Raw genomic sequence first — 72,089 nt, 5'->3', positions numbered from 1 at the left:
CAGACTTGGAGCTGATGAGAGGCAAGGTCTTTTATTAGTCAACTTGATGGTGTTCAATAAAAAAATTAAATGCCTTTGAATGTGCTAATGAAATATCGAACCCAGTAGCTTGCTTTTGTCACTTGGTTAAGACCCATTTGAATGACCAGGTCCCGTAAAGTGGGTACTATTCTGCCTATTGCAGGCCTATTTTATCTGAAAGAAAGGTGCCTTTTATGTGGAGTGGAATATCAGAAGCTGCCTTACACAGAATCAGACCAGTGGTCCTACCAGCTCAGTATTGTCTACACTGACTGACAGGGTCTCTCCAGAATTTCAGACAAGGCAACTTTCTCACCTCTACCTGGAAATAAACTGGGGCCTCCTGCATGCAGAATTGATGCTCTGGCACTGAACTACATCCCTTCCCTAACATATACATTCTAACTTTTAAGGGCTATCTAAGATATCCAAGGGACGTGGGTAGCACTGTGGGTTAAACCACAGAGCCTAGGACTTGCCGATCAGAATGTTGACGGTTCGAATCCCCGCCACAGGGTGAGCTCCCATTGCTTGGTCCCTGCTCCTGCCAACCTAGCAGTTCGAAAGCACATCAAAAGTGCAAGTAGGTAAATAGGTACCACTCTGGCGGGAAGGTAAACGGTGTTTCTGTGTGCTGCTCTGGTTTGCCAGAAGCGGCTTAGTCCTGCTGGACACATGACCCAGAAGCTGTCTGCGGACAAACGCCAGCTCCCTCGGCCAATAAAGCGAGATGAGCGCCGCAACCCCAGAGTCGGTCAGGACTGGACCTAATGGTCAGGGGTCCCTTTACCTTTACCTAAGGTATCTAACTGCTGGAGATGCAATAGGGATAATGCTTCTCTAAATCATGTTTTTTCATTATCCTATATTGAAAATTTTTTGGCAGAAGGTAACTGAAACTATCAACAGAACTTTATGGAACAACCTTACATTTACAGAGCAAAATATCCTCTTGATTTCTATACCCAGCACATGGAACCTTACAAAGGGGCAATATGAGTGGACTCTCTGTGCCCTTACTGCAGCAAAAAGACTTGATACTGATGAATTGGAAAAATAAAAATGTGGCTCCCTTCTACAACTGGATCGAAGACGTATACAAACTCGCAACATATGAACAACTTGCATATAAACGCAGACTTGATATTGGCAAATTCAATGATATTTGGAATCCATTGTTACAAATACTGTAATAGGTGAAGTACAATAACAACCTTGTAAAGTTAAAAAAGTAAAGGATTGCTTCACAAAGCAGCCATTTCCCCCTTTTGGATGAAGGAAATGTTGGTGCGCAATAAAACAACAACAACAACAACAACAACTTTAGCATTTTTAAATATCTGTATCAAACAAAATTATATGTGTGTGTGTGTGTGTGTGTATGTCTGTATCCAAATCTATCTCTATCTATCTATCATCTATCTAATCTGCCTGTTTACTGAGGTTCTTGTGGCAGCCTTCAATGTATTGAAATGCAATAAAAATAAGCTTGATTCTAGAGTCCCTTTAGGAGTTCAACTTATCTGGCATGCTGCTGCTATCTGGTTTGTTTGTTTGTTCCTGCCATCTAGTGGCATATGAAAGTTGGGATGTGAGGGAGAGGCGAAGAGGATTTTGTTAAATTCTTTTCAAAAGCTGTTTGAGGACTGAAATAGATGTGCTGTGGTATAAAGCCCTGTACAATTTGGGACAAGGATTTATAAAAATCTGAATTTTGCAGAAGCTGATTCTGTGTCTGGCAGAATCATGTCATGTGGCTTCTTAGTGGATTGTACCACTTCAGATTGCAGACGGTGGTATCACATGTACAGTTTCTCACACAAACTAACCACGAATTAAGTTCTTACCCTGAGGTTCCACTGTACAATATAGGAATCAGGCCTTTAGTGTTGTGGCACTTAGCTTTTGGAATCCCCTCACATTTGTTAGGAGAGCTTGCATCTTGGAGGAATTAGATGGAAACAATCACTTACAGTTTCTGGAGTTCAAAGGCTTTATTCATGCAGGGATGGATATTCAGTGGTACTTCGGGTTACAAACTTAATTTGTTCCGGAGGTCCATTCTTAACCCGAAACTGTTTTTAACCTGAGGCGTGCTTTCACTAATGGGGCTTCCTGCTGCCGCTGTGCCACTAGCATGCGATTTCCGTCTCATCCTGGGGCACAGTTCTCAATCCAAGGTACTACTTCCAGGTTAGTGCAGTTTGTAACCCGAAACGTTTGTAACCCGAGGTACCACTGTATCTTGGTAAGAACTATTTACAGGATGAATAGAAATGAAGGAGAGAAATAGCAGACATCTTGTCTCAATAAGTACAAAGAGTAAGCGCGAGAAATGGCACAGTTTTTAGGGTTGGGGGTTAATGCTATTCTAGGCTGCATCAACAGAAGTATAGTGTCAGGATCAATGGAAGTAATAGTCTTACTCTATTCTGCCTTGGTCAGATTACACCTGGAGTACTGTGTCCAGTTCTGGGCACCACAATTAAAGAAGGATATTGACAAGCTGGAATATGTGCAGAAGAGGGAAATTGATGATCAAAGGTCTGGAAAACAAGCCTTATGAGGAACAGTTGAGGGAGTTTGGGTATGTTTGGCCTAGATGAGAGGAGGTATGATAACTATCTTCAAATGTCTCGAGGGCTGTCACATGGAAGATGGAGCAAGCTTGTTTTCTCTTGCTCCAGAGGCTAGGACTTGAACCAACTGTTTCAAGTTACAAGAAAGGAGTTTCCAACTAAACATTAGGAAGAATTTTCTGAGAGTAAGAGCTGTTTGAGAGAGAAAAGGACTCCCTCAGAAGTTGGTGGATTCTTCTTCTTGGAAGTTTTTAAGCAGAGATTGGATAGCCACCTATCATTGATGTTTTAGTTGAGATTACTGCCTTGCAAGGGGGGGGGGTTCCCTTCCAACTCTAGAATTCTTTGACCCATGTGCCTAATCCACAGTGGGCTTCTCAGGCCTGCATGATATATTTAACCCATTGTTCTGATTTACAGTTGCATGAGTGACATTAACTCTGTTTTGTCTCTTGTCTAATGATTATCAGCACCCCTATCTTGTGGCTGTGAATTATGTAAGTTAAATAGGCTTCATTGAAAGAAGCTCTTTATCTTGTCTGTCCTACAAAAGTGGGTGCTCCCTGAGACCGATCAGTATGAAAGAGAAATAAATATTTTCTTGCATGGAAACTGGTTGCTGGTGTGACCTGAACCCTTTGCTAACATCATTCTGCCTAAAACAGGGTGGTCCATTAAAGGGAGGGAGGTAAACATAGAGATTAGACAATGTTGTCATCTGCTGCCCCCTTGCTTCCAAAGGTGGCTACTATATCTAGTTTGTGTTGGATTCTTTCCCTAGGCATTGATTCTTAAGGTTGTTGGAACTGCTAGAACTGCTTTTACATAGTGGTTGCTCAACTGATATGCAAGAGCCACACCCCCTTCCTTGAATCTCTTCCTGGGTACCACAGTTTACATGCTAGTGCTGAACGTTCCAAAGAACCGCTGACACTGACATGGAATTCCTATATAGGGTTTGTATTCTCAATTTACAAGCTGTCTGCGGCCACCAAGTGGAACCATTGCCACGTGAAAGTATTCCCTAGAGTGCTTCCTGACTGAAACTGACATGGCTGTATTAGGACCAGGAAAATTGCACCATAAAGGAGAAGGAAGGCATTTTGGGGCAGTAAAATCTCACAAGTACCTCTTCCTGTCACTGGAAGTAGACTAGAGCAGAAGATGGCCCTGCTGGATCAGGCCAAGGGCCCATTTAGTCCAGCATCCTGTTCTCACAGTGGACAACTGAATGCCTATGGTGCATGCGCTAGTTATCTCCCGCTTGGACCACTGAAATGTGCTCTATGTGGGGCAACCTTTGAAGGTGACCTGGAAACTGCAATTAATCCAGAATGCGGCAGCTAGACTGGTGACTGGGAGTGGCCGCCGGGACCACATAACACTGGTCCTGAGAGATCTGCATTGGCTCCCAGTACGTTTCCGAGCACAATTCAAAGTATTGGTGCTGACCTTTAAAGCCCTAAGTGGCCTCGGCCCAGTATACCTGAAGGAGCATCTCCACCCCCATCATTCAGCCTGGACACTGAGATCCAGCGCTGAGGGCCTTCTAGTGGTTCCCTCATTGCGAGAAGTGAGGTTACAGGGAACAAGACAGAGGACCTTCTCGGTAGTTGCGCCCACCCTGTGGAACGCCCTCCCATCAGATATCAAGGAAATAAGCAGCTACCCTAATTTTAAAAGACATCTGAAGGCAGCCCTGTTTAGGGAAGTTTTTAATATTTAATGCTGTATTGTTTTTAACACTCAATTGGGAGCCGCTCAGATTGGCTGGGGAAACTCAGCCAGATGGGCGGGGTATAAATAATAAATTATTATTATTATTATTAACCAGCAAGCACAAGAGACCCTTTCCTTCCATGGTTTCCAGCAACTGACATGCAGAAGCATTGCTGCCTCTGGCCCTTGAGGAAGAGCCCATGGCTAGTAGCCATTGGTGGCTTTCTCCTCCATGAATTTGTCCAATCCTCTTTTAAAGCTGTCCAAGTTGATGGTCATCACTGCCTCCTGTGGGAAAGAGTTCTGTAGTTTAACTATGCACTGTGTGAAGAAGTACTTTCTTTCATCTGTCCCGAATTTTCCAATATCCAGTTTCTTTGCATCTCTATGGGTTATAAGAGGGTGAGAAAAACTTTTCTCTATTGACTTTCTCTATGCCGTGCAGAATTTTATAAACTTCTATCACATCATTTCTTACTCACCTTTTTTCTGAGCTAAAAAGTCCATTGATGTTATTGTATTAACACTCAGTGAAGATAATGGTAATGATAATAACAACAACAACAATTTATTATTTATACCCTGCACATATGGCTGGGCAGCTTCCAACACCTATAATAATAATAATAATAATAATAATAATAATAATAATAATAATAATGATGAAACATAAAAAATTAATAGTAACAGTCTGATCCAATATAAAAAGTCACAATAACTTTAAAATAAACAACTTATATCAAATAAAGCAATATTCAACAATCCATTAGAATCCAATAGTAAACAATAGAATTAAACATCAGCAAATAATAAACAGTTTACACTTATCAATTACAATAAAGAATTACCAATCTATAATCAATTAAGATAACAGCAAATCTCAATCCATAAAATACCACAAAACATACAAAACCACGTAAAAAGATCAAATTGAGAACCAAGGACACACAACTTGTAATTTTTTTTTTTTAATATCCCTGAACTCCTCTCTTCCCAGGTGCTTCTCCTGTTCTCAAAGTCAAGGTCTGGGGAAGTCTCCCAGAGCTGGAAGGTGGGACAAGACAGGTGGGAAAGCCATTGCCTGATGACCAGCAGAAAGACTCTCTCCCCTCAGTTCTTCCTCTGGAGCAGAGCAGCTCTCCTATAAAGGCTCCCAGGGCCTTTATTATGTACTGCCCTTTCACAACACCCACCATCAGCCGCCTGATGTCTAATGGTAGGACTGGCCTTGATTGTCCCCTTATGCTAGTTCAGCCTAGCTTGCCTCGTCTCCAATTTTCTTCTCCTTCTAACTGGAAACCCTTCACTCTGCCTGATGGCAGGGTCAGGCATAAACAGAAGGTACTGCTGCAGTTCCAGAAAAAGGCATAGATGGGACCAGGGTGGGGGCGATGACTTCACATTTAGATTTGAACCAGAAAGTGTAGATTTACATTTAGATTAGAGTTACATTTAGATTTGAACCTACCTACACTTTTTGGAGGGGACGCAGGTGACGCTGTGGTCCCAGCTCCTGCCAAACTAGCAGTTTGAAAGCACGTCAAAGTGCAAGTAGATAAATAGGTACCACTCCGGCGGGAAGGTAAATGGCATTTCTGTGCACTGCTCTGGTTTCACCAGAAGTGGCTTAGTCATGCTGGCCACATGACCCAGAAAAACTGTCTGTGGACAAACACCGGCTCCCTCAGCCTATAGAGAGAGATGAGCACGCAACCCCAGAATTGTTCGCGACTGGACTTAACCATCAGGGGTCCTTTACCGTTACCTTTTTACACTTTCTGGAACAATGCAAGAAGCAAAACACAACCACTCTTCAAAGTTCGCATTTTTCTGAATTTTGCAATCTCCTGCTGGCTAATGCACAGTACAGTAATGCATACATTGGGGTAAAGTGTGGATAGAAATGCATATATTTGTGAAAATAACATGCAGAAATGCATTATATTAAGGGGAAATGCTGCCATGAGTTCCAGGGTCTTGCCAGGCTGAGACAAACCTTGAGGGGGAACAGGAAGTTGGCATGGGGGCAGGGGTGCCAACTTGAATAAAATATTGTGGGGGTCCAAGTAAGCCCCACCCCACATAATCGCTGGGACACGGGTGGTGCTGTGGGTTAAACCACAGAGCCTAGGACTTGCCAATCAGAAGTTTGGTGGTTCGAATCCCTGTGACGGAGTGAGCTCCCGTTGCTCGGTCCCTGCTCCTGCCAACCTAGCAGTTCGAAAGCACGTCAAAGTGCAAGTAGATAAATAGGTACCACTCCGGCGGGAAGGTAAACGGTGTTTCCATGCACTGCTCTGGTTCGCCAGAAGCGGCTTAGTCATGCTGGCCACATGACCCGGAAGCTGTCTGTGGACAAATGCCGGCTCCCTCGGCCAATAAAGCGAGATGAGTGCCGCAACCCCAGAGTCAGTTACCTTTACCTTTTACATAATCAATCACATGAAACAGTGCACACATACCATTTGAATGGGAATGGACAAAATGAGTACTTCTCCTTCCTAGCATGAGGCCTCAAATCTGTAGCAGGACTCCCATCTCTCTTCTTCCTTCCTGGGGAGAGGAGCACAGCAACAGAATCCCAGAAGGGCAATAGACCACAAACAGGGATTTCCTTAACAGGCAATACAGAGGGGAATGTGATATTTCAGGTAACCTGGTCCAGAGTTACTTAGCACTTTGTATGTAAATAACAATACCTTCAAGCTGGCTTGGCAGCTGATAAGCAGCCAGTGCAGATGTCTTTGCCATAGTATCATATATGCCTGGTAAGAAGGACCATTCGCCACCTGGGCTGTAGTATTGTACACAAGCTGCAGGTGTAAGGACAGCCTCATAGAGAGAGTGTGACAGTAGTCTATCTGTGAGATACAGCCAGGCTCTTTCTGTACACACTCTCCTGCTCAGTGTTTTTCTTTTTCTTTTTAAGTCTACAATATTATAACATTTAAAATAGAAAATAAGCATGCATTTGACGAAATGATATTTAAAGTAAATTAATGGAAACTCAACGCAATGCGGCATTCTATGTCTGCCAGCCATCAGGAGCTGAACAGACAGCTGTAAATATTCATTTCTTTTTAAATGTGCAATCCATGGAAAGCAAAATGGAACAAGGTGATCAATCTTGATGTGGTTATATAAACAAAACAAATGACTTAATTTGTTTCAGGTTACAAAGACCTGGGCTCCTAAACAGGAGAGGATTTGCGAATTTATATAACAAACACATTGCTACCGACACCAAATTACATCTCAATCAATGTTAAAAGGCAACTGACATTTTCCTTTTGATTTATGGATTAACCTTTACATCTAATACAGTCTTAACATTTATTTTCTTTTCATCAGTTTCTGGTATCGCAGCAACCCAAGAGTTTATTGTAAGGAACTGACTAAATTAATAGCTTTCCCCCGCCATGGTAAAACGGCTAATGAAAAGTCTGTTTTGTGCAGTTGATGGATGCTCATATTTACACAAATAAACGGAGCCATTATATGATAAATATCACGGAGATCCTGGGGTCTTTCTCTGGGAAGTTAGCATTCTGCACACGGATGGCGATAATCCTTCTGAATGCAAATGGGACATTCATCTGTGCAAAAGTTCCATCGATACCCTTTTGGAGGAGGATTTAGAGCACATCTTGAGAACATTGTTGAACAAGGAACATAGGAAGCTGCCTTATTACTGAGTCAGAGAATTGGTCCATCTATTTTTTATTTTTTATTATAATCTTTTTATTTGATTTTCAAAAATATAAACATACAACATAAAACAGTACAAAATCCAAATGTTGAGATTACTCCGAATCTCCTGACTCCCCCCCCATTCCTTCCATGTGTCCTTTTGATTCTATTTTCAATTGCATATCAATACTTCTCCAATTTTTCATCTTCCTAAGTTATCTATATGTTCTGTTACATTACAAGTGTATCTAAAATCCTGTTTTGACCTGTTTACAATGATTTTGTATATACATTGTCAGGGAGCCAGAGGGAGAGGGAGGGCTCCAGAGGGATTCTGGAGAGCGTCCCGGGAGGGAGAGAAGCAGCCCATCTTCTAGGGAAGGAATTCAGCGTAGCACCAGTGGAGAAGGGAGCAGATGGGGGAATTGGAGAGGTGGCTCCATGACTCCTCGCCGGTGACCAGCGGGGAGAGCACGGGTCCTCCACTGCCCACACCCTCCCTGCGCAGAAGGCTTCCGCGCAGGGAGAGTAGGCGGAGACTAGGCGTCAAAGAGTTTCTTTGCTGGAAGAAGTTCAAGAAACGCGCACTGATGGATTCTGCCAGTGATTGAGACAGCCACAGGCAAGTGGCTGTCCGGACAGAAAGGGTTCACTCAGGCAACCCAGCCAGGTGTGGTGCCGATTTATACACGAGCAACCCCTAGAACCATTACATACATTATGAACATTTCCCATTCTTTTAAAAATTTATTGTCTTCTCGATTCCAGAGCTTCCAAGTTAGTTTTCCCATTTTGGCACAGTCCATCAACTTCATTTGCCATTCTTCTCTGGTCGGTGCTGTCTCTTCCTTCCATCTCTGGGCTAGTAACATCCGGGTGGCCATTGTAGCATACATGAACAGTTTCCTCTGGTCCTTTGGGATCTCGGTACCTATAATTCCTAATAAAAACGCTTTGGTTTTTTTTAACAAAAGTTATTTTGAAATACTTTTTCATTTCATTATATATAATTTCCCAGAATTTCTTAGTTATATTACAGGTCCACCACATATGATAGAAGGTACCTTCTTTTTCTTTACATTTCCATCAAATATTGGTACTTGTTCTATACATTTTTTGCTAGTTTTACCGGGGTCAAATACCACCATTTTCATATACAGTGGTGCCTCGCAAGACGAAATTAATTCGTTCCGCAAGTCTTTTCGTCTTGCGAGTTTTTCGTCTTGCGAAGCACGGTTTCCCATAGGAAAGCATTAAAAATCAATTAATGCGTTCCTATGGAAACCGCCTTCAGACCAGGTCCGGGGACAGTCTGTCCCCCGACCTCTTCTGAAGGCTTGCGGGGGACGAAAGTCTTTGCTTCCCCCCTGCCTGCCTTCCCGGGACAGCGGAGACTTTTCCGCTGTCCCGGGGCGATCTTAAAATGCTGGCGGGCGGCAGCGAAGGCTTCGCTGCCGCTCGCCAGCATTTTAAAAGCCCCCGGGACAGCGGAGACTTTTCCGCTGTCCCGGGGCGATCTTAAAATGCTGGGGGACGGCAGCGAAGCCTTCGCTGCCGCCCACCAGCATTTTAAGATCGCCCCGGGACAGCGGAAAAGTCTCCGCTGTCCCGGGGGCTTTTAAAATGTTGGCGGACCTGGACCTCTTCTGAAGGCTGGCGGGGGGCAAAAGTCTTTGCTCCCCCCCGCCTGCCTTCAAAAGCCGTCCGGGATAGCGGGAAGCGCTTCCCTGCTATCCCGGACCGCTTTTAAAATGCTGGCGGTGGGGAGCAAAGCCTTTCACCCCCGCCGGCCTTCCTGGACCTCTTCTGAAGTCCGGAGGGGGGGGGGGAAGGCTTTGCTCCCCACCGCCAGCATTTAAAAGAGGTCCCCGAGATTTCCCTATGGGCTTTCGTCTTGCGATGCAAGCCCATAGGGAAAATCGTCTAGCGAAGCGTCGCAAAAACCGAAAAACCCTTTCGTCTTGCGGGTTTTTCGTCTTGCGAGGCATTCGTCTTGCGGGGCACCACTGTAGTTTTCTTTCAATAAAGAACATGCCCATAAATTTCAGATCTATTTTCCATAGCCTCTCCCAGTCTGTCATTTGTATATTATGTCCTACTTCTTTCCCCCATTGTATCATCACAGATTCGACCTGTTCATCTTTGTTATGCCATTCCAGGAGCAAAGTATACATTTTCGACAGACAATTGGTCCATCTAGTTCAGTATAGTCTACCCTGACTGGCAGCGGTTTGAGACAGGGAGTGTCTTCCAACCTTACCTGGAGGATTGAACCTGGTACCTTCTGTATGCAAAGCAGATGCTCTACCATTGAGCTACAGCCCTTACTCAAAGGAACATGGGCATGATCAGGACCTGACAGCCCTCCTGAAAGAATGCAAAAGGTCACTTGGAGTGAGCGCAATCCTAAAGGCTTGCCAATTTTTCAGGGAAAGCTTTCCCTGCTGTTTCTTCCAGGCACCCCTGCATGAAGGACGCTTGCTTTGGCACAGTTCAAGAAGCACCTGGAGAGGCTGTGGTCCTCCAGGTGTTTTGAGGCATCATCGGCCACCATCATCCCAGATCATTAGTTATGCTGGCTGGGGTTGATGGGAATTGGTGTCCAACAACTTATGGGGGGCTATGAGTTACCCCTTATTTATATGCCACCCTTCATTCGCAGATCTCAGGGTGGTTCACAGCATAAAAGGACAAGATAAAAACACGTCTACCTTGTATTTAGGCAAGACTTTTCTGCATACAAGATGTCAGAATTTTACCTGCCCCTGGAAAGTTGCCAAAAACACCAAAATCATCAATTGGAAGTGGATTCAGAGTATTTTCTGGCATAATTTGACTCTGAAGTCCTATTATTATTGTCAGGTATACCCAGAGGCACAAACTGTGCTCACATTCTTCTTCCTCTTTTTAAGCCACTCTATGAAAGTAAACAAGTTTGTTCCATTTTCAGAAATATGTTTAATTTCTCAAATACATCTACTATAGAGAAAACAGAATGTTTACATACCACTTTTGTTCAAACTTCCTTTCTTTGTCATGCCGGGGATTAAAATAATTTCACGTGCAATTTTGCCAAGTTCCTAGCTAATGTAAACACACCAGAAAGGCTGGAATAATTTCTAACTCGTTTGGCTGCCGGTGGGAGAAAATCGCCAACCAAACAGGCTGTTCCTAGCCTGAATCAAAACGGATGTAAAGTCTAGGCAGAGAAAATAAGTTATTCAAAGTATGTCATTCAGTAAATTTATATAATTGTACACATTCGTTCCCCCTCCCCTTGATTGGCAAGCTCTGTTCGGTATTCCTGTATGAACTTGTGTGGCTCTTAAGATTATCATTGGAAACTTTTCTTTGAGCTTCCCTGACTGGGTGAGTTGCACCTGTGGCTGCACCCTGGTTATGAAATATTTCCCACAAAGGCATTTAACTTGATCCCAAATTCGCAGTGTTTCAGCCACCAGGTTAAAAAGTTTTGAATAGAAAGTATGGGGTATAAATACTGAAAACCAATCAAATAATGATTTTAGCATGCGGAGTATCAGTCCACATGTAGCCACCTAAACATTAGGAAGAACTTCCTGACAGTAAGAGCTGTTTGACAGTGGAATTTCCTGCCAAGGAGTGTGGTGGAGTCTCCTTCTTTGGAGGTCTTTAAGCAGAGGCTTGACAACCATATGTCAGGAGTGCTCTGATGGTGTTTCCTGCTTGGCAGGGGATTGGACTCGATGGCCCTTGTGGTCTCTTCCAACTCTATGATTCTATGAAATGCAAAAGGTGGTGGTATCAGCAGACCTGGGGGGAAATCCACGTTTTACGGTAGCACAGCGAATCTTTGGGTGGGGGGAACCTTCTGGGGAAAATCCAGCATTCCACATATATAGTCTTTGACTCATACAGCAGGGCTTCTTCATCCTTGCCTCCCCTTCCGGAGCAGATTTTTGGGACACATAAGGGGCCACAGAGCAGGCAAGAGGAAAGGAAGGAGCCATTCTGCAAGAGGAGATCTGATCTGCTCCAGCACAAATACGACTCTCAGGGGCAGGGGAGGAAAAGTAGGTCAGTGAGGACTGAGCATGCTCAGTGGTAATGGAATGCTGGCTAGCTCTGATGGGGGCAGGGCAGGGTGGAAGGCGGAATGGAATGGAGTATCCTGGAAAGAGGCAGGGCTGTGCAGAAGGACCCTACCTTGCAATATTTTGTTGTAGAATACAGTAGTACCTTGGGTTACAGATGCTTCAGGATACAGACTCTGCTAACCCAGAAATAGTACCTCAGGTTAAGAACTTTGCTTCAGGATGAGAACAGAAATTGTGCGGCATTGGCACGGTGGCAGCGGGAGGCCCATTTGCTAAAGTGGTATCTCAGGTTAAGAACAGTTTCAGGTTAAGAACGGACCTCCAGAACGAATTAAGTTCTTAACCCGAGGTACCACTGTAATAAGGGACGTAGGTGGCACTGTGGGTTAAATCACAGAGCCTAGGACTTGCCGATCAGAAGGTCAGCAGTTTGAAACCCCACAACGGGGTGAGCTCCCGTTGCTCGGTCCCTGCTCCTGCCAACCTAGCAGCTCAAAAGCACGTCAAAGTGCAAGTAGATAAATAGGTACCGCTCTGGCGGAAAGGTAAATGGTGTTTCTGTGCACTGCTCTGGTTTGCCAGAAGTGGCTTAGTCATACTGGCCACAGGACCCAGAAGGTGTACACTGGCTCCCTCGGCCAATAAAGCGAGATGAGCGCCGCAACCCCAGAGTTGGCCATGACTGGACCTAATGGTCAGGGGTCCTTTTACCTTTTTACCACTGTAATACAAATAGTAATAGGAATAAATAGAAAAAATAGAATTAGTAGTAGAAGTAATAATAAGTATAGGAGTAGTAGTAAAGTAGTAATTTCATAAAGTAATAATAGCAGTAGCAGTAATGATAATAAAAATAATTACAGCAATAATAATGATGATAGTAATAACATAGTAGGAACAATAATACTAATAGTGGTTGAAGTTCTAATAATGAAAATAAGTTTATTTTTACTGCCATGAATGAATTTGACTGCTGTGAGATATTTATGGCAATATTGTTGTTGTTTCCTGCCGCGGTGTGTGTGTGTTTGTGTGTTCGTATGACCTTCCTTCTCTGTCCTTCCTTCTCTGAGCTCTTAATACACCCCCCCACCTCTAAACACCGCTTTTTGAGCTGTTGAACAAAGGTGAGAAAATGTAACATTTGATGCTTTTTTTCAAACATGCTTGTATAATTCCCACTGGTGTTCTCATCATGTTCTGGCTAAAATGAATACAATACTGATTCTTCTTCTTTAATAGCCTCTAGCTGCAGCTCTGTGTTTGCCGGATTTCAATTTCCTTACAGGGTCCATCAGTATAACTAGCTCACAGCCCAGGAGACCGGCAGCCTGATTATCAATCTTAACAGCTTGTCCATTCATTTTGTATTGTGGGCAGCCAAAGAACCGACCATTTTTGAAGCGCTGCCCATTCATTGCAATCAAAATTAAAAATCTGTGAAAATAATTAGAAGCAAGCTTTTCAGAGTTCCAGCTAAGTTTAGACATTTTGCACAAGGGAAATGGACGACGGCAAACGTTGCAGACCTAGCAGCTGTGAATTTAAGTTATTTTAGACTCTGGATTCTGTGGTCTTACTGGAAGGGGGACTCTCTTTATGGCAATGTGCATTACTCTGCTTACTTCTTTTTTCTTTTCTTTTCATGTTTTATATTTCATTTGCTTGTTTCCCTGACCTCCTCACACCTCCCTTTTTTGTATTCCAGTTCAATTAGTTAATTCAGCAAATCCTTTCCCTCCTTGTTTTTATCTTAATCCTTTACCTTAGTGTATTATAACTTTACATTCTCACCTAATAACAATCCATTTTTACATACACCTTTATAACATTGCTGCCAAAACCACTTAACTTCATTCCGACATCATTCTAACATTCCTTAATTTTGCAGTATTTATCTAAGTAGTCTTTAAATTTCTTCCAATCTTCTTCCACCAACTCTTCTCCCTGGTCTCGGATTCTGCCAGTCATTTCGGTCAGTTCCATATAGTCCATAACCTTCATCAGCCATTCTTTACTCTGCTTACTTCTTTAGGAGTTTGGGGGGCATAGTAGTGACCACTAGAGGCTGGACATGGAGGAAATGGACAGACCCTCTCTCCTAATCCTAGAACTCATGAACATCCATATAAGCTGAATGTTGGAAGACTCAGAACTGATGAAAGAAAGTGCTTCTTCACACACTGCAAAGTCAAACTATGGAACCAGCTTCCCCCAGGAAGCAGCGATAGCCACCAACTTGGATGGCTTTAAACTTGGACAAATTTATATATATATATATAATTTTTATTAATTTCAACATACCAGTTATTATACATTCCACAGAACTTCGCATCTTATACAATATTTTTGGACTTCCATCAACGCCTCTGATGATCCACCATTTTTATCATTTCTTCTGCATTTCTTAAATTCCTATTGCCTTTCATTATCTTATCTCACTATCCACTTCTTTAACCATTTTTGCAATGATTCAAATAATTTACCTCGCAAACCTACAAACGTAATCTGGTCATCACAATTACTTTTCAAATAGTCCGTAAATTTACACCAGTCTTCTGTGAATCTCTGGTCCCACAGGTTTCGAATTCTTCCGGTTAGTTTATCCAATTCTGCATAGTCCATCAATTTCACCCTCCATTCTTCTTTTGTCGGTAATTCTAAACTTGGACAAATTCATAGGGGGACAGGGCTGTCAATGACTACAAGCCATGGTGTCTTTGTTCTCCCCCTACAACCGAAGGCAGAAATGCTTCCGAATACCAGTTGCTGGAAACCATGGGAGCTAGAAAAATGCAACCTGTGCTGGTGATAGAAGTAGTACAACCAGCGGCGTAGCGTGGGTTGTCAGCACCCGGGGCAAGGCAAGTAATTTGCGCCCCCTAACCCGTGGGTTTTAGTAGGGGCAGAGAGCTGCAAGTGCGAGTGCGATCGCTCCCCCCCCAGATGTTGCTCCCGGTGCGGCCGGCCCCCCCTGCACCCCCCACGCTACGCCACTGAGTACAACTCATGCAACACGTTAATGGATGTTAATGAAGTTGTGGACGGGGTGCTGGTGTTTTGCACCTGTTTTGCCCTGGTAGTCCAAGTAGTCAAGAGGCCGCTGTTCGCCCCTGATGCGGCCCTTTAACTGGGGCTTGCAGGTAGCACACTCCCAAGGTAGTTTTTCGGGCTTCTTCAGTGGTCTAATCTCAAAGCCTTGATACATATATTGATACAGTGGTACCTCGGGTTACATATGCTTCAGGTTACATATGCTTCAGGTTACAGACTCCACTAACCCAGAAATAGGGCTTCAGGTTATGAACTTTGCTTCAGGATGAGAACAGAAATCGTGCTCTGGCGGCGCAGCAGCAGCAGCAGGAGGCCCCATTAGCTAACGTGGTCACTCAGGTTAAGAACGGTTTCAGGTTAAGAACGGACCTCCGGAACAAATTAAGTACTTAACCCAAGGTACTACTGTATTCAATTTCATAGATAATACTATTTCTTGCTTAAGAGACTGATTTGCTTACCTTGGGAGTGTGCTGGCACCCTGTCTACAACTTCGTTAACATCCTTCTACAATTTCACTTGCATCTTTCAGTTTTGTGAACAATACCGAACTTACCTGTTGTTGGTATCTTCATGAACTTACCTAAAGGGATAAAGAAAAACAAAAGACTGAGTTAAGCATTTGAAAAATCTATTGAAATCAGACCTTGTAAGTTCATCTTAGACTGGGTAGTTCACAAGTTTCTGTGGCTTTGCACAAGGTTTTGTATTTTCCCCAGAAGATTGATAAAGAATGTATAATTATTTTGGTAACCATGGGAGGGCAGAGGGCTTGTGTGGTCATGTTCTGCTCCCTGGTTTCCTACGGTCATCTGGTTGGCCACTGTGAGGACAGGATGCAGGACCAGATGGGCCATTGGCCTGACCCAGCAGGTTCATCATATGTTGGAGGATGGATGGAGGCTAACAGATTGAGGTTGAATCCTGACAAGACAGAAGTACTGTTTTTGGGGGACAGGAGGCGGGCAGGTGTGGAGGATTCCCTGGTCCTGAATGGGGTAACTGTGCCCCTGAAGGACCAGGTGCGCAGCCTGGGAGTCATTTTGGACTCACAGCTGTCCATGGAGGCACAGGTCAAATCTGTGTCCAGGGCAGCTGTTTACCAGCTCCGTCTGGTACACAGGCTGAGACCCTATCTGCCTGCGGACTGTCTCGCCAGAGTGGTGCATGCTCTAGTTATCTCCCGCTTGGACTACTGCAATGCGCTCTATGTGGGGCTACCTTTGAAGGTGACTCGGAAACTACAACTAATCCAGAATACGGCAGCTAGACTGGTGACTGGGAGCGGCCGCCGAGACCATATAACACCGGTCTTGAAAGACCTACATTGGCTCCCAGTACGTTTCCGAGCACAATTCAAAGTGTTGGTGCTGACCTTTAAAGCCCTAAACGGCCTCGGTCCAGTATACCTGAAGGAGCGTCTCCACCCCCATCATTCTGCCCGGATGCTGAGGTCCAGCGCCGAGGGCCTTCTGGCGGTTCCCTCATTGCGAGAAGCAAAGCTACAGGGAACCAGGCAGAGGGCCTTCTCGGTAGTGGCGCCCGCCCTGTGGAACGCCCTTCCAGCAGATGTCAAAGTGATAAACAACTCCCTGACATTCAGAAGACATCTGAAGGCAGCCCTGTTCAGGGAAGTTTTTAACGTGTGATATTTTACTGTATTTTTGGTTTTTATGGAAGCCGCCCAGAGTGGCTGGGGAGGCCCAGCCAGATGGGCGGGGTATAAATAATAAATTATTATTATTATTATTATTATTATTATTATTATTATTATTATTATTATATATTTTTAACCCCTGTCTGCCCTCAGCTGGTCCCCACCTCCCTGTCTTCTTGTTCACAGCTAGTTCAGAGGATTGTCCTGGCTGTTAGCTTCCTCTTCCTTTGTTGTCTTTGTAGACAATGAAGCTGTAGCTGTGGCTCCACCTACTGTTGGTCTTCTTGTCTCACAGAACTACAATTCCCAGAATTCCCTGGAAGAGGGATTGACTCTTGGAATTGTAACTCTGTGGAGGGAATGGGGTTTTCCTAAGAATCCTCAGCACCCTTAACAAACTACAGTCCTCAGAATTCTTTGGGAGAAGCCATTACTGTTTAAAGTGGTAGGACAGAATGGCCCATGTTCCACAAACCCAGTTGCTTAGCTACAAACGGCATCATTTCTATCTGGCAATGGGCTCTGTTAGCCCAGATTAGTCATATAACATGGGGCATTAATTAAAAACTCAATCTTAATCTCAGATATTTCTAGAGGAACAAAAGTAGGCCTTTGGTCAACTTAAAAAAATGGTTCTTTTGCTGGGGTGCATGTGGGAGCCCTCAAATTTTTTTCTTTTCTTTTCATGGCACAGTCACCTGACCTACCTTTGTTTACTATTAGTCTCATGTCACAAGTTTCAGTTCAGCGACTTCACAGTTTACTTTTTTCATTTTATTTATTTATTTTCTGCTCTCCCGAACTTAGCCTAAAGCTTACGGAGGAGGTAATTGCATGAGGAAGAAGGGGCAGGGGGGGCAGCGCTAATTTATAAGCCACAGTATCGCTGCACAACAGGCATTTCATTTGGTTCAAAGGAAATAGTTACTTAGAACAACAAAGCCACTGATGTTTCCGTAATTTACATGAAATGCATCGGGCGTTTGTAGGGATGTAAAAATATGTCATTTTGCAAATATTTGCCTTCATTTAATTTCATCTGTAGCAAAACACAGCTGTAGGTAATACATCATGGCTTCCTTCTTTAAAGAACAACAACAACAACCCACACTTACTCTAACAAACCACCCCTGTCTTGTGTCTTTTTAAATAGATTGTTCAATTTAATGCTTGGAATGAAATAAAGATGATGAACAGAGACCTAAAACTGTTTCTGGTGTAAACTTCTGAAGAGTTCATCCATGTGAAAAGTTGAGGTAACTATGAATAGAACAGGATGTTGCCCTATTCCTATTCTTGCAACACTTTTATTGCATTGGATTGGATTGCATTGTATTAGATTACTTCCCTTCCCTTTATCACTGGGTCCCAAGGCAATAAACAAATTTTAAAAAATTACAAATATAAAGCAAGAAATGGAAAAAAAACTCCATCAATTGAAAATAGTCCCATACATAAAATAATTAAAAACTATCCCCTGTATCAATACAATACAAACATTTTGAAACACTTCCATGTATAAAAAGTATTTGAAATTGTTTCAATACAGATGCAAACTGAGATAATAAAGATCTCCACTTTGAAGACTGGTTGAAAGAGGAAGATCTTCAGTGGGCAACAAAAAGACAATGGAGATGACAGCTGTTTAATATTCAATGGAAGGGAATTCCAAAGGATATTTGCCACCACACTAAAGGTCAAATTCCTGTCTTGTATGGAATGGATCTTCTGATGAAATGGGGACTCTGCAAAATGGCCTCTCTTGCAGGGTGAAGTGATCCATTGGTTATATAAAGGGTGATGTATTCTTTTAGGTATTGCAGTTCAAGCTGTATAGGGCTAAACATACCCAACTCGCTCAACTGTTCCTCATAAGGTTTGTTTTCCAGACCTTTGATCATCTTGGTTGCCCTCTTCTGTACACCTTCCAGCTTGTCAATATTCTTCTTAAATTGTGGCACCAAGAACTGGACACAGGACTCCAGGTATGGTCTGGCCAAGGCAGAATAGAGTGGTACTATTACTTCCATTGATCTGGACACTATACTTCCATTGATGCAGCCTAGAATAGCATTAGGGTTTTCCCCCTGCTGTATCACTCTGTTGACTCATGTTAAGCATGCGGTCTACTAAGACCCCTAGATTCTTTTCACATGTACTGCTAGTAAGCCAGGTGTCCCCCATCCTATATTTGTGCATCTGGTTCTTCCTGTCTAAGAGCAGAACCTGACATTTGCCCCTATTGAAAATCTTTTTGTTTGTTTGCGCCCAGTTTTCCAATTTGTTAAGGTCATTTTGAATCCTGATTCTGTCTTCTATGGAATTAGCTACCCCTCCGAGTTTGGTGTCATCGGCAAATTTGATTACCATCCCCTCAATTCCTTCATCCTAGTCATTCATGCCAGGAGGTCCTGGCGTGCTCTGGTCCATGGGGTCACGAAGAGTCGGACATGACTAAATGACTAAACAACAACAACAAGAAGTCATTTATACTGATGTTGAGCAACAACAGGGCCAGGACAAAATCCTGCGGCACATCACTTGTCCCATTTTTCCAGGATGATGAGGAACCATTAATGAATACTCTTTGGATTCAGCCAGTCAGCCAGTTACAAATCCATCTAACAGTTACCTCGTTCAGACCACATTTTACCACCTTCCTTGCAAGAATATCATGGGGGACTTTGTCAAAAGCCTCACTGAAGTCAAGATACACTTTGTCCACAGCATTCCCCTGATCCACCAAGATTGTAACTCCATCAAAAAATGATATTTGTCCGTTGAGATGCATCAAGTTATCCCTTATTTTGTTGCTGTCAGTGTCGGTTTTTTTAATTTCCATGTGTATTATCTGGCTTTGTTGCTTAGAAATATACTTTTTAAAAAGAAACAGAAGCAGAAGAGATGTTCTCCTTTTCCAGGCAAAGCCTGGAAGTTTCCTCTCCTTCCCCATTTCTCATGAAGAGGTAATTTACGTAAATTTACCCAGGACTGGTGTGTGGTAGTACCTTGCAACTTTGTTAATGGAAACCTGATGATCCGTAAACACTTGAGCGGGGAGGCATTTGCTGAGGGGCAATGCCATATTAATGTTAATATCAGTGATTGATCAAAAGGATTTGCAAGAAAGGCATAAAGTATTTAATTATAATTATGTTGGGAATGGCTTTGTAATGGCAACGACATTTGAATAAGGTCACATCTAGCCCTAACCTCTCTTATGTTGTCCTATATTAAATGCCATTCATTTTAAGGGCTGGAAACCTTTTGGAAGTCGTCAGACTACAATACACCAGGTAAATTGAAAAAATGTCCCTGGGTTTTTAGGAAGATGATTGATATCCCTGGCAAACCAAACACCAAGAGAACAACAGTACACAAATGCCTTTTATTAAGCATCAGGGACACTGAGAGCTTTATCCTGCTGCTGGAATCTAATGTGGACCAAGATAATAGGTCTAAATCAGCATGTATTACATTAATTTTCCTTGCTGTCGATTGATGTCAGCTTCCCATGCTAACCTTTACAGGCAAATGGAACAGTTTGTATTTGTTTTGTTGACTTGCTTTCCCAAAAGTCGGGGACGAATTTGACTTGGCAAGCTCTTGGGGACCACAGTTGGTGATTTAGGACCTGCAGTGTTGGGAATGGTCACATCATTCCAGAATCGTCAACTTTTGAAGAGAGTCAGAAGTCCCAGATGCTTGGGGTTATCCCAAACCACAATCCCTTCAGAAGTCCCCTGTTCTGGATACAAGCAAGACAACAACAACATTGCTGTATTCATTTGATAGAGATGCAAAGTTACAGCTGTTAGTTATCCCAGTTCTTCACACACACAAAATTGTATGAAGGTTTTTCATAATACAATACAATTAAAAACAAACTACTGTATTCTAAATGAAAACAGAAAAAGAAAGAAAAATGCAGAGTCCTCTCTCAAATGCAGCTCTTAACTCTTATCTCACACAGGGAGCGGTGGAGCCTCCCAGCTCTCACCTGGAGCTTTCTTTTCTTCTCCCATTCTCTCACCCTGGGAGATCTTCCCTACCCTGCCTCTCACCCAAGGTCCTTCACCAAGCACCCATCAGTTTCATGGTTTTCGGTGCTTTGGGGCAAACAACAGGTAAAGTTATAGGTTATTCCTATAGGTTGTGGAGAGATGTCCTATAAAGTCTCAGACATCTGTGGAATGAGTGTACAGTGGTCTACTGACAGCTCAGACTCTGGAACATCATTACTCCTCATGACCTACCTTAAAACAGTCCCATCCCCCCCAGGTATAACTGTTTCAGACTCCACATCAGACCTGGCGTACAAGATCTCCTCCCATGGTTGTCTGCAATCAGTTGAAGGTATCTGAAACACAACAGGCAGGCAGTAGTACTCTCTTGACCAGAAAAGGTCAGGCCTCTACTTCTGATACCAGGTCTGGCCAAGTCGGAAACTTAACTCTATCTGTCAGCTGCAGTGGCCGATGTTGCACTCCTCTGTTCCCTTCTGGTCTGATGAGGTTGCTGTGGGCTGAACACCAAATGTCCCACATCGCAAGGCTGGGCTCCTGACCATGCATTTGCATTTGGCATGCCTCTAAATGCATCATCATCATCATAATTTATTTATACCCCACCCATCTGGCTGGGTTTCTCCAGCCACTCTGGGCGGCTTCCAACAGACTATTAAAATACAATAATCTATTAAACATTAAAAGCTTCCCTAAACAGGGCTGCCTTCAGATGTCTTCTAAAAGTTTGGTAGTTGGTTTTCTCTTTGACATCTGGTGGGAGGGCGTTCCACAGGGTGGGGGCCACTACCGAGAAGGCCCTCTGCCTGGTTCCCTGCATGACAAGTACATTTAGATTTACATGAAGACATCTGCATTGTGTTCAGTGCCATCCTTTGGCACTGTGCTGATTTCAATGTCAGATGCATATTTCAATGTATGCCCAGCGCACAGGAGCTTCAGTCTTATTGTCTCGGCAATGGAGGCATGTTCCCTCTACTTCACCCTGGTTCCTGGTGGGACCAGCTGCATTTTACAGGAGATGGCACAACTTTACAGGATATTTGTTGCTATGGTGCATCACTGGGGAGGCAGAGGGTGAGCACACAGCTGACAGTAGCATATATTCCTCCTTGCATACTATGGTAATTTAGGAGAAGGGCCATAACTCTGTGGCAGAACATCTGCTTTGCAAGAAGAAGGTTACAGGTTCAATCCTTGGCATCTCCAGATACCAAAGGAAGAGACGCCCATCTGAAATGCTGAAGAGCTGCTACCAGTCAAGGTATACAGTACTGATGCAGGTGGCGTTGTGGTCTAAACCAATAAGCCTCTTGGGCTTGCTGATCAGAAGGTTGGCGGTTCAAATCCCCATGACTGTGTGAGCTCCCATTGCTCTATCCCAGCTCCTGCCAACCTAGCAGTTCGAAAGCACACCAGTGCAAGTAGATAAATAGTTACCCCTGCGGTGGGAAGGTAAACGGCGTTTCCATGCGCTCTGGTTTCCATCACAGTATTCCATTGCACCAGAAGCAGCTTAGTCATGCTGGCCACATGACCTTGAAAGCTGTCTGTGGACAAACACTGGCTCTCTCCACCTGAAGCGAGATGAGTGCTGCAACCCCATAGCTGTCTTTGTCTGGACTTAACCATCCAGGGGTCCTTTACCTTTTTACCTTTTACATTACTGAACCAAATGGGCCAGTGGTCTGACTCGGGCAGCTTCCCGTGTGCCTACTTTTTAAATGCTTGCCCATATTTACTGCAACTTTACTATTGATGAAAATTCAGAAAGGGAATGAAAAGATCCTGATGCATAAATACCTACTCAGATTCCCCCCCCCTTTAATATTCCACTTCGTTAATAACCCAATTACCTTTAAGCAGAGTTGTACTCCGGGCAGACTTGATCTCATTTTCTTTGGTAAAGGCCAGCAACCCAGTAAGTGTAAACACAATGTAGCCAGAGGGTATGTTTATCAGCAGAACACACACAGAGAGAGTGTAGAGTCACCATGCATTAAACAGAATAGCCGCTCTCCTGATAACTCTGAATAGACCAGGGTTGCATCTAAGAAAATAAGAGAAGGGTTCGAGTCTAGATGTTCACAAATACAGGTCCAGGTGCACGAATTTGCAACTGCATCAAATGGTTTAGGGGTTGATTGGACTCTGGTAGTTGCTGTATACATGAAACCTTAAAAAGAAGAAGAATGGGTTGCATGAAGATGGAGATGCATGTCAGAGAGAACATTTGCAGAGTGCCAAGTTCTCTCCTTCTGCTGTAATGCATAACTCGACTTCTGCTGATATCATTACGAGGGCCAGATCCACAGCATACATTCAAAGCACTCTTATACCACTTTGACTGCCCTGCATCCCCCAAAGAACGCTGGGAACTGTAGGCTGTTAAGGGCGCTGACCTCACAGAACGACAATTCTCAGCACCCTTAGCAAACTACCATTTCTCGGGCATTCTCCGTCACTGTTGAAATGGTATAAGATTTAAATGCATGGTGTGGATGTAACCCCTGATTATTGCCCTGGCCCATCCCCGGCCAAGGCTGAGGAATTGCTTACCCTAACAACATGGCATAAATTGACACTGCAAAGGTGGCCATTCAACATAGGCCCCTCTTATATTAGTTTTTTATGTCAAAACAAAAAAAAATCCTTCCAGTAGCACCTTAAAGACCAACTAAGTCAACCCTGAAACAGCCACTGGCACCAGAGCCTGCAATAAACCCAGATGCCAACTTTGCTGCCACATACACCCGGACAACACCATTACTGGCCCCAACAACATCACACATACCATCTCGGGACTATTTAATTGCTCATCGTCTAACATTGTGTATGCTATCAAATGCCAACAGTGTCCTTCAGCTCTCTATATTGGACAAACAGGCCAGACCTTACGCCAAAGAATAAACGGACATAAATCGGACATCAGGAATCACAAGACAGAGAAACCAGTAGGAGAACACTTCAATCTCCCAGGACATTCTATACAAGATCTCAAAGTAGCTGTTTTACTACAAAGGAATTTCAGAAATAGACTGGAAAGAGAAGCTGCTGAATTGCAACTTATCACCAAACTTAAAACCATGGAGAAACCTGGTCTGAACAAAGACCTTGGATTCTTATCTCATTATACATGACAAAGCCATTTTTCACCTTCTCACCCCTTGCTTTTTCCTGTAAGACCTATTGCAGTCGTTAAGAGTCGTCAACAGGCTCATCACAGCTATCTGCCAATCACCCATTCCCACCACCCTTCTGAGTAATACCCCTCCCCACCTTCTCACTATATAGAAGGGTCTGGAAACTTCTGTTTCAGTGTATCTGAAGAAGTGTGCATGCACACGAAAGCTCATACCAAGAACTAACTTAGTTGGTCTTTAAGGTGCTACTGGAAGGAATTTTTTTTGTTTTGACTATGGCAGACCAACACGGCTGCCTATCTGTAAGTAGTTTTTTATGTGTAGACTTTTGTAAAAATAAATAAATCAATCAGTAGATGCATGACTAGAGCAAGTTGTAGCCAACACCACACCCTCCAGATAATAGTAGTAGTAGTAATAATAGTAGTAGTATTTATACCTGTAATGGTTGTAAGGGGTTACTTGTGCGTAAGTTGCCTGCTAGTTGTGTCTGATTGCCTGGTTCACCATGCCTTGGCTGACAGCCCACACTCCATGGCCGGTCAGTCGCTTGCAGAATCTGTCAGTGGGCATTTCTTGAACCTTTTCCAGCATAAGAGCTGTTTGACGCCAAGTCTCCTCCTATTTTCCCTGCGCGGAACTCGTCTGCGCAAGTAAGGGGAAGGCGGGGGTGTGCCAGCGCTCTCTCCACTAGTCTCTGATGCAGGGTCTTGGAGACCAGTCTCCAATTCCTCCATCTCCCTCCCTTCTCTACTGGTGTTGCGCTGAATTCCTTCCCCCCTGCTGGTCCCCTCTCCGGCATCGCTCTGGAGCCCTGCCTCCACCTCTCGCTCCCATGTCAGTTACCTGACAATACGCTTCCCATCTGGGCAGCTTACATCATATCTAAAAACATAAGAAAAACATCATTAAAAACCTCCTTCAGATGACTTCTAAAAGTGGTGCAATTCTTTATCTCCTTGACATCCAAAAGGAGAGGGTTCTATAGGGAGGGTGCTACTACCAAGAAGGCCCTCCGCTGCTGGACTCCCATTAGTCCCAGCTGGCATGGCCAATGGTGACAGATGGCAGGTGCTATAGATGGGCACCATGCTGGTTACCAGTGCTCCAGGTCAGGGGTAGAGAATCTCAGGCTGGGGGCAGGGAGCAGCCCTCCAGATTTCTCTCTGGCTTTCAGAACTCCCTGAAGGCTACATCCCTTCCTAGATCACCCCCCTCACCTTATGCCTTTGCCCGGCTGGGATCTTGCCTTGAATAAGATGCTGCCTCTTGCTTGCCCAGATGGAGGATGGAGAGAGGTGTGTCTGTGTGTCAAAACTTATGGCTGAAATATAGCTTACTGCCAAAGGGCAAGTCACATCCTTTGCTCTGCCCCACTTTTGCCTGCCCACATAATGAAGCTTTCATGTCGAAGAGTGTCTCCTACACCTGTTCCAAGAATCCTTTAATGCCGTTTCAAATGCCTTCATTAGTCTTGAGCTGATGCTACAAAGAGATGTTTGCTTTTAATAGAGTTGGACTGGACCCTGAGGATCATCTAGTCCAACCCCCTGCAAGGCAGGAATATGCAGCTGTCCCATTCGGGGATCGAACCTGCAACCTTGGCATTATCAGTACCATACTACCAACTGAGCTCTCCACTGTTAAAGCAAAAATCTGGAGCTAACATGAAATCCCTTGAGAATGTCCTTTTTCAGGCGCTTCCCACAAACTGACAGAATTTCACTCCCCCAGAAGTGTATTTGACGATATGCCCCCAATTTCTCCACTCACGAAAAGGTTGGAAAACATTCGGGCACAACTGTGAATCTGTCCTGGTATACTTTCATATCGCTGAAGGAAGCAATGTGCTTGGCTCTGACAATTCCCAGTCCTCCACTCTTTTGTCGGAGCTTCCCTTCACTCAACACTATGAATTTGCACTATACAGTGGTGCCTCACAAGACGAAAAGAATCCGTTCCGTGAGTCTCTTCGTCTTGCGGTTTTTTCGTCTTGCGAAGCAAGCCCATTAGCGGCTTAGCAGCTTAGCGCTATTAGCGGCTTAGCGGGCTTAGCGGATCAGCTGATAAGCAGCTTAGCGGATCAGCTGTTAAGCGACTTAGCGGAACTCGCAAGACATTTTCGTCTTGCGAAGCAAGCCCATAGGAAATTCGTTTTGCGAAGCATCTCCAAAACGGAAAACCCTTTCGTCTAGCGGGTTTTCTGTCTTGCGAGGCGTTCGTCTTGCGGAGCACCACTGTAGTTTTATTCAGCATCAGTTGAAACAAAATTTATCAGAAGAGGAATTTCTTTTTCGCACCTCCAAACTGTTGGAGAATATTGTCACTCGTTAAATCTCCCCCTCCATATAATCACCCACAAACAGGGTGAAGATCCCCCCTTTCCTGCTCAGTTGTAGAAAAAAAATATGGTATCCAACTACCATGTCCCAGAAGTGCAAGGATTTCTGCTTGTGCTGTGGGACTTTCTCCCCTCTCCTCCTGCCATGTCTGCCCTGCACCCTCTCCAAATCTGTTCTAGAGGGTTGTGGGAACCTCTAGAACAGATTTAGGGATGGGAGGATAGGGAGGAGGTGGGGGAACAATCCATTGCGCAGTGAGAAATGCTCATGGTGGCAAAATGAGAGACTTAGTGCTATGCTGGAACCCGCCCAAATGATTTCAACCTATTAATAACAAGAACGGATGAATACAGTGGTACCTTGGATTACATACGCTTCAGGTTAAATACACTTCAGGTTACAGACTCCCCTAACCCAGAAATAGTACCTCGGGTTAAGAACTTTGCTTCAGGATGAGAACAGAAATCGCATGGTGGCAGCGCGGCGGCAGCGGGAGGCCCCATTAGCTAAAGAGGTACCTCCGGTTAAGAACAGTTTCAGGTTAAGAATGGACCTCCAGAATGAATTAAGTTCTTAACCTGAGGTACCACTGTATAGGGGACTGCTAAAGAGAAAACAATATGATTGTTAGCATGTGAAGAGCTCGTAGAAGAATACAGTGGTACCTTGGTTTACAACCGGAATCCATTCCGGAGGGCCGGTTGTAAACCAAAACAGGTTGTAACCCAAGGCGTGCTTTCACCAATGGGGCCTCACCCCCCCCATTGGTTGTAATCGCCCCCCCCCCCCGAAAAAGGTTTGGAATTCAAAAAAAGGGACACACACTTCCGGGTTTGACGTGTTTGTAATCCAAAACGGTTGCAAACCAAGGTACCACTGTAATGGTTTTCAGGCCAGAGGTCATGACATTAAATGTTTGCCATCAGAACTGAAGAACTCTCTCTACAATCATGGTGACTAGACAATGGCTTTTTATTTGAAATGAAAATGCAGGATACTTGAGATTCCATTAAGAGCCAGCAGACCAGAAGCGAATGACATCTTGGTGATCCCTGTGCATGGATAGGGACATTAGGAGACGAAAAGGACAAGCGCTCAAAAACATTGTCTATATTTATGCTGTAAATTCTATGGAAAGGTGCAAAGCTGCACTCAATGAAATATATACATTAACAAGTCTCTGTTCGGCTAATGTAAATAAACTTACTACAGATTGGCTTGATATTATTGTTGCCTGTCACTCCGAAATTTGTTTTGTTTTGAAAGGAAAAACAGGGTTTACATTGACGGCTGCCAGAGTGAGTGTATTACAAAATTATGAGGAATTCACACTGATGCTACCATTCAGAAACACAAGCTACCAATATTGCAAATGTGTCCTTTTGAAGGAACTACTGCATATTGATCATATATATCATTCATGTTTATATAAATATATTTAGGTGCTATACAGTTTTCGGCATGCTTCATTACATCCCTGTAAAGAAAGATAGTATTGTTCCCATTTTATAGATGTTGAAACTGAGGCTGAAGGGAGTTTGCCAGAGGTTCCTCCAGCGAGTCCTTATCCAAAGTGGGGAAATTGACATCAAGGTTCCTCCTTCTACCTCAGTGAAACTGAATGGATTATTAGTGCACTGGCTAGAGCAAAAATGAGGAGATATACATACGTGTGTTGCTCATGATACTGAAGGTAAGAACATCAGGGATCTCACTAGTTTTGTTGGAAATTGCATCAATTCACTTTCCGGATTATTGGAAGGAAAGGTGGAAATAAATCTATTTGTTTTGCACATATGAGCACACACGTATATATTATACATATGAATATAAAAGGGGAGTCCTTTTATATTCAGCAGGTAAAGTTTCAAGTTTTGTCCATACTTATCAATTACAGGCAAAGAGGCACTCATAACTTCCTGAAAAACTTTCTCACAAGCCATCAAGATTGAGGTTAAAGCACCTTTTTTTCGGTAGACTTTGTCTAACCTTTGACAGACAGATTTAAAACAAAGTCAACAACATAGGCATACATCCTTTGTGCTCTTTGAATCAGTTCAGTTCACATTTGAAACATGAAGGGAAAGGCAGCATAATGTTATTGAATAACTGTTTTATCCATAGATGCAAATCCACAGTTCAGCTGGATGTTGATGTACAACGAAGCAACAGAAATCACCATGCAGACTGCAGCAATCGCTGCAAAGTGTGTGTCATTATGCTGGTGGTTTGCATATGGTCAACAGGTCTATTGGTGCTGAGTAAAAACATGTTCCCTAACCGAATGTCAGCTCTTTATGAATGCTTCCTGTCTTGTCCCCAATTGGCTTGCACCATATGAACCAGATGCAACGTTCCCTCTAGGACAGGGATGCAGAACCTGTGGTCTCCCAGATGTTGCAGGACTACAACTTCCACATCCTGGACCACTGACCATGCTGGCTGCGGCTGATGGGAGTTGGAGTTCAACAATATCTGAAGGTTCCCTCTCCCTGCTCTAGAACAGGAATGGTGTCACAGGCTGTCCTGATGTGCACGGCCGCTGCAAGATGATCTTGCATTTATTCCACGGTCTCAGTGAAGAAGGTTACTCCTGTGAACCGAGTACTGGGCCCAATAGATTGAAAGAACATTGAATTTGGAGACTGACTTCCACATAACAGCCTTTGTCCATATGTCCTGAGTCATACCTTGCCTGCTTCCTCCAGCTGCTGTAACTCTGAGCACAGTGGGGAGAAAGTAAAACAACATAAACTTCACAATCCTGGGGAAATCTGAGAAATGGGTCAAGCATATAGTGGAGTGACCACCCCCAACTTGGTACCTTTCAGATGTTTTGGACAATGCCCATCATCCCTGACTATTGGCCAACAAAATCTGAGAGGCATGTGGTTGGAGAAGGCTGCCATAGATACTGCCAAATGGAGGTGGGTGAATTATTAGATATGAGGATCCCAGGTAGAGTCCTACATTCTTAGAGCATAGACTCAGGTAGAGAGAGAATTGTACTTGCTATAGACTGTGCTCTGTCTGCGGTTTAGGAATAACTTGTGGTCCTCTGCTAACCAGGATGTTGGAGATTCAGCACTAGAGGGAGGGTCCAGGCTATGGATGTTTGAGGACACACACAATTAAGCAGGTATTTGGGAAGGAAATACACATTTACAGAGCAACTGGTGATAGTAAGAACCAATGACAGATGGACCGCCTTTACCAGTACCAGCAGGGCAAAGGTTGGGGAGACGGTTCTGTTCTGTTATACAGTTTCTGGGTCCATTTTTTGGTCATCAAAACCATCTCCCTCCCATTGAAACTGGAAGATGGTGGGCTCTAAGGCTGGAACGACCTCTCTACAGTACACACATTTTATGGGAAAGAGGGAAGAGGAACTGAGAAGCAGTACAGGATGGTCCATTAGGGCAGATGTGCCACTGACCTTAGCCTCAATGCTGCTCTTGTAGGACTCAGCAGGGAGGAGAGTAAGAATGGGGACAAATCTAGAATTGGTTGGTTCTGTCTGCCTTTGGCTCAGCCTTGGTTTGATTTTGTTTTGCTTATGTATTTTGTGTTTTTATCCCGTATTTTTATGCTGTGAACCACCCTGAGACCTATTATTATTATTTATTGAATTTATACCCAGAGGTCTCAAGGCGGTTCACAGATCTATGGGTGAATAGTGCTGTACAAATTTAATAACCAATAATAGTAATGTACAAATTGTTTCTCTAAATTATCAGCACTATTTGTTGACAGAGAAATGCTGGGGTGTGTGTGGTGAAACCACTAAATTTATCCAGGGGTTTTTAAAAATTCTGTAATATTTTCTCAGAGGGTAGCAGTAGAGCTTTTTTATTCTTTTCGCATAGATTGTTGATGTCGTTTCTACGGCAACTGTGTTGGCGGCCTACCCACCAAGTTGCACCATCCACAATACCCCAGACTTAGTGTCGTTCCAGAGCATTGTAGGGGTGGGAAGTGGCGGCTGCCACACAAACGAATTGTAAAGAATATTCAGAGAACATTTGGCAAAGTAAGTTTTATTTTCTAGGGAGCCATATCAGAAATTCTCCTCAGAAAAATGTTTTCTGAGAAATCTTAGCTCACTTCTGGTATGTGTGTGTTTTCTTCTTGAGCTGATTCTGTGTGATCGCGGCAAGTTCAAATACACCTGTGTCCGCAATGCTATTTTTCTAGAAAAAGAGGTGCTGGAACTCACCATGAACACCTTCCTTGTGCTCTTAGAATGGCAATGGTGCCCAGCTGAGAGGTGCCAGAGTTTTGGCTGAAACCCCCCCCCCCCCTGCTTCTCTCTCTCTCTCTCTCTCTCTCTCTCTCTCTCTCTCTCTCTCTGTGTGTGTGTGTGTGGACAACAACCATAGAACAAAACTGGCCATAGTAATTCCAACATCCTGAAAGAACAGAAATGTGGTGAAGTGTAATCAGATGACCGTGGAAAAGAAAACCTTTATTTTATACCACCAATTAAGGCTGGCTTCACACTTGGAATCCTTGTGGGGTGAATCCTATCAACCTGACAGCCCCCAATAACTGATTCTTGCCCTGAACCCTTCCTTTAAATATTTCCCCTCAGACCAGAGCTCCAAGCAGTCAGGTCTAGCAATCATTTTAGGGCAGGGCCGCAAAACCTTTGGTCCTCCAGTCAGTGCTGGACTCCAACTCCTATCAGTGTCCAACCAAGGATGGGCCAATGATCAGGAATGATGGGAGTTGTAGTTCAGCAACCTCTGGAGGGCCAGAGGTGCTCCCAGCCCATTTCAGGGGCATTGTGGGAAATGAAAATGGCAGCTTGACCCAGCTACTTGGTGCTGTTTGGTGTGCTCAGAATAAGCCCAGCTGGGCCCGATAAGGGAGGAAAGGGGCCACCAGATACACTCGATTCAAGCAGGAACCGGCCAGTGCCACAGACCCATAAGCAAGTTCACAAGCAGTAGGATGGTTTAGTGGTAAGTTTCCAACCTCAGAGAAATTCATTTTTGAGATACTGAATAGTCCAATGAAGCATCTAGTCTCCTGTTCCTGAGGACGACTGCAGTGACTGTTGGACAGAAAAAAGTCCCTTGTTTCCTTCTCAGTTTGCCCCCCAGTATGCAAGCTCACATTGTCCAAAACTGAAGGTTCACCAGCTGCTGAGAATCCAAGAGGTGGTATTTATTATCTTCCGTGTGATACGGAGACCTCAGGACAGGCAGAGGGTCTGGGGAGGAGAGAATGTAATCAATGCTAAATTTAATTTCGGAGTCAGATTTTCCTATGGAGGAGCTGTTTAGACTCTCTCGGCTGGCGGCGGCGTTTGGAAAAAGCTCGCAAGTCTCCAAAGCTTTGGGCTGGGTTTGCACTCTCTGACCGGGACAGGAGTTGATTCCGGGGAATCCTGAATCCACTGGGGACAGAGCTTGCAAGCAGTCGCTCCCGCCATTTGGCCGTTTGTCTCTGGGTTCCCTTTTGACGTTCTTCCTCCTCCTCCTCCTCCTGTAGTTCCCGTTTTCAAACAGGTCTAACATAGATTCACATCCCGATGCAAAGCTCCAGTAATTCCCCTTCCCTTTGTCATTGCCTTCTGTCCGGGGAACCTGCAATTCATTGTTTTTAAAATAATAATAAAAAAGAGAGATAAAGCATCCATTCTGTCTTAAGAGAAATATAAAACCATCTGTCAAGGCTGTCTGGAAACTGCAACCTTTCCCTCATCTCAGACCTTTATCCCCTAATCCAAGAGTGGAAGAGAGTGGGCGGTGGGTACTCAAGTCGGGTAGGGAATGCACTCTGCACATGCATAGGAACTCTCTCAGTTTTCTTACTGCTGTTCATTCCAAAGGTCTAAGGTTGATGCACATCATTCAGAACAGATTGCGGAGCTGACGCCTGGGCGAAAGCAAAACCCGAATTCGGCATTTGTGTGCGTGTGTGCTACAAACACAGCCGCTTCCACATCTGTGTCCATTTAAATGCAAGTCTGGTATAAACATATATGACAAACTGCTGAAGACCAGGCTCTCTAATTAGAGAAGTTGTAGGCAAATAGCCTCTTTCATTTGCTATGTACTAGCATACATCAGAAGAAAACAATATCTGCATTTTCTATCCTTCCATCCAGAAGCAGCTAAGAGGGCGAAAGGATATTTTCAATGATCTCCATTTACTTAGAGCTGAGCTTCCCTTTCTCCCTACCAACCTTGGACAGTGGCTTTCAAACTGTGTTCCACAGAGCCTTGCGGTTCCTCCAAAGCTTATCAGGAGTTATGTGAGGAAAATATCCATCACGGTGTATAAGCTTTCCGGAAAGGCGGCTTGTCCTCTATTACTGATCTTGTTGGTGCTGACCTTTGAAGCCCTAAACAGCCTCGGTCCTATATACCTGTATACCTGAAGGAGCGTCTCCACCCCCATCGTTCAGCTGGGGCACTGAGATTCAGTGCTGAGGGCCTTCTGGCGGTTCCCTCATTGCGAGAAGTGAGGTTACAGGGAATCATACAGAGGGCCTTCTTGGTAGTGGCGCCCGCCCTGTGGAACGCCGTCCCATCAAATGCCAAGGAAATGAATAAACAACTACCGTATTTTTCGCACCATAGGACGCACTTTTTCCCCTCCAAAAATGAAGGGGAAATGTGTGTGCGTCCTATGGTGCGAATGCAGGCTTTCGCTGAAGCCTGGAGAGTGAGAGGGGTCGGTGCGCACCAACCCCTCATGCTCTCCAGGCTTCGCACACCTCTCCGCAAGCAGTGGGAGCCCAGCGCTGGGCTCCCGCTGCTTGCGGAGAGGTGCCTGCATGCCGAAGCCTGGGCGCGCTGAGCTCAGCGCGTCCAGGCTTCGCGGACCTCTCCGCAAGCAGCGGGAGTGTTCCCGCTGCTTGCGGAGAGGTGCCTGCATGCCGAAGCCTGGGCGCGCTGAGCTCAGCGCGTCCAGGCTTCGCGGACCTCTCCGCAAGCAGCGGGAGCGTTCCCGCTGCTTGCGGAGAGGTGCCTGCATGCCGAAGCCTGGGCGCGCTGAGCTCAGCGCGTCCAGGCTTCGCGGACCTCTCCGCAAGCAGCGGGAACGCTCCCGCTGCTTGCGGAGAGCTGCCTGTTTGAGGGCTGGGGTCGGGGGAAGCTCTAGCTTCCCCCGCCCCAGCCCCGCACCTGGGGGGGAAATAATTTTTTCCCGTTTATTTCCCCCCCAAAAAACTGGGTGCGCCCTATGGTCCGGTGCGCCCTATGGTGCGAAAAATACGGTATCTGACTTTTAGAAGACATCTGAAGGCAGCTCTGTTTAGGGAAGTTTTTAATATTTAATGCTGTATTGTTTTTAACACTCAATTGGGAGCTGCCCAGAGTAGCTGAGGAAACTCAGCCAGATGGGCAGGGTAAAGGTAAAGGGACCCCTGACCATTAGGTCCAGTTGTGACTGACTCTGGGGTTGCAGCGCTCATCTCGCTTTATTGGCCGAGGAAGCCGGCGTACAGCTTCCAGGTCATGTGGCCAGCATGACTAAGCCACCTCTGGTGAACCAGAGCAGCGCATGAAAACGCTGTTCACCTTCCCGCCGGAGTGGTACCTATTTATCTACTTGCACTTTGACGTGCTTTTGAACTGCTAGGTTGGCAGGAGCAGGGAACGAGCAACGGGAGCTCACCCTGTCGCAGGGGTTCGAACCGCCGACCTTCTGATCGGCAAGCCCTAGGCTCTGTGGTTTAACCCACAGTGCCACCCGCATCCCAGATGGGCGGGGTATAAATAATAAATTATTGTTATTATTATCTTCCCTGTTCAGCCAGCAGGCTCAATGGTGAGGAATGACAAGAGCTGTAGTTCAAAATATCTGGAGAGTATCTGGTCATATACACATTGGTGCACAGATATTCTGTGTGTGTTTGTGTGCAGTGCTTTTGCTATATCATCCCAAGGGTCTGCTCTGCCCTAAGATCCTCCCCTTCTGAATTCTGGATCAATGCAGATAATTTTTAAAAAATAATAATAATAATTAATTCTGGCTATGATTTGCATCTTTCTCCCCTCTATGTTATGAACCTGCATTGAGAACATACACTCATAAAAGGAGGAATGGACAAATCTGTCAATTTTGGTTCTCCAAGGTTCTCATTTTTCCAATCTTAAACTCAGTTTTCCCTATTTCCACAGGTATTTCTTGCTGCTGATCCCCGTAAAAATTCCTCAGCAACTTAATGCAGATTCTACTAATAAATACATTCAGTTTTGACTAATGTACACATCTTTGCAAGTAACTCTCCCCTCGTGTAATGCAATTCTGCACGTTGCATTCATTTATATGCACACTTTGCATTAGTATACACATTTTTGTACAAATAACTTGGCTGAAGAACTGCAGCCCAAAATATGGAGAAGTGTGAATTTCAAAGGACGGCTGTGTTTTAGGTTGCATTTTGGTGCGAATTAGGTATGTTTGTCTTAAATGTCAATTTTCTCCCACATCTCTAGATAGCAGCAATCTCCATATGATTGTAGAAACAGTTATATTTAGATATTTTTTCCCCTTACAAGACCACAAGAGGACATCAGTAAAATGCCATGCAAAAAGAACCCCACACCATTGCATGAAGTTTCCTTTTTGGATCTGCAATGCTGCCTGCTCAGACTGTTTATCCAGCTAACCCAGCATTGCCTGCACTGGATGGTAGCATCTCCCCAAGGCACAGATCTTGCTCATCACTTGCTACCCGATCCTTTTCACTGGTGATACAACTCAGCACACCTTCCACCTGCGCATGAGCTCATAAATGTACAGTAGCACTCCTATGCATTATCATCAGAGAGCAGTGGCTGCAACTGAGGACATGCTGAAATCATGAGTTAAATGTGTAAACCGCTTAGAGGTTACAGATGATTTAGCGGTATAGAAATCCTGTGAAATATGGGATCTGCAACAAAATGTTGCAGCATGGAAGGAATCTTGTACAGGAAACTCCATTCCATTCCCCTTCCCACTTGGCTTTCAATCATCGCACCCAAGAGTCAGCCAGCATTCTATGTCCACTGAGCATGTTCAGTCCTCACTCAGTTGTTGGGGGTTCCAGCTTAAGTTTTCCCCTCCAAATACCCTCTGTGTGTGGGGTGGTGGTGGTGGTGGCACTTTAGCTCCATAAGCAACAGCCCATGGATGTTTCTCCACTAAGGACATTGCCCCACTAACCTCCATCTATTCTCAGTCAGCTCTGACCCGTCTGCCCTTCTGCTTACAACAAGTCCAGGAATTGACACTGCCTGTCCACTTCCTCTTCCTCATAGTCTTTGTTGCCCTTTGCAGAACCCAGCAGGGAGGAGGATGGGGCAAACTGAGAATTAATGGGCAATTCCTGATATTGGCTCTGGCGCCACCTACTGTTGGGCTCCCTGCCTTCCACCCAACCAGTCACCATAGTTGCCAACCATCACCAACCACAGCACTCGCAACCTGGACTTCAGAAATAGAGGGGCTATTTTTGCTCATGCAGCTGCACATCGAGAATGCTTGGACCACGGCTCTATAGTAGAGAGCACACCTTGCATATGGAAGATTCCAGGTCAGATCTTTGGCATCTGCAGTCAAAAGCACCAGCTAAAACTAAGCCCCCTGTCTGTGACCCCAGAGAGATGCTCTCATCTAGAGAAGACAATTCAGGCCTCGATGGACAAACATCTTCACCCATCATAATAGAGCAGCCTTTCTCAACCTGTGGGTCCCCAGATGTTATTGGACTACAACTCCCATCATCCCTAGCTAGCAAGGCCAGAGCTCAGGGATGATGGGAGTTGTAGTCCAACAATATCTTGGGACCCACAGGTTGAGAACCGCTATAATAGAGCTTTCTTCGTTTCCTATAGTGCTATGCTGAAAACCTATTCCTGTCTTTGTCTCCCTGTTCCTTGCTGGTCATTCTCCATAAATAAGTTGCTTTTTTAAAAAATATCCAAAAGGAGAGCACATTCTGGTGAGACTTCCCTGGGTCAGATGTGCATGTGCTTCTTCTGCTTTCAAGATGACCCAGGGCGGTTCTGAGTTTCGTTTCCTTCGTTCTACAAATCGCCTGCAAACTACAGGTCTCCTGGGTGCCCATGCTTCAATGAAAGTTCGAAGGAAGACGTCAAATCAGGAAGCAAAGGCAGCCAAGGAGGTTGCAAAGAGTTGGAGTTATGTTTCTTGGAAAGAACACCCTCAGCCACCTCACAATGCCAAAGGAAGCTCAAAACTCCACACCCACCTAAACCCTAAAGCATGGGTAGGCAAACTAAGGCCCGGGGGCCAGATCCGGCCCAATTGGCTTCTAAATCTGGCCGGCGGACAGTCCAGGAATCAACGTGTTTTTACATGAGTAGAATGTGTCCTTTTATTTAAAATGCATCTCTGGGTTATTTGTGGGGCACAGAAATTCGTTCATTATTTTTTTCAAAATATAATCTGCCCTCCCTGCCAAGGTCTGAGGGACAGTGAACCAGCCCCCTGCTGAAAAAGTTTGCTGACCCCTGCCCTAAAGCATCTCTCAAGGGTCCAGAGATGGAGACATGCAAATGGAGTATAAACCAAGCCTTATGAAGAATGGTCGAGGGATCTGGGCATGTTCAGCCTGGAGAAGAGAGAGGAATATGATAGCCGTCTTCAGATACCTGAAGGGCTGTCACATAGAAGGTGGAACAAGCTTGTTTTCTAATCGCTCAAGAAGGTGGAACCTGAACAAATGAATTACAATTGCAAGTAAGGAGATTTTGGCTAAACATTAGCGAGAACTTCCTGATGGAAAGGGCTGTTTGACAGTGGAGTGGACTACCTCAGAAGGAGATAGACATTTTCCCCATTTTTCAACAGAGGTTGGATAACCATCTGTCAGATGTACTTTAACTGTAATTCATACATTGGACTAGATGACCCTTGAAGTACCTTCCAACTCTAAAATCCTATGAATCTGTGATGATAATAACATAAGGAAATTCTTGCTGAATCAGGCTAATGGCTCTAGTCCTGTTCTAGTATACCTGAAGGAGCGTCTCCACCCCCATCGTTCTGTCTGGACACTGAGATCCAGCTCCGAAGGTCTTCTGGCGGTTCCCTTGTGAGGTTACAGGGGACCAGGCAGAGGGCCTTCTCGGTAGTTGCACCTGCCCTATGGAACGCCCTCCCATCAGATGTCAAAGAAATAAATAACTATCTGACTTTTAGAAGCCATCTGAAGGCAGCCCTGTTTAGGGAAGTTTTTATGTTTGATGTTTTATCGTGTTTTTAATATTCTGTTGGGAGCTGCCCAGATTGGCTGGGGAAACCCAGGGTTATAAATGATAAATTATTATTATTATTCTCACAGTGGCCCTTTTAAAAGTGTTATGGATGGAGGGATTATTGGGTTGTCTTTATTCTTATTTTTATTGTGTATTTTGTGTTGTTTATATTGTACAGTCATACCTCGGGTTACAGACCTTCAGGTTGTGCATTTTCGGGTTGTGCACCATGCTGAACCCGATAGTACCAGAATGGCTTACTTCCAGGTCTTGGCGCTCGTGCATGCACAGAAGCACTAAATCGCGCTTTGCGCATGCACAGAAATGCCGAATTGCAACCTGTGTGTGCACAGACGTGCCGCTATGGGTTGCGAATGCTGTGAGTTGCGAACGTGCCTCCCGCACGGATCACGTTCGCAACCTGAGGTTCCACTATTAATTTATGTTGTGAACTGCCCTGAGATCTATGAATATAGGGCAGCATACAAATTTAATATAATGATGATGACAACGATTTGTGCATGAGAAGCCTGAAAGCAGGATGTGAGCGCAACAGAGCTCTTCCAGTTTGTGATTTGCAGCAACTGGCACTGAGAGGCTTAATGAAAGCCTCCTTTCACAGGGGAGAAATCAAGAGCCAGTTTTCAGCACAGCGCTGGTTCCCTATGGCCACAGCTAAGCTGATTCTACAGCCAGATGTGCACAGCATCCTCTTGCAAATAGCTCCCCTCCGAGCAGCTTGCAGAACCCAAGACTCCCTTTCCAGGTTGTGGACTGCTGCTGTGGTTTGTTGGTCCTACCTTGACAAAGCAGCTGTTGAGGGAGAGGTTGTGGCGGATGGAGTTCTGCCAGGCTCGCTGGTTTGTCCTGTAGTAAGGGAATTTCTTCATGATGAAGTCGTAAATGCCAGAAAGAGTCACTTTGTTGGAGGGGCTCTGCTGAATGGCCATTGCAATTAAAGCGATGTAGCTGCAACATGAAACAAAAGAAAACGAATCGCAATACCGTCCTGTATAGAAAGGTGTCAATGTTACGGGCATAGAGATTCTGGAAACAACATCGCATAAGATTCAGTCCTGCTCCAAGGCTGTGATCCTAAACACACACATTCAGGAATAAGCCCCGCTGAATATGGCAAGGACTTTGATCCAAATAGACATGCATAGGATTGTTAGTTGCAGTGACTTCCCGCTGACATCAACGGGACTTCAATTAAGTCAGGACTAACTATGCAGAGAGGTTCCATTGAAACCAAGGTAACAACAATGGGACCTAAATAACAATGAGACCCAACGCCCAATAACTAACACGCTTCCTCAGGAGTAAGTGCCTTTGTTTTCAGTAGGACTACAGCTTTAGCCTTAGTCAGGATCCAACCCTAGATATCGTTCATGCATAATGCTGTTCTAAGTTCTCAGATCATTGCTGCAGTAATGTATGATGATGATGACCTGTTTATTTATTTATTTCTCATCTTTCCTTCAGGGAACCCAGGTGAACATTCATAATTCTCTACCCCACCACTTTTCGCAGCGCAACAACCCTATGAGGTAGGATAGGATCAGAGACAGAAAGGCAGAGTGTGTTTCTTGCCCAAGGTCACCTAGTGACCTCTATGACTCAGTGGGGATTTGAATCAGCCTTGGTCCAGTGCTCAAATTTCTATACCACACTGTCTCCCATATTACCAGTGGAGACTGAGAGATAGAAGCTTGAGTGTGGTAACTGAACTGGAAGCTTTCCCGCTCATCGCTCAGGCTCTTAACATTTGCACTGCACAGCTCCATCCATTGGACAGCGCTGCTCTTGAGATGCCCACTTTCTTTGGATAGTCTCTTGAGAGAGTTGTTTGAAGCACTGGGCTCCATGAGTGGGGTCAGTGGGTATTAGGTTGTATTCAACACTAGCTCTACACATAGTAGACCCATTGAAGTTAACTACCTTTTGTCATAAGGTCCCAGGGTGAGTTGCAACAAGAAGAGGGTAAGTTGGAAAAACTTCCAAGTCATCGACAAACAAAGTCCACAGGCTGGAATTTGAGTCCAAATTTCACATTAGCTCTCAAATCAAGTCACATCCTCCCACTGAGAAACCTGGGTGTTTATGACTCAGGAAAGTTGATTGCGGAAAGCACAAAATGTTTCTTTAAAAAGAGATCCTGAAAGTAGGATTTGCGCCTAGTAGAGATGTCCTGGATTCTCCTTCAGCCCTCGTCTACAGCAATGACTGGCCCGTTATTGTATGAGAAGGACTGCTGCTGACTGCCCATTTTAAGTATAGGGAAAATACTTAAGGATTCTTCCAGTTGCACAGTGAGAAATGCAATCTCTCTGTTTTGGCAAGTGTTTTTCCATTCCACTCAAGTGAAAGAGCTTTGATTTAAAACACACAAACACACAGCACCACCAAAAAGCATGCCCAGGCACGTTTTGCAACTTTTTTGAAAAACCAACAACAACAGAAGTTTCTCAGCACTGAAATTCCTGTGAATTGTGGCAGGCGGTTGCACTTCATATCAAGGGATCACTTTGCAATTCGGTTCTGTCCAGGTTGACTTGGATGTGGCATGAGTTCTAGGGGGCTCAGGTGACAATTCTACACATGTTTACCTGGGAGTAAGCCCCACAGAACTTAATGGGGCTTGCCTATGAGTAGACATGGATTGGATGCCAGTTATTCCCATACAACTGTGCATAGTGGAACAGGAAGTATTTCTCTTTGTGATCTTTGGGAAGTGCAACTTAATGTAAATAGTGGATTAATCAACTCATGCGTTGGTTGATTAATCTTTAGAAGGGATCTGAGAGTTAAGGACATACTCTATTTTTTAAGGTGTGTTGTTAATGCAATAGAAAATAAAGAAGAAATGGTTAAAGGCAATCTTCTCTTTTAATAATGAGTGCTAAGTTTTTGCTCAGTAACAATAAGCGTCCTTCAATCTCTCAAAAAAGAACCTAGATTTTTTTTTGTAATATGCACATTTGATTAGCTACTTAGTAAGTCAAAATCCAGCCGTTTTGAAAGATTTAGAAGTGACTAATCAGACTTGCTTGAGAGACTCAGATCCTGAGTATCTCATTTATATCCTTGCCTAAAGTGGTTAATTTAGCACCTTATGCATTTAAGACATATTCATTAGATTGTTGCAGAGAATGGGGAGCGGGGTTGGAGATTGATCAGAGGACAGCAATCCCTATCAGTTACATCAATTCTAAAACTTAAATAAGGCTACATTTTGGGGGGGAAATACTTATGACACTGTACACATTTTATCCGCCAAACAATCCTCTGCAGTAGGCAAGTCTGATCAAACTGAGGCCACCCAAGCAAACCATTTTTGGCCACTTCAGTCTGGAGTCCCCCTGGCTGAAATCCCAAGCTCAACCTGGCTCCTATTTTTAAAATAATGCAAGCAGTTGAAATGCATAAAAACGAGTCATTAAAAAAAACCAACCCAAAATCATTGCAACCCCATATCCATTTTATTTTGTTTTTGTTTCCCCACACCTGGAAGATGCTTATGGATGAGTGTTGCAAAGAGTCACAGAGGAATTCCCCAGCAACTGACAATATGGAGAGAGAGAGAGAGAAAGAGAGTTGGAAAAGTTAAGCTTACCTGTATGCTGGTCTGGTGAACCTTTTCTCTTCATCAGAGCTGCAGGTTGGGTAATCATCCCCATCGTAATTAAAGCAATTATAGGGGTACTGGGTGTTATCAAACATATTCCTTGTCCTCTTTTGGCTTCTGTGAAGTAGGAGAGAAAGAGAGGGAGAGGGAGAGAGGTGGAAGAATGATGCTTCTCTGTTTCTTCTCTCCTCCCTCTTTTCCTTTGCTTCCACCCTCCCTCCTCTCTCTCTCTCCCTCTCCCCCCTTTTAATCCACACAGTGGCAATTTTTGTTGTTGCAGCCTTGGAGTCCCCAAACAACCCTTTCTGAATATCCTCGGTGGGCTCGTTCTCCCTTCCCCCTGCTCTCGCTGGAGGAAAATGAAAAAGGCAGCGACTAACCGATTCAAGTGTGGTAAAGGTCTCTCGTGAACCTTTGAACTTGGGTGTATGCAACAGCCAGTAGCTATGCAATCCTGGCTTCCTGGGTGGTCCGCCACTGGCAAGATGGGCACCAGCCTCCCGCTTGCCAACAACATACACAATGTGGCCAAATTAAATAGCCCAACTGGCTTCATAACTCTTTCTTCTAAACAAGGCTCCAGAGTTCCTTCTCTTCCTTGGTGTTTAAGACAAATAAAGGAGACGTAGGACAGTCCCAATCACTCTGGGTTGTTGTGTTTTTTCTTTTCCAAAATCCATCCCTCATTGAGTCATAAATAAAATCCCCTTGAGAGGACATGGCAAACTGCCCATCCTGGTGTTTTGTTTTGCTTTGTTTTGTTTTTTAAACCCCCCCCCCAATGGGCGTAAATTCTGTTTCCACAACTGGGGAGGGGTGGGTGGGAATACACACAAATGTGTGTGTCTCTGTGTGTGTCAAAGAGGACAGAACAGAAGGACTGGTGGGGGGGGACTACTGTCAAGTAGGAAAGTAAAAGGAAAATAGCTGTAGGCAGGATAGCTGCCTGTGTGGGCTTTGATCTGTAGGATGAATTAGACTAATAACTCTCTGTGTTGGCATCCAATCCTGTAACAATTTGATAGTCTCTCTCTCTCTCTCTCTCTCTCTCTCTCTCTCTCTCTCTCTCTCTCTCTCTCTCTCTCTCTCCTCCTTCTCTTGCAATGCTTTGGAGTGGTTTCCAACATGTGTTGTAAAACTAAAGGCAAATCATTCAACGGTTTCATTATGGGAAAGGAGGGGGTTCCCTGAAAGGTGTGCATGCTACATGATAATTAAATTATTTGAAGACAGCCACTTCCCCCAGGAAGCCAGTTACTCTGAGAAGAAGAGGAGCCAATGCAAATCGGTGGCTTGCTTTGGAAGAGGGTTGGCTGGATTGGAAAACGGTGGGAAAGGAGGGAACAAAAGAAGTTGGATCACTGGTCCAACCAATGAAATATTCTCTACATCAGGGTAGGGAATCTCAGGTCCAGGGGTCAAATGTGGCCCATGGTGCTTTTCCAACCAGCCCTTAGGATGTTTCCCTCACCAAGAACGGCATTGCAATTGTACAATTTGGAGGTTATCAGAACATGGCATAGCTCCGTGTGTGGCGCTGATAACGCCAAGGTTGCAAGTTAGGTCCCCATATGGAACATATTCCTGCATTGCACGGGGTTGGACTAGATCAGTGATGACCAAACTTGGCCCTCCAGCTATTTGGGGACTAAAATTCCCATCATCCCTGACCACTGGTCCTGTTAGCTAGGGATGATGGGAGTTGTAGTCCCAAAACAGCTGGAGGGCCAAGTTTGGCCATGCCTGGACTAGATGATCCTCTGGGTCCCTCCCAATGCTACGATTCTACGATTTTATGGACAACTATGTTCAGACTATCCTGGTGGAACAGAAATGTTTTCAGCAGACATTTCAAGGTTGAAATAGAAAGTACCTGCTTCATTTCTACGTGTGCACATTTTTGCAAGCAGTTTCCCCTAATAGAATGGATTTCTGAATGTTATCTTCACCCACATATTCATTTTTATGCATGCTTTCTCCTAATAAACTCATTTTTGTAAAGACTGTTTCGTTGGTGACCTGCATTGCAAAATTCAGATGAGTGCAAATTTCAAAGGCTAGCTATGCTTCGGTTCACATGTTGGTTTAGGATGTGCAAATTTGGTAGATTTGGCTTAATATGAGACCTGAATTGAATTTCACCTCAATTCCTAATTTCCCCAAACCCCACCCTCCCACTATATATAAGGGTCTGGTGACTTCTGTTTCAGTGTATCTGAAGAAGTGTGCATGCACACAAAAGCTTATACCCAGAAACTTAGTTGGTCTCTAAGGTGCTACTAGACAATTTTTTAATTTTTAATTTATTTTGACTGTGTCAGACCAACATGGCTACCTACCCGAATCTAGACTCCTAGTTAATCTTAGCTGTGGCTTACCGTGATGTGCGTGAACCAAGCCTCTTTCTGTGTGTAAATCAGGGCTAAACAACATAGTGCCATCCAGGTGTTGATGGACTGCAACTGTCACCATCCCTGACCATTGTTGGCTATGCTGGCTGGGAATGATGGGAGTTGACAAGTGTTGGTGCTGACCTTTAAAGCCCTGAATGGCCTCGGTCCAGTATACCTGAAGGAGCGCCTCCACCCCCATCGTCCAGCCCAGACACTGAGGTCCAGTGCCAAGGGCCTTCTGGTGGTTCCCTCGCTGCGAAAAGCCAAGTTACAGGGAACCAGGCTGAGGGCCTTCTCGGTAGTGGCGCCCGCCCGGTGGAACGCCCTCCCACCAGATGTCAAAGAGAAAAAGAACTACCAGACTTTTAGAAGACATCTAAAGGCAGCCCTGTTTAGGGAAGCTGTTAATGTTTAATAGGTTATTGTATTTTAGTGTTTTGTTGGAAACCGCCCAGAGTGGCTGGGGAAACCCAGCCAGATGGGCAGGGTATAAATAATAAATTATTATTATTATTATTATTATTATTATTATTATTATTATTATTATTATTATTATTATTATTATATTATCCAACAATTCCTGGAGGGCCACAGGTTCTCCACCCCTCCTATGTAGCACTCTGTCTTAACAGTGTTTCTTAACAGTGTTCTTCTTCCATACACTCTGGAGGCAGACAACAGGGTGGTTAAAGATGATGAGGAATTTAAATCAGTTTGCATTTAAAGGCAAATCTACCGTTTACACACTTTTACGAGCGGAAGCTCAGCAATCATTCAAAATTTGCACTTCTCCAAATTTTGCGATGCAGTTCTCCAGCCAAGCCCAATGCCTATGTTACGGTGAAAAGTGCCTATAAAAATGCATCTATATTAGGAAGGGGGGAAAGAAGCAAACACCAAAGCATGATATTAAAGGAGAATGTTTTGGGGAAAATATGCTTATTAGACAAAATGCATAGGGAAGATGGGTCGATCGGAAGCAATTTGCACTAAAATCCAGATGAATTCTCACAAGGACTTTTTTAAAGAAAAGAAAAAGGAAGAAAAATCACAAAACTGAAGGGAAATGTGGGGAACTGAATTTTAGGCTGGAAAAATGAGAAACAGGGAGAAACTGAAGCAGACAGATTCTCTCATCCCTGGTTTCTGATTGCCCTATATTGTGTCCACGGAGGCACAGCAAAGAGTGCAGGAATTTGTGGCATATCTTATGCCTTGAGTATCTCTACACCAAGCATAGAAAGTCGTGTCCCCATTGCTTCCATTTCAGAAGTTATGGGGTGGAGTGCAGAACCTTTCGTTGCCAAAACAGCACCATCCATGTGCAAGATGAAGGTATCGTCAGGCTCAAGAGAACCCCAAGGCTCTCAGAAGTGCTAAAAATCTTTGAAACTAGAACCTTAAGGAGTGTGTGCTTGGAAGGGAAGAGACTCAAAAAGAGCCAAATGGGAACTGCTAATTAGCAGAATGCTAATTGACTATTAGGGAAGGGAACAGTGCCGGATTTAAGTATAGTGGTACCTTGGGTTAAGAACTTAATTCATTCTGGAAGTCCTTTCTTAACCTGAAACTGTTCTTAACCTGAAGCACCACTTTAGCTAATGGGGCCTCCCGCGGCCACCGCACCACTGGAGCACGATTTCTGTTCTTATCCTGAAGCAAAGTTCTTAACCCAAGGTACTATTTCTGAGTTAGCAGAATCTGTAACCTGAAGCATATGTAACCCGAGGTAGCACTGTATAACCTAAACAAGCTATAGCTTAGGGCCCTACTCTCTTGGGCCCCCCAAAAATATTTAAAGGGGGAAAAACCCCTGGATGTACATTTCCAAAATATAAGATAAAAAAATAAATAGAATAAAACCTACATACATCAACAGTGTTTTGTGTTGTGTAGGCTCCTATTTGTTATGTGCAAACGGCTTTAGATACCTATTAGGTCCATAAATTACCATATAGCATATATTCAACACACAAAAAAGTGACAATTTGTTGTTGGCAAAGGACAGCTGGACATATAAAGGGCCCCATTACCTTTAGTAGCTTAGGGCCCCATCAAACCTAAATCTGGCCCTGGAAGGAAAGGGAGAAGTCGGTGTGGGGGGATGGAATGGAATATTTTAGAGGAGAGCGTGGCTGGCTGGGACCAACAATGTAGAATATTGTCTTATACTGAGTCAGGCCATCTTTTCATGTAGCCAGTGGTGTAGCGTGGGGGGTGCAGGGGGGGCCAGCTGCACCGGGTGCAACATCTGGGGGTTAGGGAAATCCACGGGTTAGGGGGCGCAAATCCATGGGTTAGGGGGCGCAAATTACTTGCCTTGCCCCGGGTGCTGATAACCCACGCTACGCCACTGCATGTAGCTCAACATTGTCTATGCTAACTAGAAGTGACTCTTGGGGATTCCTGGTGGGGAGCCTCTCCTACCCATGCCTGGAGGTGCTGAGGATTGAATCTGGGACCTTTTGAGTATGCGACCGGTGAGCCACAGGTCTCTCACTGAACAAGGGTGCTCCATAATGCCACATTTTGCCCCACACCCCTTATGTATGAACTAACTGCAAATCCCACACTGAGCCTGCATAAATGAATTTTTCCTAAAATGAAATGGGATATGAATGTAAAACTTTCTCACACAACCTACCTGTAGGGGTTTCAGGAAGCTGAAAGCATTTCGGTAATATTAGCAACGTTTCTGTTTTGCGAGTTGCTCTAACGTGCTAAATTTAACTTACCCTGTTTTGTCTGCCTTGCATTGTTTGGGCGCATTGTGGTTGTTCTAAAAACGAATGTCAAGCATGGGCCATTGGGTGCATCTTCTTGCAGATTAGAAAAACAACAACAACTAGACAACTGCCCTAGATTACTTAAAGTCAACAAACAAAGTAGGAATTTGGATTCCTACAATGAGCAAATAGACACAACAACCGAATTCTGCCAATGTGCTTTTGAAATCCAAATGGCAGTGTATCTTTTGTTTTAAGGCCTTCTGTGCTGCATTTCATCCCTGGCTGACTATTTATGGCCAGTTGATAAATCTCCCCAAAAGAATGTTTACAAAAGAAATATAGGAGGACCTTTAACTGCAATGGCAACATTAGCAGGTGTCCCAATTATTATAGAGGAGTAAAGCTGAGCAATGGTTTTGCCTTAGCATCTGTTTGGCTGCGGTGATTTTACTGGGAAAACTGTAACTCATACCCAGCGTTATCATAAAACCATAATTTTACTGGGCACTTTTTTCACCCCTTCTGGTGTATATTTCCAGAATGTAAAGCTGTAAACTATTTGATTTGGGAGATTAAGCGGATGATTAAAATGCCATGTAAGATTTGCTTTCTGTGAAAAGAGAGGAAGCCAGAGCAAAATAAAACTTTCATATTAAAACCGAGCTGAAATATTATATCATTATGACAATGATTAAAAGAATGTGACGCATGCAGTTGGATCTTTTTATAATTCCGGGGGGGTTATTCCAACCCCCCATCCCATAATTGTTAATAAAAGGGAGCAATAATTGTTTACTTTTCTATCCAATCCAAAGTCTAGGCCTGGGTGCAATGGACAATGGGAATAGGGGAAAGGATATTTTAAAAATTGGAATACCAAGCAAATATCAGAAACATAGAAAATGATAATTGTTAGTATAACGGTGATTAATGCAGCAAGGTATTTTAGCAACTTTGTCAAGTGTTTTGATTTTACAGCATCTACCTGGCCTGTAAAAGGTCCAGGTGCAATCTTTAACATCTCCAGGTATGGCAGGTGGCGCTGTCAGCTCTGGAGAACAGTTGCCAGTCAGTGTTGGCAATACTGAGCTAAATGGACCCATAATTTTGACTTGGTGGAAGGCAGCTTCTTATATGTCATCTTAAAATAGGCATTCCTTCATATATGAGGTTGAAGGGGAAATTCCTTTCTGCAGTTTTTTGTGCCTTCATTAAAATTACCATATTTTTCGCTCTATAGGACGCACCGGACCATAGGAGGGGGAGAACAGGGGGGAAAAAATCTCCCCCTCTTTGCTCAGCGCCCCTTCAGCAAAGCGGCAGGAGAAACAGAGCCCCTTCCATTTCTCCTCCCGCTTCGCTGAAGGGGCGCTGCGCAAAGAAGGAAAACTGTGCAGCGCCTCTCCAGCGAAGCGAAGCCTGGAGAGCAAGAGGGATCAGTGTGCACCAATCCCTCTCGCTCACCAGGCTTCAGGCAGCTATCCGCAAGCCTTCGGAGTTCCTGCTGCGCTTCAGGAGCTTCAGGCGGCTTCAGCGAAAGCAATGTGAAGCCTCTGGAGCACGGGGGCAGCTCTCCCTCTGCACTTCGGAGGCTTCGCATTGCTATCGCTGAAGCCAAGGAGCCTGCATTCGCTCCATAAGATGCACATACATTTCCCCTTAATTTTTGAAGGGGAAAAAGTGTGTCATATAGAGCGGAAAATACAGTAATTAACATTATTTTTTTAAAGGCAAAGTCTCACCCAGTTAATCAGGGATAACTTTTCAGTTGATTACAAAGGGATTTAGTGTACAGACCTGTGGATCTTCTTCTCCAGAAATAGGTCCAAGTGTGGAAGTAAGTCTCATTGAACTCTACCTCTGTGACTGCACTGTAAATCAATTAAAGTAACAGATTAATTGATCAGCACCTGCAGCTTTTCACTTAGAAATTCAGAGCAAAGGGCTACAGATGTTTCCCAGGTGACCTCAAATTCTAATTGATTATATTCAGGCTAGTCAAATCATGCCTGTTCTTAGGACAGAAACTCTACACCAGGCTTCCTCAACCTCAGCCCTCCAGAGGTTTTTGGCCTACAACTCCCATGAGCCCTAGCTAGCAGGACCAGTGGTCAGGGATGATGGGAATTGTAGTCTCAAAACATCTGGAGGGCTGAGGTTGAGGAAGCCTGCTCTACATCATTGAGGGCTGCATAAAAGTCAGAAACAGGTAAGGCTTGTCCTGGAGTCGAGATAGAGAGAAGGAGAAAGTGGGGGTTTATGTGTGTGTAGGAGGAAGAATTGATGCTTTGGAATTATGGTGCTGGAGGAGACTCTTGAGAGTCCCATGGACTGCAAGAAGATCAAACCTCTCCATTCTGAAGGAAATCAGCCCTGAGTGCTCACTGGAAGGACAGATCCTGAAGCTGAGACTCCAATACTTTGGCCACCTCATGAGAAGAGAAGACTCCCTGGAAAAGACCCTGATGTTGGGAAAGATGGAGGGCACAAGGAGAAGGGGATGACAGAGGACAAGATGGTTGGACAGTGTTCTCGAAGCTACCAGCATGAGTTTGACCAAACTGCGGGAGACAGTGAAAGACAGGAGTGCCTGGTGTGCTCTGGTCCATGGGGTCACGAAGAGTCGGACATGACTAAATGACTAAACAACAACAAAGGAGGTCCTAGCTTTGAATCCTCTCTTGGCTATGAAGCTCACTGGGTGATCTTGGGCCTGTCCTACCACACCGGGTTGTTGTGAAGATGAAATGTGTGTGTATATATGAACTATAGATGCTACTTGGAGCTCTTTGGAGAAAAGACAGATTACGAATGTAGTGAAGCTAAGTAGCCAACAGAAGGAAACAATATGAGTAGTCAAGATGCGACTTGCACAATCCAGGGCTCCATCTGCAATGTGCATTTAAAGCAGTATCGTACTACTTTAGGCAAGAAATGACTTTCCCAGCACTTGGGAAGAGTGCTGGGAATGCCGCCTTACCCTCACAGAGCTACAATTCCCATAAATCACTGGGAAGAGAAATGGATTGTTAAACCACATATTTATTGATAATATCTGTACGAGCTGCATAGAAATATTTTTATAAATAAATAAATGGTAACTATGAACTTGAGCCCGAGTTTTGCTTATTTCCTCCTCCCATCCCAATCCATTTTCCTTTTGTGTTGTGCTTTGTTTAGATTGTAAGCCTGAAGGCAGGGACTGCTGCTTCTTCTTTTATTTTTAATGGCTTGTAAGTCACTCAGAGTACATTTTGGGGGGCTGAAGAACATGATAAAAAGATACACCTAAATAAAACCGGGGTACTACTTAGCTGTCTCCCACAATTGCATATTTCAGGGGATGCTGACCTGAACTATTCCACTGGTCTTCACAGCACCGCCTAGCCAATTAAAGGTTTGTTTGGACGAATGCAAGTGTTTACATTCTGACTTAAACACTAACTGTGGACGAGGAACTTGTTCCAGATGTTCACCGCCTTCGTTGGTGCTCAAAATGGCATCAGACAGTTACGCACCAATTTTAATTAAACTGCTTTTGCTGAGAGAACAGATTCAGAAAGAAAATGAGCGGCAGCTGTGGAAAGTAGCTGGCTGCTGTATGCAACGAACACTCCCTGCTGCTTGCAAGTGGATAGGGGTGCAAGCAAATCCGTCTAAGGCAGCCTTTCTCATGCTTGGGTCCCCAGATGTTGTTGGACTACAACTCCCATCATCCCTGACCACTGGTCCTGCTAGCTAGGGATGATGGGAGTTGTAGTCCAACATTATCTGGGGGCCCAAGCTTGAGAATATATGGGCACCATACATTTGAAAACACTATGACACTGCTTTAAGCAGTCATGGCTACCCCGCAAAGAATTCTGGGAGCTGGAGTTTGTTAAGGGTGCTGAGAGTTGTTAGGAGGTGCCTATTTCCCCTTAAGGTAAAGGTAAAGGGACCCCTGACCATTACATCCAGTCGTGACCGACTCTGGGGTTGCGGCGCTCATCTCGCTTTATTGGCTGAGGGAGCCGGCGTACAGCTTCCGGGTCATGTGGCCAGCATGACTAAGCCGCTTCTGGCGAATCAGAGCAGCGCACGGAAATGCTGTTTACCTTCCTGCCGGAGCGGTAGCTATTTATCTACTTGTACTTTGACGTGCTTTCAAACTGCTAGTTTGGCAGGAGCAGGGACTGAGCAAAGGGAGCTCACCCCGTCGCAGGGATTCGAACTGCTGACCTTCTGATCAGCAAGTCCTAGGCTCTGTGGTTTAACCCACAGCGCCACCCTTACATGGCTACAGATTCCCCCTTACATGGCTACAATTTCCAGAATTCCCTATGAAGAGTGATCGACTGATAAACCATTCTGAGATGTGCAGCTCCCTTCTGGGCAGTTTTCTGAGGATCACATGCAAGTTGTGGGCGGGGCCAGTAGCAAAAGTAGGTGGAGCAATAAATGCAAACTTTACTTTTCTGCAGAAGAATGGGTTCCACACACACACACTCACACACACACACACACACACACACACACACACCTCTGTCCTCCATCCAAGCAAATATGAAACATGGAGTTGAAAGGCACATTCCAGCCAGGCCAAAACAGTCCACAGGTGTGCAAAGCCCATACTCTCCAACATTCCTCAGGTAGAGATTGTGACATTTCTCACTCCCCCCAAACTGACCCTCCTCGACCCCCATGTCCCCCCCCATCTATTAGAAAAAGGTCAAGTGCCACCACTTCACCAATGGAACACAACACACCCACCCTCCACCACCCTAAGAAAACCCCTTAATCCTGATTTCATTTTGTTTTATTCTTTGGCAGATTTACAAAAGCAAAACACACCAATAAATAAATTTTAGAAAGGAGAAAGATTAGACACAGACACACAAATTATATATTAATCAAGACTCGCAATATTATTATTATTTTTTTTTGGGGGGGGATTCTACAAATTCCCAGGCAGTACCAGATACACCCCACTAGGTAAAGGTAAAGGTACCCCTGCCCGTACGGGCCAGTCGTGACCGACTCTAGGGTTGCGCGCTCATCTCGCTCAAGAGGCCAGGAGCCGCCGCCATCCAAAGACACTTCCAGGTCACGTGGCCAGCGTGGCGAAGCTGCAACTGGCGAGCCAGCACCAGTGCTGCACATGGAAACGCCGTTTACCTTCCCGCTATAAAGTGGTACCTATTTATCTACTTGCACTTAGGGGTGCTTTCGAACTGCTAGGTGGGCAGGAGCTGGGACCGAACGACAGGAGCTCACCCTGCCGCGGGGATTTGAACCGCCGACCTTACGATCAGCAGGTCCTAGGCACTGAGGTTTTACCCACAGCGCCACCCCGCGTCCCATACACCCCACTAGAGCTCAGTAAAAACCGAAAACCATCTAATTTACATGTAAGCTTTGTGCAAGGAAATAAGGACCAGGACTCAATAAATGGTTCGTCTGGAGGAACCTTTAAAGACAAGAGAGAACTCTTGGGATCAGATGATTCTCCTTGGCACCATCTCCCCTCCAATGTTGCTCACCAAAAAGTTTGTAAATTCCTAGCCAGTTCTGACTTTAGCTGAGGACAGTCTGTACTGACCCAAGTCACCCTTCCTTGGTTTTACTATAAAGAGCACGAGAAAAGTTCTTTTTAACGAGCCTCATTGTTGATTCTGGGAAAATTGCCTGCTGGTGAAAGTGACAGTTGTGAGGCAAATTTTGCTGCCAGAGTGAAGCCTTGATAGAGCTTATGTCAGGGATTCTGTGTAACATTTCACCAAAGACAGACAGTCTCTCTCTTTCACACACCAAGCTCCCCACCTCCTAAATTAGAATCACCACTTGGACTCGCACATCTATCATCCTTCACGTCTCCAACCATCTATCACGTTAAAGGGACAGATAACCCTACTGTGAAGACTGGAGAAGATAAGTCTTCTGTTAACACAGTATTTTGGAGCTGGTGTCAATAATTCCTTGAAGGGAAAAAATGCAGCTTCCTCCTCCCATTCATCCCTCCCTCCCTCCCTCTCACACACCTTTTGTTTTATTGTGTGTTCTTCATAAAAATTCCTAGAAACAATGGTTTGAATCCAAACACTAGAAACAATGGTTTGGATCAAACCAACAGTTGGTATCCAAACACTAGAAACAATGATTTGTATCAAAATAACAGTTTGTATCCAAATGCTGGAAGGAATGGTTTGTATCCAGTGTTATGTCCCATTCCTAGTAGGTGCTAACTTAGGTCACATCTGTATTATACATTTTAAGCACTCTGATACCACCTTAACAATCATGTCCCCCCCAAGGAATCCTGGGAAGTGTAGTTTGTTTGTTTGTTTGTTTATTTGTTTTAGTAAAATGCAAAATCAATCATAAAACAAAACAATCACAGAAAACAGGTATGAAATATTGAAGGAGACACAAAAAGGGCCTCAGAGACCTCATTAATACATTCCAGACTTTTGGTATAATAGAAATTGTATCAGGTCTATAAAAATGAAAACAACATTAACATAGGATAAGTTGCATTTCTAGCAAACCTTAGTTTGCAAAGACTAGTCTGCACATTTTCTATTTTATTGTATTAGCCACATCCATTTATAGCCTAGGGGGTGAGGATTGGTTATGTAGTTTGTTGTTTGTTTGTTTAATAAGATTTATATATTGCTTGATTGCAGAAAAAACCTCAAAGTGGTATACAAAAAAGATAGAACAATAAAATTATCACTAAAAAAATTCACAACTGTAATATAAAACATATGGAAGGTTAAAACTGCAATCAAATAGACTTAAAGAAATTAAAGTTTTCTGAGCATCTGGGTAGGCTTGTCTAAATAATGTCTTCAGCAGGCGACAAAAGGGCACTGAGAGCTGTTAGGTAAACGAACGGATGTGTATTCATCACTCAAATGCTGATGAATTTTTATAAGGACTTTTTTCTGCCTGCAAACCTCACTACTGGAATACGCCAAAGGTCTATCTGTTCTAGGAGTAGCTTCCAGCAGTGGCTAACAGGATACCTCTATCTCACTAGCGGTGCCCACGAAGGTAGACCTTAATACACAGGCAGCTTTCCTATCACATGTCTCAGAACTTTTGTCTGTCGGCAATTACGTACCTCCCGGTTAGCTACAGAAAGAGCCAAGGAAATGCCCGGTTAATCAGGAAATGAAGCATATCTCCTCCTTGAACGCCATGGAATTCAAAGGAGGCGAGGGAGGAAAAAGGGTCTCTGCACTTTGCCTTATCGATACAAAATCTCCATGCTACGAAGGAGCTGCTTTGATTAAAGACATGCCCTTCTGTTTGAAGGCAGGTGTGTCTTGTGATCTAACATGAGTTCTGCAAGATGAAATTACACTCTGCAAGCCTGAAGCTCAACATACGAAGCTAAATGGAGAGGGGAAATAATCACTCCACATCTGAATTTTCCAGATGCTCTGGGCAGGATTTGGCCCACACAGGCCTTCTTCCCTCCTAGGGTCTCAACTCGGCATTTACAGCCATTCCTGGTGTGCTGATGGTTTGCAGTTTAGAGATACCTCTTCATTTTGGGTACCAGTTCTCAGGAATTGGTAATTTGTGAACATCTCCTAAACCAGTGATCCTGCAGATGTTGGTAGACCATGATTCACATCATCCCCGATGGTTGGACATGCTGGCAGGGGCTGATGGGAGTTGGAGTCCGACAACATCTGAAGGGCCAGAGTTTCCCCAGCTCTTCCACTAGGGTTGCAGGGAGAAAGGAAGGTCTTCCACAGGCACTCTTGACTGCAGATTGAGATGGTGTTTTATAACAGTATATCCATTCCTTTTGAAATCACCCTTGTTTCTTGCTTGAATCATTACATGGAATTGGATGGAGAGCTTCCAGGAATACCCATCGTGTACCAACATTTCAAAAAAGAGCATCGACCTGCATCAAAGTTTTCCTGCTTAAACATGAAATGAGCAGATGTTTTGTGCTGGGGTATACTCTAAGCTTAACTTATATGCAGAATTCATCATACGAAAGCCTGGGCTGGATGAATCCCAAGCCAGAATTAAGATTGCTGGAAGAAATATCAGATATGCAGATGACACAACTTTGATGGCAGAAGGTGAAGAGGAATTAAAGAAGCTTTTAATGAGGGTGGAAGAGGAGAGCACAAAATATGGTCTGATCAACATCAAAAAAACTAAGATCATGGCCACTGGTCCCATCACCTCCTGGCAAATAGAAGGGGAAGAAATGGAGGCAATGAGAGAGTTTACTTTCGTGGGCTCCATGATCACTGCAGATGGTGACAGCAGCCATGAAATTAAAAGATGCCTGCTTCTTGGGAGAAAAGCAATGGCAAAGCTAGACAGCATCTTAAAAAGCAGAAACATCACCTTGCCAACAAAGGTCCATATAGTTAAAGCTATGGTTTTCCCAGTAGTGATGTATAGAAGTGAGAGCTGGACCATAAGAAGGCAGATCGTCGAAGAATTGATGCTTTTGGATTATGGTGCTGGAGGAGACTCTTGAGAGTCCCGTGGACTGCAAGAAGATCAAACCTCTCCATTCTGAAGGAAATCAGCCCTGAGTGCTCACTGGAAGTACAGATCCTGAAGCTGAGGCTCCAATACCTTGGCCACCTCATGAGAAGAGAAGACTCCTTGGAAAAGACCCTGATGTTGGGAAAGATTGAGGGTACAAGGAGAAGGGGATGGCAGAGGACGAGATGGTTGGATAGTGTTCTCGAAGCTACCAGCATGAGTTTGACCAAACTGCGGGAGGCAGTGGAAGACAGGAGTGCCTGGTGTGCTCTGGTCCATGGGGTCACGAAGAGTCGGACATGACTAAATAACTAAACAACAACAACAATACTCTAAGGTTACCAGATTTTTTTCAATGAATCCGGGGACACTTTTCAACTTCTTGCTAAATACATGGATTTTGTCAGGGGACTGATTTGTAAATCCGAGGACTGTCCATGGGAAATGGTGACATCTGGTAACCTTAGTATACTCGCAGGACATGTGTCCTACATTAAGCAGGACAATTCTCTGGTTTAAAGGCCTGTCAGATCACACCACTCTGTTTCAAACGCTGTCTGGGTTAAAGGTGCTAAGTTGTAATTAATGAGCATGAAGGTCCATTAATTGTAATGGGACTACTCTGAGAAGCCAAGGAGAAGACAGCAGGAATGATGTTGAAGATTTTAACACCTGGATATGATCCTGAGCAGGCCTACCTCAGGGCCCCTTAGCGATGGGAGAAGCACTTTTTTTTCTGGAGGGACACAGGGGTATGCATACTCCAAAACATTCTGTGAATCTGTGTACTTTTGTCCATTTATCATATTTATTTTTCCTGATTTGAACTATAAAACTCATTTCTTGAGTCAAAATGAGAGTACCCTAAACATTTTTTCCCCCAAAAAAGCACTGGATGGGAGAGAAATTAGATTTAGTTCATATTTGAATGCGAACCTACCAAATTCACTTTAATTCACCCCAATTCACCCTTTCCATACAATGCACAAGCCAAAACACAGCCATTCTCCACATTTTTAAAGCTGCAAACTGCCCTGTTATCTTCGGATGAAGGGTGGTATATAAATTTAATAATAAATAAATAGCTCGCCTGTTATGTACTGAGTTGAATAGGATCCAAAATGCAGCAGTCTGATTGGTCCTAGAACAATAGGATTCAGAATGCAGCAGTCTGATTGGTCCGCAGGAGCCACCCAATCGAACTCCAGGTGGAAGTGAATCCGCAACCTGATTGGCCTACAGGAGAATCCCAGAATTAGCCAATCACGTGGGGCCCATTGTGTAAATAATGTATATAAAGCAGACATTTCGGGGGAACTTCCATTCCTCACTACTATGAGCTGAATAAAGAGCATGAAATCCACACTCGACTCCGAGTATATTTCATCACCTATAAAGAAAGGTTACAGTATTAATATATATAATGGGGAATGCCAGAATCGGAAGAGAAATTGAGTGTGGGAGACTTTCAGAAGCATTTTTGTGTGTGTATGATGGTGATTTCTGATGTCTGTAAACTGGGCCTACGGCTGCATCTTTTATGTTCACACTGCCAGGTGGATCTGACCGAATATATTTGGTGGGCTTTTTGATGCAGTTCTTTTAAAATTCAAATCAAGTTTTCACATCTACCTCTAAATCAGCAGGGAGGCCGTTCATCGTTCGGCAGTGTGACATCTGAGGAATCAAATTATTAATCACTCTATCATCAAGGCATTAACACGCACTGTTTCATTATTAATAAATATATTCTTCAGACACGCTCGAGTGATTTGCAGAGGAACCGGTGACCCGTGAAAAAGATCCTACAAAGTGGAGATCACCTGTGAATCAAGAAACCCTCCAAACCTTAAAGCAAGTCTTGGCAGCGACTGATTCTATCTCTAAGTTGACACCTAAAACTGAGTGTGGGAGAGGTGATTTTATAGCCCAGCAGGCGACAAAGGTTTGAGACTGAAGGAGCGGTGGATACAGCTGAAAATGAACACAATACATGTTTGCTGAGAAATCACCCTTGGTTAGACTAACTCAGTGTTCTTCAACCTTGGTTCCCCAGAGGTTGTGGGACTACAATGTCCATTATCCGGGACCATCGGGAAAGCTGACTGGGGATGTTGGGAGTTGTAGTCTAGCAACATCAGGGGAAATCAAGATTGAAGAACAATGGTCACTGATGCTTCCTCATCATTCAGCAGTGCAGTAGTCCAATTCTCCAGTTTCTCCCCATCGACCAATAATTCAGAGAACATACTGACAGCCTTGTTGGATTTGGGCAGTGGTTCATCTAGCCAAACGTCTTCTCACAGTGGCCAAACAGATGACTGTGGGAGGCCCACAACAAAGTAGGGCTCTCTCCATTTGTCATCTGGGCAGCCCCAGACTAAACAACAACTATTAGTAGTAATATATCCTGCCTTTTTCATTGACAGGGACTTAAGGCAGCTTACAGTAAAATGTTATTTCATTCCATTTATCTGCTGAGGTTGTTGTACGCGATCCCTTCCCTCGAACATGTTTTCTTTACAACAATCCTGTGAGGTAGGTTGGGTGGAGAGGCTGTAACTGGTTCAAGCTGACAGATGCATATGTGCATATAAAGCCCATGTATGTAGCAAGCTCTAACATGGGAGAAGCTTCCTGATGTAGACTAGAATGTCCCTATTTCCACCTGGGAAAAGTTGGAGGGTCTGTAAGGTCCCGCGGTGAGTTACAACATTTTAAAATGTTAAAAGCCATTTAAAACAATCTCTGCAATGCAATCTCCTGACTGAAACCTTGGACAGCTGCCGCCAGTCTGTTTAGACAACACCAAGCTGGTTGCCTCAATTGGTCTCATTCAGTCAAAGGCAACTTCCTGTGTGCCTGTGAGGACTAAGAGGAGAATGAATCTGGATAAGAGCTGAGTCAATCCAGGGACCCGCTCAACATCTCAGCCACTGAGGTGCACCAGTTCTGAGTTCATGATCAGCTTCCCCCCACGAAACTGACTTATCAGTCATTCAGTGAGATGCAATAATGTTCACCTGTTCTCCTCTAGATGGTGCAATCTGATAACAATATATTTTGCAACACATTAATAGTAAATATTTTTTCTCTCTCCAGTCCTTGTGAAAATCTGCCAGCATTTTAGGGCACTTTTCTCTTAACAGACACATTTTTGCATTTAGTTTTGCCCCGCATATACAGTTTTGCAGGCCACTTTCTCTAACAGAACACAGTTGTGTTTGCTTTTTTGACTAATGTATGTGTTTTTAGATGCCCTTCCTTGCAATTTACACATTCTTGCAGACATCCTTTAGTTAGAGGGGTGCACTGCAATATGGTCCCAGCCACTGAAAACTCACTTAAAGTGTGTGGATTTCCCCCCAAAGAATCCCATAAATGTACTTTATCTTGTGCAGATCTACACTTCCCAGCACCCTTAACAAACTACAGTTCCCATGATTCTTTGGGAGATGCCACGAGCTATTAAATGTGCTTTAATATATGGCGTGGACTCTAGATGTGACTGCTGTTGCTTCTTCGTGTATCTCTCCAGGGACTGCACCATGCTGGTATGATGCAGTGAGATGGAATCCAGATTTATTTGGCAGACAGGTGTTGTTATTTTTTACTTTTAAGGGAAAAACAAACATTAAGGCCACTGGGGAAGGAGAGAAAGGATATCTGTGCCCGCCAAAGTGTATGGAATTATCAGCTGATGTTCCTTCTTTAAAGAGTTGACCACTAGAGGGCAATAGAGCACAACTTAAGTTGGGTTGAAATGTTCCATTGAGCACAAGAGACACAGGTAAGAATGAAATGAAAGAATATTGTGACGCTTTAGGACCTTCTAACACTCCCTTCTCTAGCCAACATATTTTCATTTCATTTCATTTCAGAGTTGCTTCCCATGAGGCATCCCAGAAGTAATGTACAATATAATAACCAAGATAAAACAGTTACATATATAAAAAGGTAAAAACTATTTCTACACACACACACACACACACACACACACACAGTGTAGCAACAGCAGCACGTACATAATTGCTATGGGGAAGCAATTCCCGATGGCCTACCATTAATCCTTAGTTTTTCAAAATAAATTATAGGTGCCTGTATTGACCAAAAGACTCTGCTTGTATCTGTATCTGCAGCTTAGGTAAGCACCCCAATCTGTTCCCAAGCCACTCTGTATCTTTTCAATTAATAATAATAATAGTAATATCTTTATTGTCATTGCCCCCTCTCGGGGACAACGAAATTACTTGGCTGCTCCATCCACCCAGGTAGGGCACTCCACACAAAATCAAAACAACTATAAAAACACTAATTAAAACAGTACAGTATAATACAGCAAGGAAGATTAGATGACTTTCAAAGTCCAGGCTTCCCATTCAGGGCTGAGATCGCTCTGGAGAAGAAGCTGTTCTTAAGACGGCTCGTTCTTGTCTTCATCGTCCTGTATCTCCGTCCCGACGGCAGGAGCTTGAAGAGACAGTGACCAGGATGCGATGGATCTTTTACTATGTCCAGTGCCTTCCTATGGCACCTTGTGGCATAAATCTGCTCTAAGGTGGAGAGTGGGCAGCCAACAATGCTCTCTGCTGCCTTAACAACTCTGCACAACCCCATCCTGTCCTGGGTAGTACAGCTTCCGTACCACACACATAAGCCATAAGTGAGCACGCTCTCAATGGCACAGTGATAGAAGGCAAGCAGCAGTTTCTGCGGAAGATGGTTTTTCCTTAGAATTCTCAAAAAGTACAGTCTCTGCTGCGCCTTCTTCACAAGCCCCCTTGTGTTGACACTCCAGGACAGATCCTCTTGTAATTCAATGCCCAAAAATCTGAACGTTGTTACCCTCTCCACACAGACCCCATCAATCAAAAGTGGCTGGACATTGCTCTTCTGTCTCCTGAAGTCTACCACAAGCTCCTTTGTCTTCCTTGTATTTATGAGCAAGTTGTTAGCTCTGCACCACTCTGTCAGCCGCTCCACCTCATCTCTATTTGACTTGTTATTTGGGAGCAAATTACACCCATTAAAGATAAAGCTCTGCCCCCTCCTAATTCAGTATAATTGGGAGACCCAAAATGTATCTGCAGAAGTGCATGAAATTTGCTGGCATCTCAGCCCGTCCAAAGTGGATTAAGCCTTCTGAACTGTCGACAGTGACACCCAGAAGTTTCTGTACAGAGCACTTTAAAATTGTGACTTTTTAAGCAAAAGCACAGTCTGCAGCTTTTTATTTTATTTGAGGCCAGAATTTGATTCAACTTTCAAGCATCACCACCTCTTCTGTGGGGATGAAGCCCAGAAATTGCCAGCAGTTCTTCTGCCAAGGCTGGTTTTACCTTTTGGGGGTGATCACCATAGGAATTCTGGGGAAGGGGGACAAAGATGAGATAGAGAAAGGATAACAGATTTCCAGTAAACACTGAAGGGATCTCATCCACCAGCAATTATCTTGTTACTCTATAGGGGCTTCCCCCTCATGGATTTCTGGAGTTACAGCCTCTTTTCCTAGGGAAAGTTAGATCTCTCCATTAACTTGCACAGGAGGAGGGGGATGGTGAAAACAGACCATGAATCCCCAAAGAAGACTGGGGTGGGGAAATGTTCCCTCACAAAGAATCCTGTTATCCCAATGATCATTGGTGTGGGGTGAGCCTCTTCCCCCTCCTTTGGGTTTTTTTTGGGGGGGGGATGCAGAATCTTTTAATTGGGAGAGAAAGATCTCTCCATTGACTTGCATGGGGGGTAAAGGTAAAGGTACCCCTGACCGTTAGGTCCAGTTGCAGACGTTCATCTCGCTTTATTGGCCAAGGGAGCCGGCGTACAGCTTCTGGGTCATTTGGCCAGCATGACTAAGCTGCTTCTGGCGAACCAGAGCAGCGCACGGAAACGCTGTTTACCTTCCCGCCGGAGTGGTATCTATTTATCTACTTGCACTTGACGTACTTTTGAACTGCTAGGTTGGCAGGAGCTGGGACTGAACAACGGGAGCTCACCCCATCATGGGGATTCGAACCACCGACCTTCTGATCGGCAAGCCCTAGGCTCTGTGGTTTAGACTACAGTGCCACCCGTGTCCCTTGCATGGGGGGGGGGTAGCAGGTAGAAAATAACCTAAACCCCCAGAAAAAGAGTAGGGTGGTAGAACGGTTTCTTCCTTGCTACTCCAAGAGTTGTTGTTGTTGATCTCTGCCTCTTCCCCATGGAGACCTCTCCATTGACCCAGCTTACAGGTTTAATTTACAAGTAAGCAGTATCTGCATTTTGGCAAATAAATTAATCTGCGCAAGGAAAAAAATGGTTTCTGGGAAAATACTTCACTGTGAGTAAAACCCAGGCCTGTCCATCAAAATGAAAGATGTCTCCACTTTTCCACCCCCTTCCTTCTTGAGCCCTGCACATCTCCCCAGTCAGCTAGGCCCATTTCTCGGGTGGTGGGGTGAACATCAGGCATTATTTGCAAAGCTGAGACTACAGAGCCACTGGGACACTCAGGGCAGGGCCGGCCCTACCATGAGGCCAGGTGAGCAGACCACTTCAGGTGGCAGGATCAACAGGAGGAGCAGAGCTGATGTAGTTTTTTTATTCCTCCTTTGTTCCTTGTGTAGATCTTCACTCACCCCTGGCTAAGGGTGGGCACCATTTGGTGGTTTGCCTCAGGTGCAAAAATGTCTTGGGCCAGCCCTGGCTTAGGAAGTCCTTGCACTTACACTAGCGGCCGAAATTGTGGAAACCTTTTGGAACAAGTGTATTTCTGAGGTTTGATGGCTCATAACACCCGATTGGCTCTTTCAACACTCATGCTCATTGGCTACATTCAAATGAAGGAAAGCTGCTGCTACTAAGCAAGTTGTCCTTCCTTTTTCTGGTTATTTGGCTATAACTTTTGATAGAAGACAGATAACTGAACAAACTTTGTTGCATTACATTCCTCATTAAATTATCTTTCCATTGATATATAATTTTATGGTATTACTCCAAAGAAAAGTGATGTTATGAGCCATCAAACCTCAGAAATACACTTTTCCCAAAAGATTTCCACAATTTTGGCCACTAGTGCACTTGAGACGCCTTGTAAATGACACAATCAGACTTGAAAGCGTGCAAACCTTCCCTGAAAAACCCTGATTAACTTTGCAGTGTCGGGTGCACAGAAAGCTGATGCATATGTCTGATAAACAACACTCCCCAATTCCACCCCCCGCTCCATATTTCAGGCAACCATGATGAAAAGAAAAGGACAGCAGTTCCTAAAAGGACAGCAGTTCCTCTTATGTGATCCATAAGAGGCAGTCAAGTACAACATTCCTTGAAATGCTAGAGAAGACATGCGAGGGAATGTTTGGTCCAACCAGTCGAAACTTCCTGTTCCTCCTGGCTGGAGCATTCTTCCTTTTGCATGTGATAGAAGCGTCAGCATGCAGAGGGCTGGGAGGCTAGCTGGCTAGCCCCAGCTGGGCTGTCCCCTTCCAGCGGTCTGGTGCAAAGACCATCACCTCTGCTCCGACGTAAATCAGCGACCCAGGCTTACTCAGCCAGGGCACACTATCAGCAGAGTGAACTGCGCCCACAGAATAGGCGTGAGGCTTGTTGAAGCATACTACAACTACAGATTTATTAATCATAAATTAGGACAAAGAAACATGTCGTCTCTCTTTCATGTCGTCTCAGAGAGAACAGCTAAAAACAAAAGCTATACACACAACGGAAGTTCCCAGCATACTGTGCTGGAATGTAAACAGACATGTGACACACAACAATTCCACACGTCTGCCCTTAAGATGGAAATGTCAACAAGAAGGTGGGCGTGACCTAACCTGTCCAGATAACAAAAGGACGAGTCACGCAGCACCATTCCTTCTTTTTGACATCCTTCTAAGTTTGACCAGCTTTTAGCTACGACTGCTCTGCTACCTCTCAGTGTGATGGCCTGGGATTCCGATTCTGAGAGTGAACCGGAGGAATCCCAGCTGGCACAGGAGTTCCCGCCTCCAGGGCCGGCTGAAAGGGGGCAAGGCCTAGATTCTGAGGAGCCTGCACCTGTGCCAGATCCTCAGGAGCAGGCACCAGGTGAAACCATTCTGGCCCCAGAGGTGCTTGAGGACTCAGTGTCTACAGGTGAGCCTCCCCCGGGGCCCAGTAACCCTTCGGCCTCTCCTGAACTGCAGAGGCTTAGGGCAGAGAGGTGAAGGGAACTGGTTGCTCCCAGGAGGAGTGCTCGCCTTAAGGCCAGGAGAGGCGGGGCTCCTGGGGGCCGGGACCGCCCCTGGCCTTAGAGAAGATAAAGGTCAGTCAGCCCGGTCCCAGGTTGTGGGAGCAACGTCGTTGTGGAGTACCTGCTCTTACCCGGACCTAGACCTGTACTTCCAGGGTTCCTGTTCCTCGTCTGGCTTCCTACTTCTGACCTTCCAGTGTTCCTGTTCCCGCCCGGCTCCCTGTTTCGGACCTTCCAGTGTTCCTGTTTCCTGCCCGGCTTCCTGCTTCGGACCTTCCAGCATTCCTGTTCCCCGCCTGGCTTTCTGCTTCGGATCTTCGAGTTTTCCTGACCCCGCCCGGCTCCCTCTTTCGGACCTCACCTCTCATCTTGTGAACTTCTACCAGGCTAGTGACTCAGGACTGAACTTTGGCTACGGTAACAGTACCTTCCCCCCCGGGACCAGCACACTCAGCTCGGAGAAGCACTGGGATTATTCCTCCATATGGGGTAGATCCACATGTACATATTTGTAACTAAGTCTGTCTTCAGTAATCCAACTGTGAACTGATGTAAGTAAACATCTTTTGTTGACTTTGAATAAGATTGTGGTGTCTTTATTCTTTTAAGAGGGATTCAGGGGAACTTACCAGGAACGTACAATTCAATCTGAGACAGAATGAATTGTATAAGAGTGAGAAGTTTACACGAGCCTGCAACCAGCTATCTGCTGTGCATGTAAAAGGGGAATGTAAACTCTGCTAAGTAAAGGAACTTGCTAGCGCAAGTTAGGAAGGATATTAATAAACAATATACAGTGGTACCTCGGGTTAAGTACTTAATTCGTTCCGGAGGTCCGTTCTTAACCTGAAACTGTTCTAAACCCGAAGCACCACTTTAACTAATGGGGCCTCAGCTGTTGCCACACCGCCGGAGCACGATTTCTGTTCTCATCCTGAAGCAAAGTTCTTAACCTGAGGTACTATTTCTGGGTTAGCGGAGTCTGTAATCTGAAGAGTATGTAACCCGAGGTACCACTTTATCCTGTCACCCTGAACATTCCCACAGAAAAAAGAGAGAGTGAGCCACCAGGAAAATTAAGACAATAGTCCATATATCTCAATGCACCCTATGAATAGATGTGTTTCTTTACTGGAAGCTAAGATCTTTGAGGAGGTGAGTCCTGCACATTCCCTGCCTTTGTGTGCAGTCGCAGAATACGCACCCAGCACAAAGTTCTTGTAAGCTGATTTAAGCAGTCGTTTCCCCGCCCATCTCAGGCCAAATCTGCATCTTGTCTGGTCCTCGCTGCGAAAGCAGGGTGAGCTGCAAGATAAGCAGCTTTTCCAGAGCACCTGAGAGCATCCTCGGAAGATGAAGCATGGCTCAATATTTTTTCCCTGTTTGCTCGCTTGCAATAGTCTACAGACTGCAGTCCGGTGGGTTTTAGAAAGTATTATCAGAAACGAGAGGCCAGTTTTAAAAATGTATAAGCAGAGGCTTTCAGCTCCGCGTGTCGTCATTCATAATTCACCAGTGCTCGTTTTGAAAGAAGAGCTGCGCTTTTTTATTTTATTTTTTACAAGGTAAATGCATTTTAAAGCCATTCTTTAGTTCTCCATGAATATGTGATGATCTCAAGCGAACTGAACTGAGAGAAGAACATGTGCTTTGAGAGCACAACAGAGATGGGTGGGATGCAAGGGAAGTAGCCCAGAAAGGGGGTCTGGGCTTGCTTGCTTTTTGTTTGGTACCACTAGGGATGGGTAAAGATGCTTTCAGGCACCCGCATATGAATGCTCCAGGCCTGTTTCAGCCAGGACCAAATGGATTGCTGTGTACCCTTTATGTAAATAGCACATCAAGGCATTTCATGCTTGTATTGCTGGCAAGTTAGCTAATTAAGGGGCCTGTTAGGAGTAAATAACGTTGTAAAATATCTTAAACTAAGCAGTTATTTCATTTTAGGACTGCTCTGCAGCTCCTTACAAGACCTTTGATCTGAGCTATAGCACTATATACAGTGCTTTCCCCCCCTAAAAAAATGTTTAGGGGTACTCTCATTTTAACTCAAGAAAATCACTATTTTATAGTTTAAATCAGGGAAAATAAATACAGCAAATGGACAAAAGTACAAAGATTCGCAAAATGTTTAGGGGGATGCGTACCCCTAGAGAAAAAAGCACTGGCTATATAGCATATCTATCTCATACTCTCCAACATCTCTCTGATGAAAATAGGGGTGTCCTATTCAATGATGATGAGGATGATGATTTTATTATTTATACCCTGCCCAGATGACTCGGTTGCCCCAGCAACTCTGGGTGGCTTCCAAAATATATAAAAACATAAACATCAAACATTTTTTTAAAAAACTTCCCTATACAGGGCTGCCTTCAGATGTCTTCTAAAGGTTGTATGGTTACTTATCTCCATGGCTTAGGAGTTGCATAATTCCATACACTTCAACATTTCTCTGATGAAAATAGGGACATCCTCAGGAAAAGCGGGACACTCCAGGATCATATCAGAAACTGGGATGGCTTCTGTAAATCCAGGATGTCCCTGGAAAATAGGGACACTTGGAGGGTCTGCGTCAGGGGGGAGAGGAAGAGGAAGACAGCATATATTATTACTATTACTATTATTATTATTATTATTATTATTATTATTATTATTATTATTAATACTCCGCCCTTCCCAGCCAAGACCGGGCTCAGGGCAGCTAACACCAGGTATAAAAACAATTGATTAAAATACAACTTAAAAACAAGATTAAAATACAACATTAAAATGCAGCCTCATTTCAGTAGAAACTCAAATCAAAAACTTTTTGGGGATGAAAACGTCAAATCTTCACCAAGGCCAATTATCCAGATTGGTCCTATGTGGGCCAGAAAAAAAGCCAGGGAAGTCCCCAAATAGGAGTTCCATCACTGAAGGAGAAAGGAAAAAGGAAAGAGGGGGAGGGGATCAAGTTGATTCTAAGCCAAAGGGCAGGGAGAACAACAGTGGTTTGTGGGAAGACACAGCTCAGAGGCAGATGAGGGGGAAAGCTAGGATATAATGGGAGAGGAGGAGCAGAAAGAGCCGGAGCAACAGGTGGCTGACATGTTGTCACTAGAAAGCATTCCAGACCCTCCATCTCCCAGAACCAGGCGAGCCTTAAAAGTAGGAGAGCAAAGAGCTCAAAGACAGAGGGCACGTAGCAGCACCTGTAGAAGTCACAAAGTGAGATAGACGGGGAGTGGAGATTCACTTGGGACAACGCCATTACCCAAGAGGCTGGGTTCTGTAGCCTCTCTCTGTAAAGTCTGAAATAAAAAAGTGGACTGTAAGAAACTTTTCCTTGTCTTTATACTTTCCTGGGCAGCCAGCCAGGAGCCACTGACAGCATCCAGACAGTCTGCTATCTCCCTCATAGAGTTACAATTCCCAGAGTTCCCAGGGGAAAGGGACTGATTGCTGAACCACTCTAGAAATGAGGGGGATGGTTTCCCCAGGAGTGATGTATGGAAGTGAGAGCTGGACCATAAAGAAGGCTGATGGCCGAAGAATTGATGCTTTGGAATTATGGTCTGGAGGAGACTCTTGAGAGTCCCATGGACTGCAAGAAGAACAAACCTCTCCATTCTGAAGGAAATCAGCCCTGAGTGCTCACTGGAAGGACAGATCCTGAAGCTGAGACTCCAATACTTTGGCCACCTCATGAGAAGAGAAGACTCCCTGGAAAAGACCCTGATGTTGGGAAAGATGGAGGGCACAAGGAGAAGGGGACAACAGAGGACGAGATGGTTGGACAGTGTTCTCGAAGCTACCAAACTGCAGGAGGCAGTGGAAGACAGGAGTGCCTGCCGTGCTCTGGTCCATGGGGTGACGAAGAGTCGGACACGACTAAACAGCAACATGAAGGGGATAGGGCCCTTCTAACAACACTTAGCACCCTTGGCAGACCACACTTCTCATGATTCTTTGGGGGAAGGCATGCCTGTTTAAGGTAGCATCGTGCTGCTTTGAATGTACAGTGCACAGTGGTTGCCAAATTTAATCCCCAACATCAAAGATGGGGAAGTCTCCCCAGTTGAGGCCCTAAGGAGCAGCTGCCAGCCGCAGCAGATGGCCCTGTGATCTGACTCTGCACAAAGGCAGTTTTATATACTCATATTAATTTGCACAAGAATTCTCAGGTTCGCTAAGTGCATGAAAATGAAGTGCCTATATATCTGGAAACTGAACAACTTCCATTATCAGAAGCCCCCCTGAGCAATCTATATGTCGACTTCTGTCTGTTCTCTGTTCAAAACAAGCTTTTATCAATTAGAGAGTGCAGGAACGTGCTCCCTGCTCCTCCTGGCTGAAGCGGGTGCCCTATCAGCCACAGCCCCACTGATACCCAGGATCAAAAGCAGTAGTTATCAAGAACTTATCACCAACCTGGTGTCAAAGGGGTAAAAAAGTATCTCCTTATGCACACATAAAAGAGCTTGGAATAGGAAAAAGAAATCTCACAGATAAAGTACCCGAAGGGATAGGGCTAAACATTCTCACTGGGAGTACTGAGAAGCACTCAGATTAAGAAATATGCAGTGCATTTAAATTCCTTTCTTCTAAAGCAGGCGTGGTGAACCTCAGCCTTGGACCAAATGAAGCCCACCTGTCCACTCCGTCTGGTTCTCAGGACACTTCCTCAGGCCACATCATTCACCAGCCCTGCTCTGACCCATTTATAGGTGCTTTTGCTTGCCTGGATGGCTTAGGGAAGAGGCCCAACCACACCCTCCAACTGCCCCACAAATACCAGGATCAACACAAAAACCCTTTAAGCCATCACGACTCCTCACTTTTCCATGCAAAGTCCCAAATTCCCAAGGGGCTTCCCTTCAGCACAGTGTTTCAGTGTGTTACTGGAAATGCAGATTTGTTGTCCCTCTAAAAGGTAAAGGTAAGGGACCCTTGGATGGTTAAGTCCAGTCAAAGTCGACTATGCGGTTGCGGCGCTCATTTCGCATTCAGGCAGAGTGAGCCAGCGTTTGTCCACAGACAGCTTTCTGGGTCATGTGGCCAGCATGACTGCATGGAAATGCCTTTTATCTTCCCGTCACAGCAGTACCTATTTATCTACTTGCACTGGTGTGCTTTCAAACTGCTAGGTTGGCAGGAGCTGGGACTGAGCAATGGGAGCTCCCCCCCATCACAGGGATTCAAACTGCTGACCTTCTGATCAGAAAGCCCAAGAGGCTCAGTGGTTTAGACCACAGCACCGCCCGCATCCCTTCGCCAGTCAGTGTAGACAATACTGAAGTAGACGGACCAGGGAGTCTGGCTCAGTGTAAAACAATTTCCAGTGTTCCTATTAATCTGCAGCCTTTCTCTCCTTCCCGGTGCAAGCATAGCCCCCCAAAAAGCCCCAAAGAGAAACCCTGATATCAGCTTTCAAACTCATAAAACCTTTCATGCCAATTTAGCCAGCTCAGATTTCAACACTTCTTTTTCTTTTTTTCCAAATGTGATTTTAGAAGCAGGGAAGGGAGAAGCGGGGAATGGGGGGTGGGGGGAGGGAGAGGGAAATTGTTTACTCTGGAAGAGAAAGCCTCATTGATTCAGGCTCCGAGGCAATTATGAAGAACACACGTCCCTCTCTCCCCCCCCCCCATATCCCTGCACCTATCAAACAGAAACAGCAAGAGGCATAACCATTAATCAGACGAGCCGCTGGAGATAACAGTGAATTCAGATCAGCTCTGCTCCCTGAAGCTGCTTCCCTCTGCCTCCCCCCTCCTTCATCCCCCCCAATCTTTAAATATATAATTAGGTCTTTGTTATTAGTTGCAGAAAGTTCAGGGAGGGATGTTCTGTGGCTGTTTCATTTTCTTTTGGGAAGCCCCAAGTCATTCTGAAGCAAAGACTGAGCGCTCATTGAATCAGTTGGAAGGGATGCTAGAAGGTCATCTGGTCTCACCTCTTGGCCGCAATCCACAACGCAGAATGCAACTACAGATTCCTCTTCAATCTCTGCTTAAACAGTTCTGGTGCTGTAGAGACCACCGCTTCTGGAGGCAACCTGTCAAGATCATAGAAGAGCCTGCTGCATCCGGCCAATGGACCACTCTAGTCTAGAATCCTGTTCTCACAGTGGCCAACCAGATTCCTGCGGGAAACCCACAAGCAGGACTCAAGAATAAAAACACTCTCCCTTCCAGAGGTTTCCAGAAACCGGTACAGTGGTACCTCTGGTTACGTAACTTAATTTGTTCCGGAGGTCCATTCTTAACCTGAAACTGTTCTTAACCTGAGGTACCACTTTAGCTAATGGGGCCTCCTACTGCCGCTGCATGATTTCTGTTCTCATCCTGAAGCAAAGTTCTTAACCCAAGGTACTATTTCTGGGTTAGCGGAGTCTGTAACCTAAAGCGTATGTAACCTGAGGTACCACTATATTCAGAAGCATTTCTGCTCCTTGCAACGGAGACAAAATTGCATATCGCTGGGCTAAAGTGTGCAATGAAATGCACATATTAGTGAAAGCAGCATACAGAACTGCATTATGTTATGGGAAAATGCTTTGCAAGAATGTGTACATTGGGACTTAAACGCTGACAAACTTTCCTAAGGACTTTTTCAAAGGGAACAAAACATTGCAGAAATGGGGTGGACCAAACTTAAGACTACGGAAAATGAGAAACTGGTGGGGAAGGGAGATGAAATGGACAGATTTGCCCAGATTGTCTGGGTTCTTCCCACCGCAATCCTCAGCGGATTGACCCCCAAGTGACTCTTGACAGGAAAACGATTTTGCATTTGTGGTGTAGACAGTTCTGGAACCAAGTGTGGCGTCGTGGTTAAAGTGTTGGACTAAGACGTGGGAGACTGAGGTTCAAATCCCCACTCAGCCATCAAACTTACTGGGTGAACTTGGGCCAGTCACTGTCTCTCAGCCTAGCCTACCTCACGGCGTTCTTGTGAGGATGAAATGAGAAGAGGGAGGCCCACGTACACCACCTTCAGCTCCTTGGAAGATAAAGGTGGTATATAAATGTGGTAAACAAACAAGGCATCTTCCTGCGTTTCAAAAGAGACTTTGCTAAACCCATTTGCACTTGAGAAGGCTGGTGTCTTTTTAAGCAATTACCTCGGCTCAATGCCTTCCTCCTCCTCCTCCTTGAGAAAAACGTAAGAAAAACGAGGAAATGAAGGTTTTGCTTCACTTTGAAAGCCTTCCCTCTAATTTATGGGAGAAGATGTGTTTGTACAAAGAATGTATAGCCTCCTCCTCTGGGATTCCCTTGAGAACGATATCTATAGCAGTATAATCACAGTGCATTAAAAATAAGAACTAATGAATGAATAAATAAGCAGAGGCATGTGCCAGTTTGTTTGGTTTTTTTAAAAAAAAATTATTGGGGAGATTCGAGGAAGCTAATTCATTTTAAGTGCTAGGAATGTATTTGTTATGTGGAGACAGCCGAGCAGAAACAGCTGTTCATCAAAAACAGATTGGAAATCACACCTTTTCTCACAGGGGACAGTTGCGCCGTTGGAACAGGGGTGCAACTAATTTATCTTTCCCCCCTCATGGTGTGAACTTATTTGAATATGCCTCCACCTCAGCTGCTTGTACAAGAAGTCTGGGTTTTTTCCCCTTGATTGGGAAAGCAAACTAATTCATGCAGGTCCCAAGCCATAATATCTAAAGAATGCCTGGTTTTAGCAATGCCCTGGGGAGATGCTAGGGTTGGGTGTGAGCAGAAAGGCCTTCTAATAGAAATTCTGGTGCATCATCTGAAACTCTTCCCCAGGCAGAGAGAGCCTGGCCAATCTTACCCATGCCCTGGTTGACCGTGAGCTATGACCCTATGGAGCATGGGGAAGACAAGGTAGCTCGTCTGCTTTGCATGCAGAAAATCCTGGGTTCAAACATCAGCACAGCCAGATATAGGGTTGCTGGACCTCCAGGTCTAAAGTGAAGTCTCCAGGTTTTCCTGGTCCTCATCATGCAGCATGTGGAGGGCTTGAATCTCCATGTGGGCAAGAGTGATATACACACATACATACTTGTGTATGTACAGTGGTACCTCGGGTTACATACGCTTCAGGTTACTTACGCTTCGGGTTACAGACTCCGCTAACCCAGAAATAGTACCTCGGGTTAAGAACTTTGCTTCAGGATGAGAACAAAAATCGTGCTCCGGCGGCGCGGCGGCAGTGGGAGGCCCCATTAGCTAAAGTGGTGCTTCAGGTTAAGAACAGTTTCAGGTTAAGAACGGACCTCCAGAACGAATTAGGTACTTAACCCAAGGTACCACTGGATGTGTAATTATGGCACATGCACTCTGGAGGGTCTGCCCTCCTTCCCTCCCCTCTCCCAATTAACCTCTGTCTCCAGGGCCCATCCCCATGACACCACCAGGGTCTAGGCTCAAATTTGGACTCTGCAGTCTCAGAGTCCAGGATGCTCCTGACTGGGCAAACCTATCCAGGTATGGCTGGCTGGCAATGTGCCCTGTCTGAAATCCTGGAGAGCCTCTGCCCATCACTGTGGATGCTACTGAGCAAAAGGGGCCAATGGTCTGAATTGATATTTGGCAGCTCCTGCTTCAGCTGCTGCCTCTGATTCTGGACTCTGTGATCTCTGTCACAGACTCTCTCATCTCACTAAGCCCTGTTACCTCCTAGCTTCCAACACCCTCCCCTACCCCATCTTCTCCCTCTGACCCAGTGGCATGGGAAGGGGTGTGAGGTGGGTGCAGGCTGCCCCAGGTGTCATCACTGAGGGGGGTGACAAAATGGCAAAAATATGTGTTTTTGAAAAAAATAACTTCCGCACCCACCGCACGCCCCTTCCTATGCCACTGAAGGAGCACTCTCCCCTTGAGTGATTTCCAGAAACCAGAAACATTGCTGCCTCCAACTTTGCAGGAGAGCACAGCCTTTATGGCTAGTAACCTTTGACAGCTCTCTCCTCCATGAATCTGCCTAATCCAGAGGTGTAGCTAGGTGAGGCGGGGGGCACTGGGCATCACACTGTGGGGCCTGCAGCGTGCCTGAACCATGCATCTCTCCTGAGGGGGATGTGGCAGGCGGATTGCCAGAAAGCTTGGTGCTCCTTTGT

The 72,089-nt window shown here is 44.7% G+C and overlaps 1 protein-coding gene across 2 annotated transcripts; it reads right to left on the bottom strand.

Moving 5' to 3' along the window:
- Positions 1 to 28,357: 28,357 nt before the first annotated feature.
- Positions 28,358 to 53,421, bottom strand: FOXL3 (forkhead box L3). 2 transcript variants are annotated; one of them, XM_081889349.1, is made up of 4 exons: positions 53,384 to 53,421; positions 41,145 to 41,273; positions 38,329 to 38,497; positions 28,358 to 31,897 (listed from the first exon to the last, which is right to left on the bottom strand). In XM_081889349.1, exons 2-4 carry the CDS (start codon positions 41,249 to 41,251, stop codon positions 31,421 to 31,423), a joined length of 753 nt encoding a protein of 250 aa, XP_081745475.1. In that variant the 5' UTR covers positions 41,252 to 41,273; positions 53,384 to 53,421; the 3' UTR covers positions 28,358 to 31,420. The 2 variants fall into 2 exon arrangements, with proteins under 2 accessions (XP_081745475.1, XP_081745474.1); XM_081889348.1 differs by lacking the exon at positions 53,384 to 53,421 and adding an exon at positions 41,537 to 41,769.
- Positions 53,422 to 72,089: the final 18,668 nt, after the last annotated feature.

The sequence above is a fragment of the Podarcis melisellensis genome (genome assembly GCF_964234715.1).
Source record: "Podarcis melisellensis genome assembly, chromosome: 14".
Classification (NCBI taxonomy): Eukaryota; Metazoa; Chordata; class Lepidosauria; order Squamata; family Lacertidae; genus Podarcis; species Podarcis melisellensis.
The sequence above is the reverse complement of the archived record's forward strand: the minus strand, read 5'-3'. Positions and strand labels throughout refer to the sequence as shown.

What these genes read in the sequence shown, in the direction of transcription:
- FOXL3 (XM_081889348.1), bottom strand. Translation starts at nt 41,712, where the DNA reads ATGAAGCCAGTTGGGCTATTTAATTTGGCCACATTGTGTATGTTGTTG. An exon ending in CCTTTACCACACTTGAATCG is followed by an intron (nt 41,274 to 41,536) that starts GTTAGTCGCTGC and finishes CCTACTTCACAG; the next exon opens with AAGCCAAAAGAGGACAAGGA. An exon ending in TTCACCAGACCAGCATACAG is followed by an intron (nt 38,498 to 41,144) that starts GTAAGCTTAACT and finishes TTCATGTTGCAG; the next exon opens with CTACATCGCTTTAATTGCAA.